The sequence below is a fragment of the Triticum aestivum genome, chromosome 6B, assembly GCF_018294505.1.
Source record: "Triticum aestivum cultivar Chinese Spring chromosome 6B, IWGSC CS RefSeq v2.1, whole genome shotgun sequence".
Taxonomy (NCBI): domain Eukaryota; kingdom Viridiplantae; phylum Streptophyta; class Magnoliopsida; order Poales; family Poaceae; genus Triticum; species Triticum aestivum.
The window spans coordinates 376,043,119-376,115,207 of NC_057810.1; the positions used below are offsets into that span (position 1 = coordinate 376,043,119).

Here is a 72,089-nt window from a genome sequence, read left to right on the forward strand (position 1 = left end):
AGGGCCACCATGGGCCCACGAGGCAAGGGGGCGCGCCCTCCACCCTCGTGGCCAGGTGGCAGCTCCCCCCGTGGTAATTTTTGCACAGTAAATCCTCAAATATTCCCGAAAAAATCATATTAAATTGGCATGGCATTCTGAGGACTTTTATTTTTGGGATATTTTTATATTGCACGGATAAGTCAGGAAATAGACAAAAAATACTATTTTACTTTATTTTTACTAAATAACAGAAAATATAAAGAGGGTACAGAAGGTTGTGCTTCTAGTTTCATCCATCTCGTGATCATCAAAATGAACCCACTAACAAGGTTGATCAAGTCTTGTTAACAAACTCATTCCGAATAACACGAAACAAGAGAAATTTCGAATAACACTAAGTTACCTCAACGGGGATATGAAAATCCCCAACAATAAGAATATCATACTTTTTCTTGACAGTAGGGAGAGGAAATTCAAAACCTCCAAATATAATCGATGGAATTTTTCCAATAGAGTTGATACTATAAACTTGAGGTTGTTTCCTCGGAAAGTGTACCGTGTGCTCATTACCATTAACATGAAAAGTGGCATTGCCTTTGTTGCAATCAATAACAGCCCCTGCAGTATTAAGGAAAGGTCTTCCAAGAATAATAGACATACTATCATCCTCGGGAATATCAAGAATAACAAAGTTCGTTAAAATAGCAACGTTCGCAACTACAACAGGCACATCCTCACAAATACCGACTGGTATAGCAGTTGATTTATCAGCCATTTGCAAAGATATTTCAGTAGGTGTCAAGTTATTCAAGTCAAGTCTACGATATAAAGAGAGAGGCATAACACTAACACCGGCTCCAAGATCACATAAAGCAGTTTTAACATAATTTCTCTTAATGGAGCATGGTATAGTAGGTACTCCTGGATCTCCAAGTTTCTTTGGTATTCCACCCTTAAAAGTATAATTAGCAAGCATGGTGGAAATTTCAGCTTCCGGTATCATTCTTTTATTAGTAATGATATCCTTCATATACTTAGCATAAGGATTTGTTTTGAGCACATCAGTTAATCGCATACACAAAAAGATGGGTCTAATCATTTCAGCAAAGCGCTCAAAATCCTCATCATCCTTTTTCTTAGATGGTTTAGGAGGAAAAGGCATGGGTTTCTGAACCCATGGTTCCCTTTCTTTACCATGTTTCCTAGCAACAAAGTCTCTTTTATCATAATGTTGATTCCTTGATTGTGGGTTATCAAGATCAACAACAGGTTCAACTTCTGCATCATTATCATTACTAGGTTGAGCATCATCATGAACATCATCATTAATATTTTCACTAGGTTCATGTTCATTACCAGATTGTGTTTCAGCATCAGACATAGAGATATCATTTGGATTCTCAGGTGGTTCAGCAATAGGTTCACTAGAAGTTTGCAAAGTCCTATCATTTTTCTTTTTCTTCCTTTTATAAGAACTAGGTGCATCAATATTATTTCTCTGAGAATCTTGCTCGATTCTCTTAGGGTGGCCTTCAGGATACAAAGGTTCCTGAGTCATTCTACCAGTTCTAGTAGCCACTCTAATAGCATAATCATTTTTCTTACTATTCATTTCATCAAGCACTTCTTTCTGAGCTTTAAGTACTTGTTCTACTTGAGTGGTAACCATAGAAGCATGTTTCCTAACAAGTTTAAGTTCACCTCTAATATTAGCCATAAAATCACCCAAGCGTTTAATCATAAAGGTATTCGGTTTTAATTGTCTACCAAAATAAGCATTAAAGTCATCTTGCTTTAACATAAAGTCATCAAACTCATCCAAGCACTGACTAGCAATTTTAGTAGGAGGGACTTCAGCTTTATCATATCTATAGAGAGAATTTACCTTTACTACCTATGTCGGGATATCGGGATCAGGAGGTTCTTCAGTGAATAAGGAATTGAGATCATATACTTCTTCAATAGGCGGTAAATTAAGACCGTGTATTTCTTCAATAGGAGGTAAATTCTTAACATCTTCAGCTTTAATACCTTTTTCTTTCATAGATTTCTTTGCCTCTTGCATATCTTCGGGACTGAGAAATAGAACACCTCTCTTTTTCGGAGTTGGTTTAGGAATAGGCTCGGTAATTGGCTCTGGAGCTGGCTCGGGAGGTGGCTCGGGAGGTGCCCAATTATTTTCATTTGTCAACATATTATTCAATAGAATTTCAGCTTCATCCATTGTTCTTTCCCTGAAAAGAGAACAAGCACAACTATCCAGGTAATCTCTGGAAGCATCAGTTAGTCCATTATAAAAGATATCAAGTATTTCAGGTTTCTTAAGAGGATGATTAGGCAAAGCATTAAGTAACTTGAGAAGCCTCCCCCAAGCTTGTGGGAGACTCTCTTCTTTAATTTGCACGAAGTTGTATATTTCCCTCAAAGCAGCTTGTTTCTTATGAGCAGGGAAATATTTAGCAGAGAAGTAATAAATCATATCCTGGGGACTACGCACACAACCAGGATCAAGAGAATTAAACCATATCTTAGCATCACCCTTTAATAAGAACGGAAATATTTTGAGTATATAAAGGTAGCGCGATCTCTCATCATTAGTAAACAGGGCGGCTATATCATTTAGCTTAGTAAGATGTGCCACAATAGTTTCAGATTCATAGCCATAGAAAGGATCAGATTCAACCAAAGTAATTGTATCTGGATCAATAGAAAATTCATAATAATCCTTATCGGGAACACAGATAGGTGAAGTAGCAAAAGCAGGGTCGGGTTTCATTCTATCTATAAGAGATTCTTTACTCCATTTAACTAGCAGCCTCTTAAGTTCGTATCTATCCTGGCAGGCAAAATAGCTACAGAAGATTCCGCATCAAAAAGATAACCCTCAGGAATAGCAGGCATATTCTCATCATCGTATTCAGATTCAATAATTTCTCTTTCTCTAGACCTAGAAATTTGTTCATCAAGAAATTTACCAAGGGGCACAGTAGTATCAAGCATAGAAGTAGTTTCATCATAAGTATCATGCATAGCAGAAGTGGCATCATCAATAGCGTGCGACATATCGGAACGAATAGCAGAAGCAGGTTTAGGTGTCACTAGCTTACTCATAACAGAAGGTGAATCAAGTGCAGAGCTAGATGGCAGTTCCTTACCTCCCCTCGTAGTTGAGGGATAAATTGTTGTCTTAGCATCTTTCAAGTTCTTCATAGCATCCAGCAGATATAAATCCCAAATGACTCAAAGAATAGAGCTATGCTCCCCGGCAACTGCGCCATAAAAAGGTCTTGATAACCCACAAGTATAGGGGATCGCAACAGTTTTCGAGGGTAGAGTATTCAACCCAAATTTATTGATTCGACACAAGGGGAGCCAAAGAATATTCTCAAGTATTAGCAGCTGAGTTGTCAATTCAACCACACCTGGAAACTTAGTATCCGCAGCAAAGTGTTTAGTAGCAAAGTAATATGATAGTGGTGGTAACAGTAACAAAAGTAAAGACAACAAAAGTAATGTTTTTGGTATTTTTGTAGTGATTGTAACAGTAGCAACGGAAAAGTAAATAAGCGAGAACCAGTATATGGAAAACTCGTAGGCACCGGATTAGTGATGGATAATTATGCCGGATGTGGTTCGTCATGTAACAGTCATAACATAGGGTGACACAGAACTAGCTCCAATTCATCAATGTAATGTAGGCATGTATTCCGAATATAGTCATACGTGCTTATGGAAAAGAACTTGCATGACATCTTTTGTCCTACCCTCCCATGGCAGCGGGGTCCTATTGGAAACTAAGGGATATTAAGGCCTTCTTTTAATAGAGAACCGGAACAAAGCATTAGCACATAGTGAATACATGAACTCCTCAAACTATGGTCATCACCGAGAGTGGTCCCGATTATTGTCACTTTGGGGTTGCCGGATCATAACACATAGTAGGTGACTATAGACTTGCAAGATAGGATCAAGAACTCACATATATTCATGAAACCATAATAGGTTCAGATCTGAAATCATGGCACTCGGGCCCTAGTGACAAGCATTAAGCATAGCAAAGTCATCGGAACATCAATCTCAGAACATAGTGGATACTAGGGATCAAACCCTAACAAAACTAACTCGATTACATGATAAATCTCATCCAACCCATCACCGTCCAGCAAGCCTACGATGGAATTACTCACGCAGGACGGTGAGCATCATGAAATTGGTGATGGAGGATGGTTGATCATGACGACAGCGACGAATCCCCCTCTCCGGAGCCCCGAATGGACTCCAGATCAGCCCTGCTGAGAGAGATTAGGGCTTGGCGGCGGCTCCGTATCGTAAAATGCGATGATTTCTTCTCTCCAATTTTTTCCTCCCTGAAAGCCAATATATGGAGTTGGAGTTGGCGTCGGAGGGTCTCCAGGGGGCCCACGAGGTAAGGGGCGCGCCCAGGAGGGGGGGCGCCCCCCACCCTCGTGGACAGGGTGTGGGCCCGCTGGTCTTTATCTTTGGCGAGGATTTTTTATTATTTTTTATAAGACATCCCGTGGAGTTTCAGGTCATTCCGAGAACTTTTATTTTCTGCACATAAAACAACATCATGGCAGTTCTGCTGAAATAGTGTCAGTCCGGGTTAGTTCCATTCAAATCATACAAGTTAGAGTCCAAAACAAGGGCAAAAGTGTTTGGAGAAGTAGATACGACGGAGACTTATCAGGGATCCTGGGCGCGATTGCCTGCAGTGTATCCCGGATTCCGCAGGATATGAAATTTCAGGGAAGCGCGCCAGACGGGGAGTGCCGAAGCGGGCGGAGCGGATAAACAGTGATTCCTTGATTACAGTGCTGCCTTTTTCGCCACATACGCTGCACACAACTGTTGCGGGATTTGACGGGATTGCCTGGTCCCACGCGTCAGTCACTCGGAAACAATCTCTTATAAGGTAGCCGGACCGAGGCGTTTGTACTATGCACATCTTCTCTTCCTTCTTCTTTCTCTCCTTCTCCTCCGCACTTTACTCTTCCGCTCCGACGCCGTTGCCCCATCGCCATGGTGAAGAACAAGACGGCGGTGCTAGAGCGTGCAAAGAAGACAAAGGAGGTGGCGAAGGGCAAGAAGCAGCAGTGTGGGTCATTGTCGCACGCGAGGCTGCCGCTGGGCTGGATCCAGGGCGATTGGATCCGGTCTTCAATTCGGCAGGCGGACCTGGACGAGCTGGCGGAGTCGGGGTTAATCGCCAAGGGAGCGGCAAGGCTGCTGGAGGGAGAGATGAGCCCTCAGCCTCAACCGGGTGAGTGCGTTCTACTCACCACCCACGTCGACCGCGGCTTTTCGCTTCCCCCGCACCCTTTCTTCCAGGGGTTTCTGAACTTTTTTGGTGCTCAACTCCACCATTTCTCCCCCAACACCATCACGTATTTAGCTGCTTTCATGTCGATGTGTGAGAACTTCTTGGGGTGTCGACCGCACTATGGTCTTTTCAAGCACATCTTCACCATTCGTTCCCAATCGGTAAAAAAGGCGAAGTCGAGTGACTCGAAAACCCATGTCATCCAGATGTGCGGGGGTTTAGGTATCTAAAAGAGGAAAGGGGGTGCTTTTCCTGCTATGACTCTTCCTGATTCTGTTAGAGGCTGGCAATCGACTTGGTTCTATTGCCAGGATGTCGCGGCTCCAGGTCAGTCGACCGGCCTCCCCCACTTCTCGTTTGACCGAGTCCAGACTCCTGCTCCGCTAAAAGTTACGACTAGCGAGACCATGGAGACGAGGATGTTGGTAGATAGGGTGGTTCACGTTATCAATGATGGTGTTACGGGTCTGGATCTGTTGGAGGTGTTCCTCAGTCGACGCGTCCAGCCTCTCCAGGCCCGCGATCACCCAATGTGGCTGTATTCCGGACTGGACGACACCGCTCGGGTCCATCCAGAAGAAGTACCGTCTGCAACACTAGCTTTGTGGCTGAGGAGCATCACAGGCAATCAGGACAATCCCAGAGGATCTAGGCGAGTCGTTCCCTTTAGCAGCAACAACCCGGCCGACAAGGTACGCTTTTCACTCCGACTGTTTCTCATTCATGCTCCGACTGCACTTGAGATTAACCGACTCTTGTTCGACCAATTTGTTCTGCAGGTGTTCACTGAGATGCATTCGATGCCCAATGGCGAGCAGGCTTTGGAGCAGGCCCAGGAGGGGGAGGACAGCACGGAAGATAGTGACAAGTGGGATTCTCAGGAAGACAACGAGGAGGAGGAGGAGAGCGAGGAGTCGGATGAGGAGGAGGAAGTCGACTCGCCGCCACGCTCCGAACGTCGATCCAAACAGCAGCATGACCCGGCCGGCGGGCGCGGGAAAGGTGTGGGTCTGAGTGCCAATACTCAGAAGCGCACTCGGACGTCGACTCCGGAGCCGACGGAGAAGGTGGCCAAGCAGCCTAAAGTTTCTCCCTCCAAGGCCCAGAGGACACTGCCGCGCATCAAGATGGACATCCCCGTTGCCTCAGGGTGGGTATCTTGTTTGTGTTTCCGTAAGTCGACTGAAGATTTTCTTGATCTGACCGACCAATCTTTGTGTCTTTCTAGCCTCACCTCTGCTGCCACTGACATGGACATCGACAAGGCACCAGGAGATGAAGAGGCCACCTCATGAGCTGGTAAGTTCGTTCGACCGAGTTCTGTTTAGTCGAGTGGATGGCCAATTGACTGAAAACTTGACATTTCTCTTCTTATGTAGCTCCACAAGATATCGTTGTGCTTCCTAATGATGAAGAAGAAGAAGTGCCTCTACAGGAGAGGAGGAAGAAGAGTGGAAGCTCAAGCAGGAACAAGCTTGAAGTCCAGGTCCCTCAGTCGACACCGGCGCCTGAAGCGATAGTCCGGACCAACATCACATTCGCTAACCCGTTGACGACTGATCGTCCGTCGGGGTCGACTATGCAGACACCTGCTGCACCGGTGCAGCTCCACTCCTCTGACCCGGCAGCTACTTCGACCCCTCTGGAGTCATCCCTCTTTGCTACATATCAAACTCCAAACGACTCGTCGGGTGCTGCTAGGGAAGCTCTTCGCCAGGCAAACCTTGTCATGGAGCAGGTGAAGGTGATGCATGAAGCCAGTCAGATAGCTTACAACGCTAGCACTGCTCTTCAGACCAATGTTCAGGTCAGCATAATTCCGACTGAAATTTTTGAATGTCGCTTTATATCTGATCACCCACTGGGTGTTCTTTCGTTTAGAACCCAGGAAATCTTTAGTTCTGCACTTTCCGAATTAGTGGGGGAACGTCGAGTGCACCCACTGGGTGTAGTCCCCGAGACCACGGTCGGCTGCTGGCAGTCGACCGAGGTCTAATGATGTGTTTCTCTTTCTTTCTTTTTTTTGAACTCATGCTGAGTACTAATCTGATCCAGTGGGGGCACGCTAAGTGCACCCACTAGGTGTAGTCCCCGAGACTACTGTTGAATATTTGATTCGGCAGTAGTCTTAGAGTAATTCTTTGCTTTCACTCGGCGCTTCAATCTGTCGACTGACATGTCTGTCTTTCTGGCTGCAGAGGTCTTGTGATCTTGGAGCTCGGCTCACCGAGTTAAAGAAGCAACATATCAGCATTGAACTTGAGCTCCAACTTGCGAAGAAGAATCTGAAGACTGCCCAACTAGAAGCGGCCATCATGGGAGGTGATCACTCGATCATCCTGTCTGTTTTGTAGCTTCATACTTCGTGCTAGTTTTTCCTTCAGTCTCTTTGAACCGAGTGATTTCACACGAGCAGATGTGCGTAGTGAAAATCGCCAACTTCAGTCTCATCTGAAGAGTGTTGTTTCTTTAGAGAGGATGAAGGAGGCTTTGGAGCAGAAGGATCTGGATTTGGCAGCCGCTCAGAAGGAAGCACGCAAGAAGACGAAGCTTGCGGACCAGAAGCTGGCTTTGGTTAGCAAACTAGAGGAGGAGAACGCGAAGCTGAAGGCTTCCATCTCAGACGCCAATCAGGAAGTCGAGAAACTTAAGAAGGACAAGGAAAATCTGACCACTGGATTTTGCGGCCTTAAGACCAAGACCAACAAGCTACAGTCCTATCTGGAGCAACTCGCCGCCAAACTTGTTCTGAAGCTTGAAGGTATGATCAGTCGACTCATCACTTTGTTGCCGATTGAACTTTGTTATCTCGTCGTCGATTCATCACTTTTTGCAAAGGGACAGAACTGTGTCAGTACTTTGAAGATGAAACTGGGCGGGTCGAGACAGGTCTCGACCCCATCAACTGTCCCATGAAAGATGAAGTTGCGATGAACTTGCTTCGACTGGAATCGCGCTTGGACGGTGCAGTCGACTATCTGGCTTGGCTGAAGGCGGCGATGGCCCGAGTGGACGCTGAGCTCTGGCCTCGGGAGGAAATGTCTCAAGACCTCGAGTCCTTGATAACTCGGCTAAACCAGATTTCAGGTCGAGTGCAAGAGTGGAAGAAATCTTCTGCCCGCTGTGGTGCTGATGTTGCTTTGTCTCTGGTCTGAGTGCAGTGCAAGGAGGCTATGGAAGACAAGTTGGCAGCTCTTAAAGTGGCAAACACTAAGAAGCACTCCTTCTAGGACTTCATGGACACTTTCCTCGAGGCAGCCACTCGCACCGCCGACAGCATCGACCTCGACAGCTTCTACGACCAGGCCAGTCCTTCTCCCGCCGAGAGACAAAAAAACATTATGCTATCACTTTTATTTGCCTCGGAATGCCGAGTGAATTTATAACCATTAAAACTCCTTCGGGCCTGATGCCCGAGCACTTTATTCTGCGGTTAAGAAACTTTGAATTTGTCATCTCATAAATTGCGTCTGTCTTCGAACGAAAATCATTTTTCCCTCGAATTGTTGTCTGTTTGCTTGATGCAGCTTCTGGAGAAGGATGGCCAGTCGACTGATCGGGCGGTCCTTAAGCAACCTTGATCAGCTCATCAGCGAGGCGTTCAGCAATGATCTTGGCGTTCTAGTCGATTGATCGGGTGATCTTCGAGTAGCATTGATCAGCTCATCAGCAAGGCACTCAGCAATGGTCTTGACATTCCAGTCGGCCGATCGGGTGATCCTTGAGTAGCATTGATCAGCTCATCAGCAAGGCACTCAGCAATGGTCTTGACGTTCCAGCCGGCCGATCAGGCGATCCTTGAGTAGCATTGATCAGATCATCAGCAAGGCATTCACCAATGGTCTTGACGTTCCTGTCAACTGATAGGATGATTCTTGAGAAGCATTGATCAGCTCATCAGCAAGGCACTCAGCAATGGTCTTGACGCTCCTGTCAACCACCCAGTAAGGTTTTTCAAACTTAGGCAAGCACTGGGTTGTAGCTAAGCCTCCGAGTGAGAGGATTGCTCACCACCCGATAGGATTTTTCAAACTTAGGCGAGTACGGGACTGCAGCTAAGCCCCCGAGTGGGAGGTTTTCTCTCCACTCGACAGGATTTTTCGAACTTAGGCGAGCGCTGGGCTGCAGCTAAGCCTCCAAGTGGGAGGTTTGCTCTCCACTCGGTAGGATTTTTCAAACTTAGGCGAGTACGGGACTGCAGCTAAGCCCCCGAGTGGGAGGTTTGCTCTCCACTCGGTAGGATTTTTATCACTTAGGTGAGCACTGGGCTGCAGCTAAGCCCCCAAGTGAGAGGCAGACTCATCACTCGGTAGGATTTTTATCACTTAAGTGAGCACTGGGCTACAGCTAAGCCCCCGAGTGAGAGGCAGACTCATCACTCGGTAGGATTTTTATCACTTAGGTAAGCACTGGGCTGCAGCTAAGCCCTCGAGTGAGAGGCGGATTCATCACTCGGTAGGATTTTTATCACTTAGGCGAGCACTGGACTACAGCTAAGCCCCCAAGTGAGAGGCAGACTCATCACTCGGTAGGATTTTTATCACTTAGGCGAGCACTGGGCTGCAGCTAAGCCCCCGAGCGAGAGGCAGACTCATCACTCGGTAGGATTTTTATCACTTAGGCGAGCACTGGGCTGCAGCTAAGCCCCCGAGTGAGAGGCAGACTCATCACTCGGTAGGATTTTTATCACTTAGGCGAGCACTGGGCTGCAGCTAAGCCCCCGAGTGAGAGGCAGACTCATCACTCGGTAGGATTTTTATCACTTCGTCTTAGGCGAAATAGATTCGCAGCTAAGGTAACTCGTACAAAAGAAATAAACAACAATCATTCGGAAGAAGTGAATTATGTCTTTTGATAGTCAAACTAAAAGGTATTTCTTATTACATCTCATCATTCTAAATATTTAAGAATAGAAAGGGCGGAGCAGATCCGCATTCCAGGCGTGTGGCTCATCTTTATTATGTTTGACGTTGAAGAGATGGTATGCTCCATTGTGGAGCACCTTGGTGATGACGAAAGGGCCTTCCCAAGCAGGAGCAAGCTTGTGAGGTCTTTGCTGGTCCACTCGAAGAACCAGGTCTCCTTCTTGAAATGCTCGACCCCTCACGTTTCTAGCGTGAAATCTATGCAAGTCTTGCTGATAAATGGTCGACCAGATCAAGGCCATCTCTCTTTCTTCTTCCAAGAGGTCGACTGCATCTTGCCGAGCTTGTTCTGCTTCTTCTTCTAAGAAGAGTTCGACTCGAGGTGCATTGTGGAGCAAATCACTGTGGAGCACGGCTTCAGCTCCATAGACTAAGAAGAATGGAGTCCTTCCAGTCGACCGGTTGGGGGTTGTCCTCAACCCCCACAGCACGGATGGGAGCTCGTCGACCCAGGCTCCTGCTGCATGTTTCAGGTCACGCATCAACCGAGGCTTCAATCCTTTGAGAATCAATCCAATCGCCCGCTCGGCCTGTCCATTCGACTGAGGATGAGCGACCGAAGCGTAGTCGACTCTCGTGCCTTGGGAGGCGCAAAAGGCTTTGAATTCTTCAGAATCGAAGTTCGAGCCGTTATCCATGATGATGTTGTGCGGAACACCATATCTAAATATAAGTTCCCTCATGAAACTCACAGCTGTGCTTGCTTCAAGGCTTTTGATGGGCTTGGCTTTGATACACTTGGTGAACTTGTCAATTGCTACCAGCACATCAGTAAATCCACTCCTGCCTGTCCTCAAAGGTCCAACCTTGTCCAGTCGCCAGACGGCGAAAGGTCAGACGAGCGGAATTGTTTTTAGAGCCAACGCAGGTTTATGAGACATGTTGGAGTAAAATTGGCAGCCTTCACACTTGTCCACTATTTCCTTAGCCATCTCATTGGCCCGCGGCCAGTAAAATCCAGCTCGGTATGCTTTGGCCACAATGGTCCGAGAGGACGCGTGGTGACCATAGGTCCCCGAGTGAATATCATTGAGGATCACTCGACCTTCCTCTGGTGTGATACACTTCTGGCAAACTCCAGTTGCACTTTCTCTGAACAACTGCCCCTTTATAACAGTAAAGGCCTTAGATTGCCGAACGACCTGTCGAGCCTCTTCTTCTTCCTCCGGAAGTTCTTTCCTAAGAATGTATGCGATGTACGGCACTGTCCAGTCGGGAGTGATGACCAGAACCTCCATGACTAAGTCGACCATGGCTGGGATGTCAACTTAAGTCGGATCTGTAGCACTCTTGGGCTGTGGCGACTCTATTGTGAAGGGATCCTCTTGAACCAAAGGTGAATGAATATGTTCCAGAAACACATTGCGGGGGATGGCCTCTCTCTTGGAACCTATCTTCGCCAACTCATCTGCAGCTTGATTTTTCAATCGGGGCAAATGGTGGAGTTCAATCCCCTCAAACTTCTTTTCCAGCTTCCTGACAGCGTTGCAGTAACCAGTCATGGCTGGACTTCTGACATCCCATTCCTTCACCGCGTTAACCACCAAATCTGAATCGCCATACACCATGAGGCGACGGATGCCGAGCGAGATGGCCATACGCAACCCATATAGAAGTGCTTCGTATTCTGCTTCATTATTGGAGGAATCAAAGTGAATCTGGAGAACGTAATTGAGCTTGTCTCCACGGGGGGACACCAATACTACTCCAGCACCTGACCCGTTTAGCATCTTGGAACCATTGAAGAACATAGTCCAATGTTCCGAGTGAACTTGAGTCGGTAGTTGCTGTTCAATCCACTCGGCAAGGAAATTCGTGATTGCTTGGGATTTGATAGCTTTCTTTGCCTCAAACTTGATGTCCAGTGGAAGGAGTTCAATCGCCCATTTTGCTACTCGACCAGTTGCATCTCTGTTATTCAGGATCTTAGACAACGGTGCGTCGCTGACGACTATAATAGAGTGATCAGAGAAGTAATGTGCAACCTTCTTCATGGTCATGTAAATTCCATAGACAAGCTTCTAATAATGAGGATAGTGCTGCTTGGACGGAGTCAAAACTTCAGAGAGATAATAAACTGGGCGTTGAACCTTGTACGCTTTTCCTTCTTCTTCTCGCTCGACCGTGAGTACTGTACTGACAACTTGTCCAGTGGCTGCAATGTAAAGCAGTAAAGGCTCTTTGCTGATTGGCGTAGCGAGCACCGGCTGGGTGGAAAGTAGGGCTTTGAGCTCTACAAACGCTGCATCAGCTTCTTCAGACCACTCGAACTTATCAGATTTCTTCATCAATAGGTAAAGAGGCAAGGCCTTTTCACCGAGACGAGAGATGAATCGACTCAAGGCGGCCAAACAACCGGTCAGCTTCTGAACGTCATGCACTCACACGGGGCGTTTCATTCGGAGGATGGTATCAACTTTTTTTGGATTGGCGTCGATCCCTCGTTCAGAAACGAGAAAACCGAGCAGCTTTCCTCCTGGAACTTTGAATGTGCACTTTGACAGATTAAGCTTGATATCGTACCTTCTTAGGTTGGCAAAGGTTTCTGTGAGATCAGTCAATAGGTCGGAACCTTTGCGAGACTTGATCATGATGTCATCCATGTATGCCTCCACATTCCGACTGATTTGGGTGAGCATGCACTTCTGGATCATTCTCATGAACGTGGCTCCGGCATTTTTAAGACCGAATGGCATGGTGACATAGCAAAAGCACCCGAATGGGGTGATGAAGGCTGTTTTTATTTCATCGGGACCATACAGTCGGATCTGATGATACCCGGAATAGGCATCCAAAAAAGACAAGCGCTCACACCCCACAGTGAGTCAACAACCTGATCGATACGGGGGAGAGGGAAGTGATCTTTCGGGCAGGCCCGATTGATATGCTTGAAACCAATGCACATGCGAAGTGAATCGTCCTTCTTGGGGACCATGACAACATTGGCAAGCCACTCGGAGTGGTAGATTTCACAGATGAACTCTGCTGCCAACAGTCGAGCCACTTCTTTGCCGATTGCTTTTCTCTTCTGAACGGCAGACCGCCGAAGATGCTCTTTGACGGGTTTTACCTTGGAGTCGACACGCAAATGGTGCTCAGCCAGTCCTCTGGGTACACCTGGCATGTCAGAGGGTTTCCATGCAAAGATGTCCCAGTTCTCATGGAGAAACTGGATGAGCGCTTCTTCCTATTTGTTGTCAAGCGTTGTTGATATATGAGTCGGTGCATCATTGGGATCGGTCGGGTCAATATGAATCGGCTTCGTTTCACCACTCGACTGAAACGTAGAGTCGGTCGCAGGCTTCTTTGCTTGGAGCAAATCACTTGGATCCACACTCTTCTGATACTCCTGGAATTCAACCGCCGCCATCTGTGCATCGGTGATTTTGGAACCTTTCTGGAAACATTCTTCTGCTTTCTGCCGGTTGCCAATGATCGTGATCACACCTTTGGGACCAGGCATCTTCAGCTTGAGGTATACATAACATGGTCGAGCCATGAAACGCGCGTACGCCGGTCTCCCCAGGATGGCGTGATAAGCACTCTGGAAATCCACGACTTCAAATGTCAACTTTTCTTTTCGGTAATGCTTGGAGTCACCGAAAACCACGTCGAGAGTGATCTGGCTGAGTGACTCGACCTTCTTTCCGGGAATAACACCGTGAAATCTCATGTTGCTCTCGCTAAGCTTGGACATCGGGATGCCCATCCCCTTCAAGGTTTCAGCATACCGGATATTCAGGCCGCTACCTCCATCCATCAGCACTTCAGTCAGTCGAGTGCCACCAACCACTAGGTCGACCACCAGCGCTTGCCTCCCGGGGGTGACTACGCGAGCAGGATGGTCTGACTGGTCGAATGTGACGGCTGTCTGAGACCATTTCATGTACGTGGTCGTTGTTGCCAGAGCAACCATATTCACTTCTCTGTTGATGACCTTCAACCGACTCTTGCTCTCAACATCAGCAAAAATCATGAGGGTGGAATTGACCTTGGGGTAACCGTCATCCTCCTCATCCTCCTCATCTCTGTCTGACTCCTTGTCCTTCTCATTGGGTTGTTTCTCCCGGAACTGTTGCATCAGGAGTCGACATTGTCGAGTGGTATGCTTTGGGTAAATCAGATTACCTTCCTCATCTTTCTTCGTGTGGATGTGACACGGCAAGTCCAGCACATCATTTCCTGCTTGATCTTTCACCTTCTTAGGAGGCCAGGGCCCCTTAGGTTTTCCCTTAAACTTTCCTTGAGCCACTGCTGCTATCTCCCCAGGTGTCACTGGCTCGTCTTTACGCTTTTGCTTCCGACTGGAACCACCTCCACTAGCCTCTTGGCCGACTGGTTTACTCTTCCCGCTTCGGAGTCGATCCTCTTCTTCTCCGTTAGCATACCGGGTGGCTATCTCCATCATCCGGGTCAGAGTCATATCTCCAGTCCGAGCGAACTTCAGAACCAACTCTCGATACTTGACGCCTTCCTTGAAAGCGCACACCGCCTGATGTTCCGATACATTCTCCATGGTGTGATGCAAAGTTGTCCACCTCTGAATGAATTCCCTCAAAGTTTCATTCGGCTTCTGCACACAATGCTGCAACTCGAGAAGCCCTGCTGGCCGCTTGCACGTGCCCTCAAAGGTTCATACGAACACTCGAGATAGCTCTTCCCAGCTGTGTATACTGTCTGGGGCTAACTGAGTCAACCACGCTTGGGCTGACCCTTCCAACATTAGAGGGAGATGCTTCGTTGCTATTTCATCATTTCCGCCCCCAATCTGCACAGCCACTCAGTAATCTTCAAGCAAAGTTTCAGGCTTGGACTCCCCGGTGAACTTACTGACTCCTGTTGCCAATCTGAAGTTGGGAGGAATCACTGCTTCTCTGATGGCTCTGCCAAAACACTCTGGGCCGGAAACATGTAATCTGCCGCCACTCGGACGATCTCTGCCCAGATCTTCTCTGTATGCTCTATTCCGGTCGACCAGGCCTTGAATGAGAATGGATCTCACATCGAAGCCTGGTTCTCTTGGGTCGACTAGAACTCTGCGCTCGTCCCTGTGACGGCGTGTGTCATCGTTCTGCCAAGGCACGTACGAAGCACTCCTCAGAGGAGGCGTTGGCACTCGACAACGATTGTCGCAGCCGGACTGACGATCGTACTGCCCATGACCTTCACACCGCGGAGGCGATCTTGGGCTATGGGCCGATTGAACTATATCTGCCACCACGTATCTGCTGTGTATCCTATTCCGTGACTGAGACACCGCAGAATTCTGCTCTCTTGCCGCTCGGAGCAAGGCCCTGATCTGCTCCAACCCTCAGCTAGCCTCTGACTGAGAAGGTTGAATCGACTCTGCAATTCGGGCCGCAGCAGTGAGGTTCTGAATCGGAGTACGGTATACCTTAGGTGGGGGTGGGAAAAGCTGTTGTCGACTGGAATCAGGAACTCGATCCCAGGCTCGCTCGTCGAGAGCGTGCTGCAGGTTCTCCAGTCGAGTGCGCTCAGCCAAGTTAGCCAAGCGCGCCTCCTCCAAGGCCTGAGCCTTGGGAGTTTCCCCAACGATGGGCGTGTGAAGTGTGTCCATGTTGCTACGACGAAGATCCTCTCTCTGCTGCGAAGAGAGAGGTTCGAGACGGTACTCCTCGTGGACACGTGACGGATCGCCACCAGCTATATCGCCATCCACACGGTGAAAGCCAGGCGGGCTACGCGGACCATCGACCATCAGGACTTCAGCCGCAGGATCGCTGCTATCGCACTCGGACGACGTCTCCGCGAAGCCAATCGACAGATCGAACAGGCCGTGGAGGGTTTCTTTGGGCTCGATTGCCGCAACTTGATGAGTGGCCGAACGCCGAGCCACCGCGTGCTTCACCCACCGCTGAAGCCGCGACCGACCAAATCGCTTGCGGTGGCGCACAGCAGAGAGGGAAGATGTTGCCGGAGTCGACTGATACTGGGTCGACGGCTGCCGAAGAAGGACGCCACGAACGCACGCGCGAAAGTGTGTCACCCCTCGTACGGGGAGCGCCTCGACATCAAGAGGAGCTTCCTGGAGCCACGCTGAGTCGTCGGCGATGAAAACAAGCGCGCCGAGATGGATCTCGCGGCCCACAACCATCTCGCCGCCGGAAACCATGATGATGATCGGAAAATAAACTTGCAACTTCACCAACAAGTCGCTAAGACACCTGCCCCACGGTGGGCGCCAACTATCGTGGTTCTAAGTCTAACAGTAGAAAGGGGATAGGTATGGAGAGGCAAGATCTTAGCTATGGCGAAGATGTACACACAAGGTTTTACGAGTTCAGGCCCTTCTCGGAGGAAGTAACAGCCCTACGTCTCGGTGCCCGGAGGCGGTCGATTGAATTATGTGTGTTGTGTTACACGGGGTGCGAACCCTTGTCCCAGAGGAGGGGGTGGCTTATATAGAGTGCAACAGGACCCCAACCCACCTCCATTACAAGGAGCTTAATGTACATAAAGTAAGGGTGTTACTGGTAACGGCAGTCTTAAATACTCTTAATGATCATGAAGAGTAAGGAGTGAATGCCCGGCCGTTGTGCGTTCTTCCAACTCCTGGTCTTCGATATAGTCGAGTCATTTCCCATACGGTCGAGTGAAAGTGGGGAATGATGGTCGAGTGATTATACTGTCGAGTGGATTCTTGGTCTTCTTATCTTCTCTTATCTTCTGGGGTAGTGACCTTGGGTAGGACGTATAGGTCAGGCCTATGACCCTGTTGGAGAACGTTGCAGAAAATTAAAAATTTTCCTACGGTTTCACCAAGATCCATCTATGAGTTCATCTAATAAACGAGTGATAGGAGTGCATCTACATACCCTTGTAGATCGCGAGCGAAAGCGTTCAAGAGAACGGGGATGATGGAGTCGTACTCGCCGTGATCCAAATCACCGATGACCAAGTGCTGAACGGACAGCACCTCCGCGTTCAACACACATACGGAGCGGATGACGTCTCCTCCTTCTTGATCCAGCAAGGGGGAAGGAGAGGTTGAGGAAGAAGGCTCCAGCAGCAGCACGACGGCGGGGTGGTGGTGGAGATGCAGTACTCCGGCAGGGCTTCGCCAAGCAACCGCGGGAGGAGGAAGAGGTGTAGCAGGGGGAGGGAGGCGCCAAGACTCAGGGTGCGGCTGCCCTCCCTCCCCCCTCCTTTATATAGGCCCCCAGGGGGGGCGCCGGCCCTAGAGATGGGATCTCTAGGGGGGGCGGCGGCCAAGGGGGCTGGAGTGCCCCCCAAGGCAAGTGGAGGCGCCCCCTCCCCTAGGGTTCCCAACCCTAGGCGCAGAGGGGGGCCCAAGGGGGGCACACCAGCCCACCAGGGGCTGGTCCCCTTCCCACTTCAGCCCACGGGGCCCTCCGGGATGGGTGGCCCCACCCGGTGGACCCCCGGGACCCTTCCGGTGGTCCCGGTACAATACCGGGTGACCCCGAAACTTTCCCGATCGCTGAAACAGCACTTCCTATATATAAATCTTCACCTCCAGACTATTCTGGAACTCCTCGTGACGTCCGGGATCTCATCTGGGACTCCGAACAACATTCGGTAATCACATACAAGTCTTCCTAATAACCCTAGCGTCACCGAACCTTAAGTGTGTAGACCCTACGGGTTTGGGAGACACGCAGGCATGACCGAGACGGCTCTAAGGTCAATAACCAACAGCGGGATCTAGATACCCATGTTGGCTCCCACATGTTCCACGATGATTTCATTGGATGAACCACGATGTCGAGGATTCGATCAACCCCGTATACAATTCCCTTTGTCAATCGGTACGTTACTTGCGCGAGACTCGATCGTCGGTATCCCAATACCTCGTTTAGTCTCGTTACCGGCAAGTCACTTTACTCGTACCGTAATGCATGATCCCGTGACCAAACATTTGGTCACTTTAAGCTCATTATGATGATGCATTACCGAGTGGGCCCAAAGATACCTCTCCGTCATACGAAGTGACAAATCCCAGTCTCGATCCGTCTCAACCCAACAGACACTTTCGGAGATACCTGTAGTGCACCTTTATAGTCACCCAGTTACGTTGTGACGTTTGGTACACCCAAAGCACTCTTATGGTATTCGGGAGTTACACTATCTCATGGTCTAAGGAAAAGATACTTGACATTGGAAAAGCTCTAGCAAACGAACTACACGATCTTGTGCTATGCTTAGGATTGGGTCTTGTCCATCACATCATTCTCCTAATGATGTGATCCTGTTATCAATGACATCTGATGTCCATAGTCAGGAAACCATGACTATCTATTGATCAACAAGCTAGTCAACTAGAGGCTTACTAGGGACATATTATGGTCTATGTATTCACATGTGTATTACGATTTCCAGATAATACAGTTATAGCATGAATAAAGACAATTATCATGAACAAGGAAATATAATAATAATCCTTTTATTATTGCCTCTAGGGCATATTTCCAACAGTCTCCCACTTGCACTAGAGTCAATAATCTAGTTACATTATGATGAATCGAACACCCATAGAGTTCTGGTGTTGATCATGTTTTGCTCGCGAAAGAGGTTTAGTCAATGGATCTACGACATTCAGATCCGTATGTACTTTGCAAATATCTATGTCTCCATCTTGAACATTTTCACGGATGGAGTTGAAACGGCGCTTGATGTGCCTGGTCTTCTTGTGAAATCTGGGCTCCTTGGCAAGGGCAATAGCTCCAGTGTTGTCACAGAAGAGTTTGATCGGCCCCGACGCATTGGGTATGACTCCTAGGTCGGTGATGAACTCCTTCACCCAAATTGCTTCATGCGCTGCCTCCGAGGCTGCCATGTACTCCGCTTCACATGTAGATCCCGCCACGATGCCCTGCTTGCAGCTGCACTAGCTTACTGCTCCACCATTCAACATATACACGTATCCGGTTTGTGACTTAGAGTCATCCAGATCTGTGTCGAAGCTAGCGTCGATGTAACCCTTTACGACGAGCTCTTCGTCACCTCCATAAACGAGAAACATGTCCTTTGTCCTTTTCAGGTACTTCAGGATATTCTTGACTGCTGTCCAGTGTTCCTTGCCGGGATTACTTTGGTACCTTCCTACCAAACTTACGGCAAGGTTTACATCAGGTCTAGTACACAGCATGGCATACATAATAGATCCTATGGATGAAGCATAGGGGATCACACTCATCTCTTCTTTATATTTTGCCGTGGTCGGGCATTGAGCTGAGCTCAATCTCAGACCTTGCAATACAGGCAAGAACCCTTTCTTGGACTGATCCATTTTGAACTTCTTCAAAATCTTATCAAGGTATGTGCTTTGCGAAAGACCTATGAGGCGTCTCGATCTATCCCTATAGATCTTGATGCCTAATATGTAAGCAGCTTCTCCAAGGTCCTTCATTGAAAAACACTTATTCAAGTAGGCCTTAATGCTGTCCAAAAGTTCTATATCATTTCCCATCAAGAGTATGGCATCTACATATAATATGAGAAATGTTACAGAGCTCCCACTCACTTTCTTGTAAACGCAGGCTTCTCCATAAGTCTGCATAAACCCAAACGCTTTGATCATCTCATCAAAGCGAATGTTCCAACTCCGAGATGCTTGCACCAGCCCATAAATGGATCGCTGGAGCTTGCATACTTTGTTAGCATTCTTAGGATCGACAAAACCTTCCGGCTGCATCATATACAGTTCTTCCTTAAGATGTCCGTTAAGGAATGCCGTTTTGATGTCCATCTTCCATATCTCATAATCATAGTATGCGGCAATTGCTAACATGATTCGGACGGACTTCAGCTTCGCTACGGGAGATAATGTCTCATCATAGTCAACCCCTTGAACTTGTCGATAACCCTTAGCGACAAGTCGAGCTTTATAGATGGTAACATTACCATCCGCGTTCGTCTTCTTCTTAAAGATCCATTTGTTTTCTATCGCTCGCCCATCATCGGGCAAGTCTGTCAAAGTCCATACTTTGTTTTCATACATGGATTCTATCTCGGATTGCATGGCTTCAAGCCATTTGTTGGAATCTGGGCCCGCCATCGCTTCTTCATAGTTCGAAGGTTCACCGTTGTCTAACAACATGATTTCCAAGACAGGTTTGCCATACCACTCTGGTGCGGAACGTGTCCTTGTGGACCTACGAATTTCAGTAGCAACTTGATTCGAAGTACCTTGATCATCATCATTATTTTCCTCTCCAGTTGGTGTAGGCATCACAGGAACATTTTCCTGAGCTGCACTACTTTCCTGTTCAAGAGGTAGTACTTCATCGAGTTCTACTTGCCTCCCACTTACTTCTTTCGAGAGAAACTCTTTTTCCAGAAAGGATCCGTTCTTGGCAACAAAGATCTTGCCCTCGGATATTAAGTAGAAGGTATAACCAATGGTTTCTTTAGGGTATCCTATGAAGACGCATTTTTCCGACTTGGGTTTGAGCTTTTCAGGTTGAAGTTTCTTGACATAAGCATCGCATCCCCAAACTTTTAGAAACGACAGCTTAGGTTTCTTCCCAAACCATAATTCATATGGTGTCGTCTCAACGGATTTAGACGGTGCCCTATATAAAGTGAATGTAGTTGTCTCTAGAGCGTATCCCCAAAATGATAGCGGTAAATCGGTAAGAGACATCATAGACCGCACCATATCCAATAGAGTGCGATTACGACGTTCGGACACACCGTTACGCTGAGGTGTTCCAGGCGGCGTGAGTTGTGAAACGATTCCACATTTCCTTAAGTGTGTACCAAATTCGTGACTTAAATATTCTCCTCCACGATCTGATCATAGGAACTTTATCTTTCGGTCACGTTGATTCTCTACCTCATTCTGAAATTCCTTGAACTTTTCAAAGGTCTCAGACTTGTGTTTCATTAAGTAGACATACCCATATCTACTCAAGTCATCAGTGAGAGTGAGAACATAATGATATCCTCCGCGAGCCTCAACGCTCATTGGACCGCACACATCGGTATGTATGATTTTCAATAAGTTGGTTGCTCGCTCCATTGTTCCGGAGAACGGAGTCTTGGTCATTTTGCCCAAGAGGCATGGTTCGCATGTGTCAAATGATTCATAATCGAGAGACTCCAAAAGTCCATCAGCATGGAGCTTCTTCATGCGCTTGACACCAATGTGACCAAGGCGGCAGTGCCACAAGTATGTGGGACTATCGTTATCAACTTTACATCTTTTGGTATTCACAATATGAATATGTGTAACATTACGCTCGAGATTCATTAAGAATAAACCATTGACCATCGGGGCATGCCCATAAAAAATATCTGTCATATAAATAGAACAACCATTATTCTTGGATTTAAATGAGTAGCCATCTCGTATCAAATGAGATCCAGATACAATGTTCATGCTCAAACTTGGCACTAAATAACAATTATTGAGGTTTAAAACTAATCCCGTGGGTAAATGTAGAGGTAGCGTGCCGACGGCGATCACATCGACCTTGGAACCATTCCCGACGCGCATCGTCACCTCGTCCTTCACCAGTCTCCGCTTAATCGCAGCTCCTGCTATGAGTTACAAATGTGAGCAATGGCACCGGTATCAAATACCCAGGAGTTACTACAAGTACTGGTAAGGTACACATCAATTACATGTATATCACATATACCTTTAATGTTGCCGGCCTTCTTGTCCGCTAAGTATTTGGGGCAATTACGCTTCCAGTGACCCTTCTCTTTGCAATAAAAGCACTCAGTCTCAGGCTTGGGTCCATTGCTTGACTTCTTCCTAGCAACTGGCTTACCAGGCGCGGCAACATCTTTGCCGTCCTTCTTGAAGTTCTTCTTTCCCTTGCCCTTCTTGAACTTGGTGGTTTTATTGACCATCAACACTTGATGTTCTTTCTTGATTTCTACCTCTGCCGACTTCAGCATTGAAAATACTTCAGGAATAGTTTTCACCATCCCCTGCATATTGTAGTTCATCACAAATCTCTTGTAGTTTGGTGGGAGCGACTGAAGGATTCTATCAATGACCGCCTTGTCCGGGAGGTTAATGTCCAGCTGGGACAGGCGGTTGTGCAACCCAGACATTTTGAGTATGTGCTCACTGACAGAACTATTTTCCTCCATCTTACAACTGTAGAACTTGTCGGAGACTTCATATCTCTCGACCCGGGCATGAGCTTGGAAAACCATTTTTAGCTCCTCGAACATCTCATATGCTCCGTCTTGCTCAAAACGCTTTTGGAGCCCCGGTTCTAAGCTGTAAAGCATGCCGCACTGAACGAGGGAGTAATCATCAGTGCGTGACTGCCAAGCGTTCATAACGTCTTGGTTCTCTAGGATGGGTGCTTCACCTAGCGGTCCATCTAGGACATATGCTTTCTTGGCAGCTATGAGGATGATCCTCAGGTTCCGGACCCAGTCCGTATAGTTGCTGCCATCATCTTTCAGCTTGGTTTTCTCTAGGAACGCGTTGAAGTTCATGTTGACATGAGCGTTGGCCATTTGATCTACAAGACATATTTGCAAAGGTTTTAGACTAAGTTCATGATAATTAAGTTCATCTAATCAAATTATTTTAATGAACTCCCACTCAGATTAGACATCCCTCTAGTCATCTAAGTGTTACACGATCCGAGTCGACTAGGCCGTGTCCGATCATCACGTGAGACGGACTAGTCATCATCGGTGAACATCTCCATGTTGATCGTATCTTCCATATGACTCATGTTCGACCTTTCGGTCTCTGTGTTCTGAGGCCATGTCTGTACATGCTAGGCTTGTCAAGTTAACCCTAAGTGTTTTTGCATGTGTAAAACTGTCTTACACCCGTTGTATGTGAACGTAAGAATCTATCACACCCGATCATCACGTGGTGCTTCGAAACGACGAACTTTAGCAACGGCGCACAGTTAGGGGAGAACACTTCTTGAAATTATTATAAGGGATCATCTTAGTTACTACCGTCGTTCTAAGTAAACAAGATGCATAAACATAATAAACATCACATGCAATTATATAGTAGTGACATGATATGGCCAATATCATATAGCTCCTTTGATCTCCATCTTCGGGGCTCCATGATCATCTTCGTCACCGGCATGATACCATGATCTCCATCATCATGATCTCCATCATCGTGTCTTCACGAAGTTGTCATGCCAACGACTACTTCTACTTCTATGGCTAACGCGTTTAGCAATAAAGTAAAGTAATTTACATGGCGTTCTTCAATGACACGCAGGTCATACAAAAATAAAGACAACTCCTATGGCTCCTGCCAGTTGTCATACTCATCGACACGCAAGTCATGATTCCTATTACAAGAACATGATCTCATACATCACAATATATCATTCATCATTCATCACAACTTTTGGCCATATCACATCACAAGACACTTGCTGCAAAAACAAGTTAGACGTCCTCTAATTGTTGTTGCAAGTTTTACGTGGCTTCTATAGGTGATCTAGCAAGATAGTTTTCTTAGGTACGTTAAAGCCACAACGTGATTTGTCAACTTCTATTTACCCTTCATAAGGACCCTTTTCATCGAATCTGCTCCAACTAAAGTGGGAGAGACAGACACCCGCTAGCCACCTTATGCAACTAGTGCATGTCAGTCGGTGGAACCTGTCTCACGTAAGCGTACGTGTAAGGTCGGTCCGGGCCGCTTCATCCCACAATACCGCTGAAGCAATATAAGACTAGTAGCAGCAAGAAAGTTGACAACATCTACGCCCACAACAAAATTGTGTTCTACTCGTGCAATAGAGAACTACGCATAGACCTAGCTCATGATGCCACTGTTGGGGAACGTTGCAGAAAATTAAAAATTTTCCTACGGTTTCACCAAGATCCATCTATGAGTTCATCTAAGCAACGAGTGATAGGAGTGCATCTACATACCCTTGTAGATCGCGAGCGGAAGCGTTCAAGAGAACAGGGATGATGGAGTCGTACTCGCCGTGATCCAAATCACCGATGACCAAGTGCTGAACGGACAGCACCTCCGCGTTCAACACACGTACGGAGCGGATGACGTCTCCTCCTTCTTGATCCAGCAAGGGGGAAGGAGAGGTTGAGGAAGAAGGCTCCAGCAGTAGCACGACGGTGTGGTGGTGGTGGAGATGCAGTACTCCGGCAGGGCTTCGCCAAGCGACCGCGGGAGGAGGAAGAGGTGTAGCAGGGGGAGGGAGGCGCCAAGACTCAGGGTGCGGCTGCCCTCCCTCCCTCCCCTCCTTTATATAGGCCCCCAGGGGGGGCCGGCCTTAGAGATGGGATCTCTAGGGGGGCGGCGGCCAAGGGGGGTGGAGTGCCCCCCAAGGCAAGTGGAGGTGCCCCCTCCCCTAGGGTTCCCAACCCTAGGCGCAGAGGAGGGTCCAGGGCGGGCGCACCAGCCCACCAGGGGCTGGTCCCCTCCCCACTTCAGCCCACGGAGCCCTCCGGGATGGGTGGCCCCACCCGGTGGACCCCCGGAACCCTTCCGGTGGTCCCGGTACAATACCGGGTGACCCCGAAACTTTCCCGATGGCCGAAACAACACTTCCTATATATAAATCTTCGCCTCCAAACTATTCCGGAACTCCTCGTGACGTCCGGGATCTCATCCGGGACTCTGAACAACATTCGGTAATCACATACAACTCTTCCTAATAACCCTAGTGTCACTGAACCTTAAGTGTGTAGACCCTACGGGTTCGGGAGACACGCAGACATGACCGAGACGGCTCTCCGGTCAATAACCGACAGCGGGATCTAGATACCCATGTTGGCTCCCACATGTTCCAAGATGATTTCATCGGATTAACCACGATGTCGAGGATTTGATCAACCCCCTATACAATTCCCTTTGTCAATTGGTACGTTACTTGCCCGAGACTCGATCGTCGGTATCCCAATACCCCGTTTAGTCTCGTTACCGGCAAGTCACTTTACTCGTACCATAATGCATGATCCCGTGACCAAACACTTGGTCACTTTGAGCTCATTATGATGATGCATTACCGACTGGGCCCAGAGATACCTCTCCGTCATACGGAGTGACAAATCCCAGTCTCGATCCGTGTCAACCCAACAGACACTTTCGGAGATACCTGTAGTGCACCTTTATAGTCACCCAGTTACGTTGTGACGTTTGGTACACCCAAAGCACTCTTACGGTATCGGGGAGTTACACGATCTCATGGTCTAAGGAAAAGATACTTGACATTGGAAAAGCTCTAGCAAACGAACTACACGATCTTGTGCTATGCTTAGGATTGGGTCTTGTCCATCACATCATTCTCCTAATGATGTGATCCTGTTATCAACGACATCTGATGTCCATAGTCAGGAAACCATGACTATCTATTGATCAACAAGCTAGTCAACTAGAGGCTTACTAGGGACATATTATGGTCTATGTATTCACACGTGTATTACGATTTCCGGAAAATACAGTTATAGCACGAATAAAGACAATTATCATGAACAAGGAAATATAATAATAATCCTTTTATTATTGCCTCTAGGGCATATTTCCAACAGACCCTACCCCAGGTATGTACCCTCATCACTTAGTGGAGCAAACTTTTTCTCAAAAATTGATCTTAAAAGTGGCTATTATCAAATCCGCGTACAAGAGGGTGATGAATGGAAAACTGCTTTCAAAACAAAATTTGGCTTATATGAGTGGTCAGTCATGCCTATGGGTTTATCGGAGGCTCCCGGTACTTTCGTGTGTCTCATGCATTATGTGCTTCGCCCTTATATTGGAGTCTTTGTTGTGGTTTACTTCGATGATATTCTTGTGTTTAGCAAAACCATGAAAGAGCAGTTTTGCAAACCCTTCGCAAGGAACGTCTTTATGCCAACATGAAAAAGTGCACATTTGGTGTTGACAAAGTGGTTTTCTTGGGTTTTGTTGTATCTTCCAAGGGTGTCCATGTTGATGAATCTAAAATTGAAGCAATCAAAATTTGGCCCCAACCCACCAATTTGCAACAAGTGCGTAGTTTTCTTGGTCTAGTAGGTTTTTATCGTCGCTTTGTGATATACTTTAGCACTATTGCCGCTCCTTTCCATGCTTTGAGTAAGAAGAATGCTCCTTTTGTTTGGGGATCTTTGCAATCCACCGCTTTTGATGAGCTCAAGTCTTTGCTTACTCATGCTCCGATTCTTGCTTTGCCCAACTTTGACAAAAGTTTTGAGGTTCATTGTGATGCAAGTGGTACCGGAATTGGCGGAGTTTTGATGCAAGAAAAACGAGCCATTGCATATTTTAGTGAAAAACTCTCCGGTGCTCAACTTAACTATCCCATCTATGACAAAGAATTGTATGCTTTAGTGCGTGTGCTACATGTTTGGGAACATTATCTTAGACCTCATGAGTTTGTCATCCATACCGATCACGAAACGCTTAAGTACTCAAAAGGTCAAACTAAGTTGAACAAGCGCCATGCCAAATGGAGTGAATTTATTGAATCTTTCCCCAATGTGATCAAGTACATTAAGGGTAAGTAAAATGTAGTTGCGGATGCACTTTCACGCATATGCACACTTGTCACTAAACTTGAGTTGAATGTTATTGGTTTTGAGCACATAAAAGACTTGTATGCTAATGATCCGTCTTTTGCGACTCCTTATGCTAAATGTTTAATGCATACATCTTGGGAACAATATTACATCAAGGATGGTTATCTTATGAGAGCTAACAAACTATCATTCCCGAGTCTTCTCTTTGTTTGCTCCTTTTGCAAGAGGCTCATGGAGGCGGACTCATGGGACATTTTGGATGCGACAAGACATTCGCCACGCTCTCCAAGAACTACTTTTGGCCCAAGATGTTCCACGACGTATCACGCTTCACCACCCGATGCTCTACATGTCGCAAAGCTAAGTCTAAAGCTCAATCCCTTGGTCTTTACATGCCTTTTCCTATTCCTTATCAACCTTGGGAAGAAATTAGCATGGATTTTGTACTTGATTTGCCTAGAACTCAAAATGGCAAGGATTCTGTGTTTGTTGTCGTGGACCAATTTTCTAAGATGGCACATTTCATCCCTTGCAACAAGATAGACGATGCTTCACACATTGCAAATCTCTTTTATAGGGAAATCTTGCGTCTCCATGGAGTACCAAAGACAATCGTCTCCGACCGCGACGTCAAGTTATTGAGCTACTTTTGGAAGACCCTATGCGCCAAGCTCGGAATCAAGCTCTTGTTCTCATCCGCATACCATCCTCAAACCGACGGCCAAACGGAGGTGACGAATCGTACACTCTCCACTCTACTTCGCGTGTTGATCAAGAAGAACATCAAAGAGTGGGAGGAGTGTCTACTGATCAATTAAAAGTACAGCGGGATATTTCGCCCGAACTGCGAGTGTCGTGTTCTCCACAGGGACTAGACGATCAGCAATGATGCTTGACTAAAGCTAGGCTAGACAATTTAAGTGACGATTACTGGGAACATAAACCTAAAGTATCTAAGATCATTTCGGAAAATCGGTGACAAAGTAAACGAAAAGAAGCAAAGGGAGATACAGATTATACTCTCTGTCTTTTTGGTATTATTTTTTATTTGCATGAGAAACTAAAACAGTAACACAAAGGGAACAACAAGACATGAACACATAAAGCAGAATGGAAATGGTTCACATTACAAACATATTTGTCACAGAGACAAAGCTATCACAGAGACTGAAAATTAAACACACACAAAGTTAACTAGTACTGGAAGTTAACTAGTACAGGGGACTAGTACACAAGGTGAACACACATACTCCCTCCGTTCCAAAATAGATGACTCAACTTTGTACTAACGTTAGTACAAAGTTGAGTCATCTATTTTGGAACGGAGGGAGTATATGCTAGCAAACCGGTAATTCACACATCAAATCAAACATACCAAATATTATCCAAACAACTAGACATTAACTAGTCAGAGCGCATAATAAAATGCACTATGTTTCACAAGTACGAAACTGAACAATTGTCAGATTGCAAGCTCTTATCAAATCTGAATATTACATGAACTAAACATCTCAATTCTGAATATTCCAAAGTACTGAACAATAAACTTCTCAAGATTACAGAAATTTGAGATCGGAGAGAGAGAGAGAAGCAGCAGCAGCAGCAAGTTGGAGGAGAGCAGCAGCAATTTTCTGGTTTAGAGAAAATTAGGAGGAGGAGCGGAGCAAGAGAAGGAGGAGGCAGCAGCAGGAAGTTGGAGAAGGGAGAAGCAGCGGTAGGAAGAGAAGAAGCAGAGGTAGCAGCAGTTTAGTGGAGGAAGCAGAGCAGCAGCAGATCGGCGCAAGAAGAAGAGCAGCAGCAGGGGGGACGTGAGAGGAAGGAGTAGCAGCAAGGAGAGGGAGAAGAAGAAGCAGAGGCGTGGGGAGGTTAGAGAGAAAGCAGCAGCAGAATTTGGGGGGAGAAGAAAGGTGGAGGAGCAGCAGCAGTTCGGGCGTGGGGAGGAGAAGAGCATCGGGGGCGCGAGATGGTGGATGATGCAGCGGCGGTTGGTGGAGATGGCACGGTCGAGCTAGTGGATGGATGGGAGGTGGAGGCGCACCATGACACCGGCCTGGCCGTGGCGGCGGCCGGAGTTGGAGAAGGAGGGGTGAGAGAGAGAGAGAGAGATGTGCCAGGCCCGAAGGGAATTGAGTATGCGCTAGGGATTTTGATCCCCTCCCCTGTTCTGCCACTTTACGATTTGGCCCTGCTATTTCTCTTCTTTCTTCCCAAGTAGGTCCTGCCATCTATAGCTTGGCCCCTTGATTACTTCAATTCTTCTCGCTCAAGTCCCTTTCTTCACTTCTTTCCTGCTGTTCTCTCTTCTCAATAGCCAATTTGTCCGAATCTTGAAGTTTATAGTGCCTTTGCGCACTTTTCTGCAAAATAATCAAATGACAAGTAAATGATCTTTTATATGATTTTCATTCAAATATATCATAGTTCATAACAAGAATGGATCGTTGGATCACAATAAATGGTGTGTTTGTGTGCCAAAATGTGAATAGGAAATGTACTTATCAAGTTCCCCCACACTTAAATCTTTACTTGTCCTCAAGTAAAGGCATTTGACAAGAGCAAGGTAGTGAACAGCGAACTGACTAGAGAATGTCCTAGTGAAGTAGATCTCCAAACAATGCATGCTTTGAACTTTGCTAGTGAAAATCAATGGTTAAGAGTGCTACAAAGCAGTAGGATACTAATAAGCATGACCATTTTAAACTTTTACAATGATAAAATAGGATCAACAAGTTTAAATGATGACTGTGCCAAATGGTTCCTAAAGAGAGCATGATCCCGAGAACAAAAAGAACATAAACTTGTGATCAGATCACTTATTTACAGAAATAAAGCAATGATAATATTTTATCGATCTCACTAAAGGAACATACCACCGATCCCGAGAACATGGTATACACCCGGCTCGACCAATTATTAGTTTTTTTTTGTTTGTCTCCCCAAAGGAACATACCACCGATCCCGAGAACATGGTATACACCTGGTTCGACAATTACATTTTTTTATTTTTAGTTACTGCCCAAGTTAACCCGATTTCACATGCCACCGATCCAGGGAACATGACATGCTACTGTAGGTATTCAGACTTATTTATTCATTATTACTTTTTTTAAATGAACAACGCATAAGCACAAAAATAGGAATCATCACTTCTCCATGTCTGGTTCACATGCTACCGTTCCAGGGAACATAGCATGCTAATCCATAGTTGTTAGGTGATTGCTCTCAATGGGAACACATTAGGCACAAACTCAACATCTGACACTTAATGATCTAGGTGTATCGAGGTAAAAGCAGAAAATGATTAAGTTTTCTAGTGTACTAGGGATTTGAGCACTCAAAACTAATAGCTTTCACTACTTTCAGCGAAGCAAACAGGTTGTAGATCACTAGTTTACAAGGCATTCAACAATCAGTTCGCATATTCTCATCAAGCACCATATGTCAAATAAAATTCAGTGGGGCAACATTTAAGACATGGCTTAAGAAACCCAAATAACATTTGATTTCAGCATTTATCAATGGATGATATACTCGGAATGGGTCATGAAACAGCTCACCGAGCACTATGAAGTAGCACTTGCTTGATCACTCTCTAAGTTGCTGCTCCTCTCCTTTTGCTTCTCCATCCTCATGCCTGCTCCAGCTTCGCTCTTCCTCATGTGTGCTCTTTGCTTCTCCTCATCACCATGCCGTGAATCCACCAGGATCCCATGGGATGTCATCTCGAACTTGGTCGGCCCGTAATGAATGGTGCACAAGCGTAAACCTGAAAGAACACTCAACAAACAAGCCAATATAAATGATAGGGACAATGCCCTCTAAGTCATCAATAGAGTATCCTATCAGATAAGCATATCTATTGAGCATATGATAAATAGATATCACCAATAAATCGCATGGTGCATAGGCAGTATCCATGATATGGCATATCTTGTCGAGAAAGCTGAGATCATACCTGAGATAGTTAGGAAGAAGCTTCAGGACTACCTCCATTGAAGATACCAAGTGAGGTGTGGTAGTAGAAATTTCCACCGGACTCGTGTCAACAAGTGAAATAGAGCTTGACTCCTTGACATCTGAATCCACCTCACCATAATCAACCATGAAGCTCTCCATCTCAGGCTCAAGTGTTGAAGAATCAATGCGGCTGACATCATCAAAGGCGAACTTCTCCATATCTGGCTCTAGCAGCACATGATCAATATCAACTAAAGGTGACTCCTCAATATCAAAAGCAACGAACTGCAGCTCTGGCTCATCCATGGAAGAATCATCACAATGCAAAACTGAATCTCCAACACTAATATCCAGATGATCTGTAGCATGTGTGTCAACTAGAATGGTGTCATCATCGTCAAATATAATCCATGCAAGCTCAACCTTGTCACACTGAGATAGAGGCTCAGGCTTTTGTGTAAGAATTGGTGGTTGAGGTGTAGTGATTTGTTGCAAGCAAACCAATGAATCAGACGTGGGCTTCTTATTGTACCACTGAAGTTGGTGGAAAGCTATGCTCTCAATCAGCAGAAAAGCTTCATCAAGTGTCTTGTTTGTAATAGCTCCACCCGCTGCCATATCGACGTAAGCTCGAGTGTCCGAAGTCAATCCTCTATAGAATATCTGCAGCTCTAACCATCTCTCGAGCCCATGATTAGGACATCTCCTGAATAAGGCTTTGTATCTCTCCCAAGCATCATACAAGCTCTCGCCTTCACGCTGAACGAAATTGAAGATCTCATCTCGAATTGCGGACTGCTTGTGTAGTGGGAAATATTTATCCAAGAAAGCTCGGGATATCTCATTCCAACTGTATGACCTTGATGGCAAGGATCGATACCAAGCACGAGCATCATCACGGAGGGAGAATGTGAACAACCTGCACATGATTGCATCTTGAGGAACTCTATGGTACTTGACTGTATCTGAATACTCCATGACTCGGTGTAAGTGCTCATAGGGATCATCAGTAGGCAGTCCTCCAAACTGTTGTTGTTGAACCAAAGCAATAAGACCAGGCTTCAGCTCAAAATTCTCTACCTCAATAGTTGGCCAAACTGGTCCTGTGATATAACATTGACTACTTGGCATCCAAAGATCATGAAGCAATGCCATATCTTAACCAAGTGTAACTATAGAACAACCTGCAAAGATTTATGATTCCCTACACACACTCATAAACAGTAAACATTAGTTAGAAGGTTAGTATCCTAATAAGCCGAAGCAACAATGGGGGAAAATAGAAGAAAAAAACACTGAAGATGAAATACACGACGAATTGAACAAGGAACTAAAGTAAACCTAGTCTATAGCCTAACACAATCGCTCGACGTAAGTCCCTGGCAACGGCGCCAAATTGATCAATTAAAAGTACAGCGGGATATTTCGCCCGAACTGCGAGTGTCGTGTTCTCCACAGGGACTAGACGATCAGCAATGATGCTTGACTAAAGCTAGGCTAGACAATTTAAGTGACGATTACTGGGAAAATAAACCTAAAGTATCTAAGATCATTTCGGAAAATCGGCGACAAAGTAAACGAAAAGAAGCAAAGGGAGATTCAGATTATACTCTCTGTCTTTTTGATATTATTTTTTATTTGCATGAGAAACTAAAACAGTAACACAAAGGGAACAACAGGACATGGACACATAAAGCAGAATGGAAATGGTTCACATTACAAACATATTTGTCACAGAGACAAAGCTATCACAGAGACTGAAAATTAAACACACACAAAGTTAACTAGTACTGGAAGTTAACTAGTACAGGGGACTAGTACACAAGGTGAACACACATATATGCTAGCAGACCGGTAATTCACACATCAATCAAACATACCAAATATTATCCAAACAACTAGACATTAACTAGTCAGAGCGCATAATAAAATGCACTATGTTTCACAAGTACGAAACTGAACAATTGTCAGATTGCAAGCTCTTATCAAATCTGAATATTACATGAACTAAACATCTCAATTCTGAATATTCCAAAGTACTGAACAATAAACTTCTCAAGATTACAGAAATTTGAGATCGGAGAGAGAGAGAGAGAAGCAGCAGCAACAGCAAGTTGGAGGAGAGCAGCAGCAGTTTTCTGGTTTAGAGAAAATTAGGAGGAGGAGCGGAGCAAGAGAAGAAGGAGGCAGTAGCAGGAAGTTGGAGAAGGGAGAAGCAGCAATAGGAAGAGAAGAAGCAGAGGTAGCAGCAGTTTAGTGGAGGAAGCAGAGCAGCAGCAGATCGGCGCAAGAAGAAGAGCAGCAGTAGGGGGACGTGAGAGGAAGGAGTAGCAGCAAGGAGAGGGAGAAGAAGAAGCAGAGGCGTGGGGAGGTTAGAGAGAAAGCAGCAGCAGAATTTGGGGGGAGAAGAAAGGTGGAGGAGCAGTAGCAGTTCGGACGTGGGGAGGAGAAGAGCATCGGGGGCGCGAGATGGTGGATGATGCAGCGGCAACTGGTGGAGATGGCACGGTGGAGCTAGTGGATGGATGGGAGGTGGAGGCGCACCACGACGCCGTCCTGGCCGTGGCGGCGGCCGGAGTTGGAGAAGGAGGGGTGAGAGAGAGAGAGATGTGCCAGGCCCGAAGGGTATTGAGTCTGCGTTAGGGATTTTGATGGTCGAAATCACTATTCTCACCCTTTCAGCAAACTTTGTCACAAAGTGAACTCGACATGAAAGTATTTCACGATCTGACCCTTTTAGCAACGCCATAGCCCGCGGCGTTTTTTCCCAAAATAAAAACGCCGAGCTAGCTAGCGTTCCTGTCAAAAAAGAAGCGCCGAGGTAGCTTACGTTGCGGACCATGTGAGAAACACCAGAGGGCTTTGGCGTTTCTGCCCTGGACAGCAACGCCAGGAGCTTTGGCGTTTCCATGATGTGTCGCCTGCTTGTAGCTTCAGAGCAGCACGGCATGCATGCCACTAGTGGTGCTTGCCTGCCTGAATTTGCGGGTCGGTCAGACCACTGACCACTGCATGCACGATCGACGTGAGTATGAGGGGCAACATGACAAGGCCATGCTACTGGTATGTTTAGCAACCAATGATGGCTTGCTTTTGAACTGTTTCCGATTAATTAACCACCTGGTAGCAGCATGCGTGCATGCACCATGCATGTGGTGTGCTTAGCACTACGCGTAGGGAGACAGGGCCATGCATTTGCACGGCGCGCACACATGCATCTGGCTGCGTGATTATTCCTCCTGGATTGACTGGACGTCTCACTATATATCCACACCAACGGTGAAGCTACGTACTATATCAAGTGTAGCAACGCCATGGCCATCGGCGTTTTCAGCCTGGCCAGAAACGCCAAAGCTTTTGGCGTTTCCGGAAACGCAATCTGGCTCGGCGTTTTGAACATGCCACGTCAGTGAATGGGGCCACGACAGTAACGCGAGCTGGCTCGGCGTTTTTATGTGGGGATGAAACGCCACGGGCTATGGCGTTGCTAAAAGGGTCAGATCGTGAAATAATTTTGTTCCGAGTTCATTTTGTGCTATGGTTTTCTGACAAGGTCAAAACAGTGATTTCAGCCGATTTTGATCCCCTCCCCTGTTCTGCCACTTTATGATTTGGCCCTGCTATTTCTCTTCTTTCTTCCCAAGTAGGTCCTGCCATCTATAGCTTGGCCCCTTGATTACTTCAATTCTTCTCGCTCAAGTCCCTTTCTTCACTTCTTTCCTGCCCTTCTCTCTTCTCAATAGCCAATTTGTTCAAATCTTGAAGTTTATAATGCCTTTGCGCACTATTCTGCAAAATAATCAAATGACAAGTAAATGATCATTTATATGATTTTCATTCAAATATATCATAGTTCATAACAAGAATGGATCGTTGGATCACAATAAATGGTGTGTGTCGGATTTCGGGTTCCGGCAGACCCTTGAGGTTCGAACACTGGGGTGCGCACGGAGATTTAACCCTCTGACGGCCTGCTCCTCGCCGAATCGCTAGGATCTAAACTACCAAACAGAACAACACAAGAGACACAAGATTTTTACTGGTTCAGGCCACCATTGTGGTGTAATACCCTACTCTAGTGTGTGGTGTGGTGGATTGCCTCTTGGGCTGATGATGAACAATACAAGGAAGAACAGCCTCGCGAGGGTCTGTTCTTGGCTGGTGCGACGAACTGCTAGGAGGAGTTCAATCGCTCTATCCACTGGTTTCTTGGTGAGGATCCAGATTGCTAGATCAGGTCCAGATGCCTCTACCCTGGGGGTGGCTAGTCCTATTTATAGGCAAAGGCCCTGGGCCTCTTCCCAAATATTGAGCGAGAAGGGCACCAACAATTGGCCATTTTGAAGGGGAACAGTGGGTACACTTATCCTGACTAAAGTTGGTCCTTGCCTATTAAAGGCTCTGGTGGTGACGCCTGCTTGGGCTCCACAATGACTTCTTTCCTGCCGTTGGGCTGGTCTTGGTCTCGTTGCACCGAAATGGATGCCTTTGCTTGATGCTCTCGCATGCGCTTGCTCCCTTTGCACCAAAGAGGAAAGGAGGACACTGTGCGGGCTGGCGCCTGACTGGCGCCCTTGGTCATCATGGCTTGCGTCATGGGCACCTCGCGAGGTACCCCGCCTTGAACTCTCCGCCTCCTCGTGAGCCAGCCTGACGAGGCCGTGCCTGAGGAAGCTCCTTGTCGTCCGCCCCGCGAGGCTTGGCCCCTCGCGAGGGTCTTGAGCTTGTGTTGATGAAGATGGGCCGCGCTGGGGCCCCTTTGAGCCATGCCGCAGGCCGCAGACAGGCAAGTCTGGGGACCCCCGTTCCCAGAACACCGACAGTAGCCCCCGGGCCCACGGCGCACCCGGACTTGGCCGAGCAGAGAGGCGAAAGGGCAAGTGCGAAGCGTCGCGGGCCCTAACAGCCTGCGGCCTTGGGCGTCGCGTGGCGGTTGATTGGACGTGGGCGGCACTGGTCCCCCATGCCTCCTTATTTTATGCCTTGCTAGGCGGACTCGTAGCCGCACACAGCCGCTCCCCTTTCTGCTGCTCGAGCGCTCTCTGTCCTTTCTCCTCTCGAACTCCAGTTTCCACATCCAATCCAATCTCGAACCATCCCCCCCTTTTCTGCCATCATGGCTCCGCCGAAGAAGGGAAGGGGGAAGAAGCCCATGCCGCCGCCTCGCTCATCATCGTCGGCGGCCCCCACCATCGGTCGGCAGATCATAATCAATCAAGAGGGCTTTAGCAAGGTCAGCTCGGCCCTGGCCACCATCTTCAACGAATGCGGGAGGACAACGACCTGGCCCGCGTCCCACTTTTCCATTGACAGGATTGCCACCGAGGTCTGATACTTCGTCAATGCCCTATGGGCGGGACTGGTTCCCCCCTTTTCTGATTTCTTCAACGCCGTGCTCTCCCATTATCAGATCCATATGATGCATCTGGGTCCTGAGTCCATCACTCTTCTCGCGGTCTTTGCCTTCGTTTGCGAGGCAATGATGGGCATCCTTCCCTCAGTTGCCTTGCTGCGCCATTTTTTCTCCCTGCGCCTGGTCGACCCCACCCAATGTTCGGGGTGCGTGAGCTTTGTTGCTACGCCTGAGACGGCGGCTTCAGGAATTGACTTCAGTCTTCCTCCGCCCGCGCCTGGGTTTCACGAGCGGTGGATGTATGTGGACGTAGGGGTGCCCAGCCCCCTGCTGACGGAGCCATCTTCACCTGTTGTCCCCAACTCAGGCTGGGGTCAGGAGATGCTCGCGAGCCCCCGGCTCGCCTTCGTCTGGCGTCGCTTCAAGTTCTTGAGGGAGCTCGGCGTGACGGCGCCCAAGGTGGTGAAGGAGTTCCTGCTACACCGTGTTGCCCCTCTCCAACGCCATTCTCACCGGATGTGGGCCTTCAGCGGCCGTGGGGATCGTATGCGGCTCCAGGAAGAGGACTTGACGCCTGAAGCACTGAGGAAGGTGCTCTTGGTCTTGACTGGGGATCCTTCCCCCGGCGGCATTCGGCAAGGGGGGCCTTGCTGTACCTCTGCTCGAATAGAGGTGACTTCGTGAGCCAGATGCCCATTTTCGACGAATGGGGGCCGCGCCCTGCTGGCCTCCAGGGGCCTCGCGAGAACCCAGTGGTGGTGGTTGCCCTTGCAGCCGGCCAGGGCGACTTTTCCTCAAGTGGCGGAGCAGGGAGGCATGAGCCTCTAGAGGCCGAGGGTGCCCCCGTCGAGGTGACAACACTGGGCGGCTCTCATGAGGGAGCGGCCCCTGAGTCCCGTGCTGCCGTAGCTGAAGGTGGCGAGCGGCCGCCTGCAGTGCCTGTGGCTGAGGCCCCCGAGGCCCCAGCTGCTCTTCTTGGTGAGGCGACCGGAGGCGCGCATCAGGCGGACGCCCCCGACGCGGGTCGCCTTGGTGCTTCCTCTTCATCGCAGGCTGACCCCTACGCTCAACTCTTGGGTCGCTTCCGCGTGGACTTTGAGGCCCTCCGGAAGAGGAGGGAGGCCCTGGGCGATGATTACCCTTGCCGCCTACTGAAGCGTAGGAAGTACTTCGCCATCGATGAGTAAGCCTTCTCCCTTCCCAGCTCCTGATTCTTCCATTGCCTTTCCTGATCCTTGCTCCGCAGGGCCCTTCCTTCCGAGCTCCTGGAGGTGGATGAGGAGCCATCCCCCTCGCCTCCGCCCTCTCCGCCGTCTTCGATCGTTCCGAGCAGCAGGGCCCTTGTGGTGAGGCCGTTGGTGAGATGAACCATCCTGAGGCGCAGCGCGGCCCTGCGCTCCCCGCGGCTTTCCTTCGCGAGCCTTCTCGTGGCATAGCCACTTCTCGTCTGGTCGTGGATCGCGATTGGCTGGGGTACTCCCGGCGCTCTTCACTTGGAGATGGACTAGCTCTAGGTCGGGCCTCTGGCAGGGCGTGCCCGGTCGTCTCAAGGGCGCCAGCCCCCAGCCCCCTGCCCGGGAGGGGAGCGCTGATCTGTGCCCCACGGCGCTCGCTTGGGGTGGATGATGGTGTGGAAGACGTACTCGAGCGTGCCCGGGAGCATCGCGCTCTCCGCCAAGGGTTCCTCCGGAGGGCGGCTGACGCGGTGAGCCTGCTTGGTGAGGAGCTCGCTGATGAGGACGCGCGCCTGGAGGCCGAGGGCCTGCGCCTGGTTGGGGAGAGGCGTGAGCTGGAGGCTGCTGTCGCCCTCGCGCACCATCGGCGCGATCTCGACGATGAGGAGGCCAAGGCGTTGCTGGCGGCCTCTCGGGAGGCCCGTTCCCGGGCCGTCGAAGAAGCCCAGGAAGCTGACCGGCGGCAAGAGGCCATGGAAGAGCGGGCACGGGAACTCCTGGCCCGGTGCCGCTCACTGGAGGAGCAGGTGGAGCTGCGTGAGGCGGCCCTTGCGTCGATGAAGGTGGCCTCCGGCGACCCAGCGGAGCTCCAGAAGCATGTGGAGGCGCTGACGCTGGAAGCCGCTGAATGCGCACGCGAGTACGAGCGCCTGGAGACGAGGGAGCGCTTGGTGACACAGGCGGAGGACGATGTCGCTGCGCGGGAAGCCCGTGTCTCGGAGGAGGTCGGACGTCGGGTGGCGACGGCGCGCCTGAACCTCGAGCGCGAATTCAAGGAGAGGCTGGAGTTGGTCCGGACCGAGGCCGAAGGTAGGACCACCGTCCTCAGGACCAAACTGGAGGAAGCAACGCGGCGGGTCGATGCCTTGCGGGTCGCACTTGAGGCGGCGCAGGGGGAGTCAACTACTTCCCATGCCGAGGTGCTTCTTCTTCGCCAACAGGTGGTTGAGGCTAAGGCTGTCGCATGTCAGAATGCGGACGAGATACGTCAGCGGCGGCTCTTGGAACACGAGCACGCCCCCATGCTCACCACGCTTCAGGAGAGGGCCAACACGGCCTTAGGTAACATCTGCGAGGCGGCCGTCGGCGAGCCGCATGCCATGAACTACGCCGGCAACCTTCAGTTCTTCACCGACATCATGATGCAGCTAGAGGCGTGGTTGGTCCGTGCCAACAGCTTGGTGGAGGAGAGGAGCCAAGCCCTGCTCGGGCGCGCCTTTTCCCGTGTCTTCAGCCATCTCCGGAACATGGAACCTCACTTCAACTTTGATGCCACCATCGCATCAGTCCCCCAGGCCGTCCGAGACGACCTGGCATACTGGGTGGAAGACAACGTGGACGCCCTTGTCAGGGCCTTCGCTTCAGATGATGATGGCGTGATCGTGGCCGCCGACGAGGGCGATCTGGTGAACGGCCCTGACGCCGCAGACGACAACGCGGAGGGTGATGGCGAGGCCAGCGACGCCAGCGACAGTTCGGGCGGCGTTCCTGAGGATGCATTGGGGGATTTATCCGACTGACAGCGCATTGCTCCTGTTTCCTTATCCTGCATGAATAGAACTTAGGCTTTTGTCCCGATGGTTGTAAGAGCATTTTTGGGAGGGGATGCCCCTCATGTAAAACTTATGTTCAGCGTACTAGTGAATGCTACTTCACTCACATGCCCGTGCCAAGTGGTTGGCCATGTGACGAGCCGGCTGGCTCATTTACCTTTGTCCCGAGCGGGCCTCGAGATAACTTGTCGGAGCCTGTGGCGCCTCGCACGCCTCCTGATTGAATCCGTGGATCTGCAGTGAAAAACCTCCTGAGAGGGTACATTGGCGGCAGTCTGGGCTGCACGCAAGCCAGGCCAGACCCGGCAGCTGAGGTGAGGTCGTAACCGAAACGCGAGAGATTGCTCGAACGAGACTAAGCACCCCTTCCCCAAACACACACAAATCTCAAATTCGAGTCCAACTTAAATCCAGCGGGGGAAAGCAACAACCAAGAGAAAAGCAATGAAAGCAGAAAAAGTCCGCGTCCAGCACCTAGTCTAGTCTTGGACGTCTTCTCACCAGCGCGGAGCTAAGTGCTGCCACTGCGCGTGGGAGGGAGCCCCAGGGCCTGAGGCCGGCACCCCTGAGACTCCGGGGCGTGTACAGCCCCACTCATTATTACGTGAGAGTGTCACGGGGCGGCGAGCTTCACAGGCACTGGGCCTTCTTCACAGGTACCGCCCTTGCTTCATATCGCCTGACGAGGGCCCCGCCTTGCGCCACACTCTAGTGCCATCAACGACAACCGGAAACCAGGACGCCGCCGATGGGGTAGAGCGATTGCCAGCGGTTCCCCCAACGACCACGGGTCCTCCGCCAGGGGCAGGCCCTGAGGCACCTCCCCAGCGGAGGGCTACCTCCTGGGAACGCCTTGCTCCGAACACCGCGGTGGTGATGTCGGATCTCGGTCCCTCTCCTGCAGCCCCTGACGCCCTCCTCCTGAGGGGTAAGAGGCCACGGGAGCGGGGCAGCTGCTCGCTGTGGCGACCTGCACCTCCTGCGACCCATGATTAGTGTATGCCAGCTCCTGAGGGATTAGTGGTACCCGATAATCGTTGCTTCCAGCGTGGCCGGTGGGGCCGTCCTTGGGTTCCTGGAAGAGCTCAGCTTCTGGCGCCTCATCCCCCCAGCTCGGGATGAGGAGTGATCCATGTTCGCCTTCACGCGGGTGCCCTTGATCCATCATGTCGGGCACGTACTCTTCTGGGGCCGTCATCCCGAAGGCCGCGCCATAGGGCTCCACGCGCCATGCAGCTCTGCCTGATGCGCCTACCTGGGGGAGGTAGCGCAGCGGCCCACTGGGGCTGTGGGTCGCGACGAGTCCTTCTTCGCTGGTGGGGAGCAGAGTCAGTGCTGCCGCTGGTTCGGTGCCGACAGCTTCACTGGTGTTGGAGTAGCCTTGGAGCCCGTGGGTGCACGTGGGGCCCCCGCGCGGGCCGCCCTGATCCTGGGGTAGGAGCTGAGTGCAGAAGGGGTGAGCCCCCGAGGCGGCGAAGCCCAGGAGCTCCGCCACCCGCTCTAGCAACACGTCGCGGCCGCCTTCCATCAGCCTGCACTGCAGCAGCTCTCGGGCCACCGTGAGCGCGGCCATTGAGTTCACCTGCTCCCGGCGGGTGTACGGCGTCGTGGCCGCGGCGTGGTTGGAGGCCCTTGCTGCCGACCGCGTCTGCCGCGGTGTTAGAGCTGTCGAGGCCTGTCCGCGTCGCCCACGGCCCACAGCGCCCTATGGACCGCGAGCTGCTTGGGGCATGGGGTCGCCCGGGGCGAGCGGCTCTGCGCGGGCGGGCCAAGCCACCCAGGGATCAGGGTTGCCCGCCTGGTCACCGGACATGGTGATGACGATGCAACGGGACGCGAAGTGGCGGAAGGTGGATACTGGCGCACCCCTACCTGGCGCACCAAATGTCGGATTTCTGGTTCTGGCAGACCCTTGAGGTTCGAACACTGGGGTGCGCACGGAGATTTAACCCTCTGACGGCCTGCTCCTCGCCGAATCGCTAGGATCTAAACTACCAAACAGAACAACACAAGAGACACAAGATTTATACTGGTTCAGGCCACCATTGTGGTGTAATACCCTACTCCAGTGTGTGGTGTGGTGGATTGCCTCTTGGGCTGATGATGAACAATACAAGGAAGAACAGCCTCGCGAGGGTCTGTTCTTGGCTGGTGCGACGAACTGCTAGGAGGAGTTCAATCGCTCTATCCACTGGTTTCTTGGTGAGGATCCAGATTGCTAGATCAGGTCCAAATGCCTCTACCCTGGGGGTGGCTAGTCCTATTTATAGGCAAAGGCCCTGGGCCTCTTCCCAAATATTGAGCGGGAAGGGCGCCAACAATTGGCCATTTTGAAGGGGAACAGCGGGTACACTTATCCTGACTAAAGTTGGTCCTCACCTGTCAAAGGCTCTGGTGGTGACGCCTGCTTGGGCTCCACAATGACTGCTTCCCTGCCGTTGGGCTGGTCTTGGTCTCGTTGCACCGAAATGGATGCCTTTGCTTGATGCTCTCGCCTGCGCTTGCTCCCTTTCCACCAAAGAGGAAAGGAGGACACTGTGCGGGCTGGCGCTCGACTGGCGCCCTTGGTCGTCATGGCTTGTGTCATGGGCACCTCGCGAGGTACCCCGCCTTGAACTCTCTGCCTCCTCGTGAGCCAGCCTGACGAGGCCGTGCCTGAGGAAGCTCCTTGTCGTCCGCCCTGCGAGGCTTGGCCCCTCGCGAGGGTCTTGAGCTTGTGTTGATGAAGATGGGCCGCATTGGGCCCCCTTTGAGCCACGCCGCAGGCCGCACGCAGGCAAGTCTGGGGACTCCCGTTCCCAGAACGCCGACAGTGTGTTTGTGTGCCAAAATGTGAATAGGAAATGTACTTATCATCTACCCATCGCCGAGTACGCCTACAACCGTGCAAGACATTCCATGACCGGCAAATCCCCCTTCGAGGTCATCTATGGCTTCAACCCGTTGTCCCCATTGGACATTCTACCTCTCCCTCTACAAGAGTGCACCAACCTCGACGCAAGTGCCCATGCAAGCTACATCAAGAAGATGCATGAAGATACAAGGCACACCATCGAGCGCCAAGTACAACGACTCGCAACCAAGCTCAACATCAACAAGCATCCCATGATATTCAACATTGGAGACCTCGTATGGCTACACCTTCGCAAGGACCGCTTCCCCAACGAACGCAAGTCCAAGCTTCTCCCTCAAGCCAACGGACCCTTCAAGGTGCTAGCACGCTACAACAACAATGCTTACAAGATTGATCTCCCACACGACAAGTACAACATGAGCGACATCTACAACGTCTTCGATCTCTCCCCGTACCATGGTGATAAAGATTTCGATCCGAGGTCGGATCTTTCCCAAGGGGGGGAGATGATGCGGAGCATCCTTCGGTCATCCCCATGGACATCGTCTCACCAAGCACCAAGAGGACCCATGACTAGAGCATGAGCTAGAGCTCTCGAGACCGAGTTGACTTCTCTCCTTAGTGATATCTCATATGATCCTCTCGAGACATGGCTACTACCTCAATCCGAAATGTTGTGCATGATTAGGTACCAAGAGGACCCTCCCGAGGATGCACATGAAGATGGTCAAGATCCCAAGTCCATGGAAGAAGAGAACCAATGGAAAAAGGCAAGAACAGCCTCCAGGCACCGGACATACGGCCAGGACCCCGGACATCCGGCCCATGGAGATCTACACGGCCAGACCCCTGCAGAAGAAACTACAGCAACCGGACATCCGACGTCCAGCCCGGACATCCGGCCCCCACCGGAAATCCAGCCAAAATCCCAGACATCCGGCACCGGTGTCCAGGGAGCACAGAAGCTTGCCCCATCAGCCCAGACATCCGGCGATCGCCCCGGACATCCGGCGCCCCCCGAAGCCGCGGACATCCGGCCCCTCCGAGCGGACATTCGGCATCGCCCATCCAGAAAGCAGAACAACCATCTGCGCCATCCTGGACAACCAGCTCCTCAGCCCGTACATCCGGCGCCTCGCGAGCCACCGGACATTCGGCCCGAAGCCCGGACGTCCAGCCTTCCCAGCGCCTACGCGCGCGTGTTGGACTGAGTCCATGTACCCCTTCGCCCCTAGCCTATATATAGGACTCCTCCTCCTCACTTTGAGACTTAGCATTGTAATAGCTCATTTAGAGATAGAGCTCTGCTCATCCGTACCGGATCTACTCCATGTGAGGGATCATGCCTCTTCGAAGAAGATCCATTCGGATTCAAGGCCTCCATCCGGAGAAGACAATCAAGACCTCCTCACGGAGAAGAACAGTTCCCTTTGTATCCTTCCTTTGTTGATTTTGGATCTTGTGCAACCTTATGCTTTCGGTGATCTAGCCCTTGTGTGATCGATTACTTGTCGGTTTAGTGATTCTCTCGTTTCTCCCCGTGTTTTCCCTTGTGTTTTCCGTGCGTTCTTCGTGTTCCCCCGTAGGATCCACTCCAAACGTGAAAGATCGGCCCCCTAGGGTTCCGCCCTACATCACTTCTTCCTCATACAGTATGTACCACTTGTACAAACTACTAGTACTACTACTACTCGTTCTCCTATAAACATTGCACTTGGCATCTACAAAATATTAACCTTGCGCTTGGCTCTTCTCCCCTTGGGGAAGTTGAGCAATAATGGTACTACAGTATATCGTTCTGGCTATCTGAGATCGAATGAATTGTTGCATGTCCACCATGTAGGCGAGGGTCGAGCGAGGGTCGAGGGGCGAGGCAGAGTGCATACTAGTACGTCCGTTTCAATATGGACTATATAGGGAGAAAAATGAGTGAATCTACACTCTAAAATTTGTCTATATACATCAGTGTTTGGAGTATGTACTGGTGGTTCATATTGAAATCTACTACTCCCTCCGGCCCACAATACTAGTGTCAAAAATGTTCTTATATTATGGGACAGAGGGAGTAAAACTAGATACATCCGAATCTAGACAAATTTAAGACAAGAATTTTGGGACGGAGCGAGTATATTTAAAACAATATGATAATCTCTCTAACCAAGGTAAGGACGAGGAGTAACGGAGGGAGTAGTAAAATTTTCTCCTTGTCCTGCGAGCCGCCGCACGCGTGGGCGAAGGAGCGGGCGTAGGCGTACTAGCAAGCTTCTCCTCGTCCTACAACTCTGCGACCCACCGCGCTCATGGGCGGGGGAGACGGTGTACTAAGCAAGCTTCTCCTCATTCTTTGACTTGACGGGACACATCAAAAGTAATACATACAGAGCATCTCCAGTGTATATAGCCTTGCCTCTAAGGTAGTCCCCACATGGTTTGCCTCTTTTTTAACATAACGCGTCAAGTCACAATTTGTTTGTTCACCCGTGGTACATGATCCTCGATCAAGTGGACAACCAGTTCACATGTCAAATTACCACGTGGGCTACCTTTTTGTACAGAAATGAGCTCCACCGTGTACCCGCGCGGATGTGGTTGGCAAAGAGATGGGAGTAGGTGCGCATGCAGTGCGTGCACCTCTTCTCTTCGTGCATGTCCCCCACCTACGTGGGTGTGTGTGAGAGAGACACAAACCTAGACAGATGGCGTTCGTGAGTGTTTTTTGTTGGGGGTGATTTCGTGAATGTATTTGTGGGAATATGTGTCGATGATATCTCAAACAAAAATTTGACACATGCAATGTGTGTGAAATAGAAGCCTATCTATATCATATATAGAGGGGGTGATCCATGAGAAGAGAGAGAGGGGCCATAGATATCGATAGAGTCGAAGAGGGGATCAAGTGGGTGGGTGCGAGATTGATGAAGAGAGTCATTGAAATTGTGTGTGTGCAAGTCAAAGATATAGGGCGACTCACCTACTGGAACGTCAGAGGGCACAAGGCAAGTTTGTGTGTGGCAGGAAGACATGACTAGAGCGCTCGATGTATCAGTGTGTGTGGGGGAGAGGCAGAGACCTAACTAGAGAGGTAGATTGACTCGTATATGTGTTGAGAAGGAGAGATCCAGGTATGTCATGAGGGAGATCGGTCGACATCCATACATAAGTGAAGGATGGGAAATAGGTTGGGACAGAGAGAGAGGGGGGAGAGAGAGGGGGGAGGGAGAGGGGTAGAGTGCTGGATGGGTGGTGGAGTTGCTTCTCGAAGATGGTGGGAGAGGCCTAATAGACAAACTGAGGGTAGAACTGCAATATTATCAACAGGAGTGAGGATGTGTATCTGTGTGTGCGTGTATGTGGTAGATGTGTTGGGAGGCATGCATGGATGATGAAGGGGGGCCATGTGTTTGGTAAGCAGACCTAACTAGATCGGTAGATCAATTGTTGTGTGTCGTAGGAAGGGAGAGACATAAAGAATGAGGTAGATCGATCGACGCTTGGGGAAAACGAGTTATAACGACCTAGCTAGCTATATGTATAGCGGAAGATCGGTCGGTGTACATCCATTTGTTAGAGGCAAATAAGGCCCAGCGAGCCGGATAGACAGAGATAATGGAGCTAGGAGGTGGTGCGAGAGGCCTGCTAGCTAGATAGGGGGAGGAGTGTGCGATTGTGAGATCGATGAAAAGAGGGGCGAGAGTTTACACGTGTGTTGGACCATATGAGAGACATGAGGCATGGACACAGAAAGGAGGAGATGGAAGGTGCGTGTGTATAAGGTAGGCAGACATCACTAGAGAGGTTTATTGATCGGTGTGTGTCAGAAAGGAGTTGTGGAGACCATGGGAGAACGACCTAAAGAAAAAAATGAATGTGCGCGATAGATAGAATGCTGAGGGAGGTGGACGGCGAGAAGGGCGTGTGCATGCACGAGAGAAAGTTAGTGCAAGCTACAAAGGTTAGAGGATTGTGTGGGTGTAAGAGACTAACAAAGATCATAATTCAATATGAAAGTGGATTCATATATTTCAATAGGAGATCGTAGTGTTATAAACATACACATGCATGAATATAGCGGTGATACGCATGATGTAGTTTTGGACATGTTATACCATAATGTGATAATGTGTGGCGTTGGCAACTCACGGATAAATATCGAACAATCTAAACCATACTATACATCGAACAATCTCACCTTTTATTCGAATCTGTGATAATGTGTGGCTTTTGCTGCTCACAACTAAATATCGAACAATCTAAGCCATACTATATATCGAACAATCTCACATTTTATCTAAATTTGTGATAATGTGTGCCGTTTGCACCTCACATCTAAATACTTGTAGGCGTAGGGGGAGGGGCTCCATACATTATGTGATAAACACATTATACATATGAGACATGGTTGAGATTATGAAGATATAGCTAGAGCTTGAAATGTACTATGGTTTGAAATCAACATAAAGTGGATTCAAAAAATTGAGTTCGAGTTCATATAGTACACATAGTTCATACCTAACTCGACAGTAATCACGTGGCGTGCTGTGAAGAAAATATACAAACGATTCTTTAACTTGACAATAATGATGATTGTAGATCTTATTAAAATAGAGAAACGAATTCAAATGGTTTAACCTGACAACAATCATGATTGTAGATCTTATTCAACTAGAGAAACTAATTCAAATTTAGTTCATATTGAAGCGGTAGTATATACATTCGGAATGCACTAAAACGTTCATTTGAGTAGCAGGTTGCATGCATTGTACACGTAGCAAAATATTTTAATTGAACATAACATGAATTCAATGTTTTGAATGGAATTTGTAGTGCAAATTGATTTGGTACAGTACACGGGACTAGACTCTCTTGTGTGGTGTGAATTGATTTCTTTTTGTCTTTTCATCGAGGGAAGTACGAATTGATTTGGTACAATACACGTTAGGCTTGTCTAGAAATTTCAACCCGCGCCTTGTTACCCCGAAATATTTAAGATATATCTTTGTCTCGTTGTTCTCTGAAAACTCCCTCCATCTCAACCCGCGCCTTGCTATCCCAAAATTACAACACACGCGAAAACTACCACCTCCTGCGAAATCCCGCCACGCGAAATGCCCGTGATACCCCTGAACCGAAAGAACCTCCTAGCTCAAATCGGTGGGGGTACTTTCATAACTTACCCCACATTTCGGACAAGCATATCCCTATGCCATGGTTCCCCCCTCCCATCCCATCCGCCGACCCATTCATACACCGAGGCCGCGAAAACCGGTGAAGCCCCACACCCTCCTTCGTCCGCCACCCAGCATGAGCCTCTTCCGCGATGATGTCGCCCACAGCAACACCTCGAAGTCCCTCATGCACCACACCGGATGAGGATCCGTCATCGATCTCGTCGTCCCACTGGTTCAGCCACCCCATCCTCCACCTCCAAGGAATTGCCCCGACGTTCCCCTCGTCTTTCGCGCCACCTCCATTCCCACACCACCATCTTCACCTGCACCACCGGAGGAGCAGCATCATCACCTATTTCTAGGATGAAGCTGAGGCCTAATCGGTGCCACCAAAGAGGTTCTACACTAATTGCCGCATTTTCTTCTTGATTCGATCTCACGATGCTGCCGGTGCTCGGTCCCGAGCCGACATGGCGCGACTCCATCCACGGCAGCAGCGGCGGCCACTTCAGCCACCCCGTCCTCCACCTCCAAGGAGCTGCCCCGAAGTTTCCCTCGTCTTTCGCACCACCTTCATTCCCACACCACTGTCTTCACCTGCACCACCGGAAGAGCATCATCATCACCAATTCCGCAGACGAAGCTGAGGCCTAATCGGCGCCACCAAAGAGGTTCTACACTAATCGCCGCATTTTCTTCTTGATTCGATCTCACTTTGATGTCGGCGCTCGGTCCCGAGCCGACATGGTGCGGCTCCATCCACGGCGGCATCGCCGGCCACTTCCTCCACGACATCGCTCCCTCGGCAGTGATGTCCACATCAGTAGGAGCTGCTGCTGCTTTGGCTCTCGCTCGCGGTGCTGCTCTGCTCTTGCTCTTGGTCCCCTGCCTGGTCTGCTCTTGCTCGCACTGCTGCTCTCGCTATTTCTCTTGCTTGCGCTGCTGCTCTCGCTCTTGCTTGCGCTGCTGCTCTACTCTTGCGCTTGCTACTGCTGCACAAGCAGCAGATCTTGCTCTCCCTCGAGCCCCTGTAGCTGCTACCCGAAATGCTACTACACGAACAGCTGCCCTGGCTCTCGCACGCGCTGCTGTTCCAGGCACTGCTGCTCTTCCAGGCACTGCTGCTGCTGCTACTGCTTTTCTGCTACTAATGCATTCAGTTTCGACAGTAAATGTCAGTTTCGACAGCAAAATTCAGTTTCGACAGTTAAATTCAGTTTCGACGACAAAATTCAGTTGTGACAGTTAAATTCAGTTTTGACAGTAAAGTTCATAGATGAGCGGCTGATGTATTTTACATCTAGCACTTTATGGTTATGTATTTTACGCCATCTATTGGAGATGCTATTAGAATTCCACTCAGGTTAACATTGTCTCTCCTGTCCTGCTTCAGCCTCGTCGTCGCACAACTCACCTGAGCTGCTCTAATGACGAAACCCTCCATCACAGTAGAGCAATACCCCGGGCTCCATCTCCAGATGCCTAAGATCTTCTTCCCCTCCTCCGATAGCCAAATCAGTCGAAGCATCCTCACCGACCAACCCAATCACGCTGAGATCGACATGGCTTCGCCAAAGAGGTTGTACACTTGTTGCATCGCTTTTTTACTCTACATGTTATATATATTGTCCACTGAGCACACGTAGTAACATGAAATACGATTAGTTTCTCTTACTATATGACAAGTAGTGAGGTACCAGGCAACTTTGCTATCTGTGGTGGACTCTCTTGAATGCCATCATTATTTATCTCTGCGCATTTGAGGTGTGCATTTGTAGATGGGCCTGGGAGTAGAGCTAGTAGGGCAGTGGCCTAGGTCCAAAGTAGTAGAAGTTGCACAAAAACATTTTTTGAGTGTAGGCTTTTCCCTGCTCAAGCCTGCCTACTAGAATCGCCGCTGCTTGAAAGGAAAAGTGAAGGAAAAACATAGGAATTGGAAAGTTTCATATGGTACTACTATTCATGCATTTGGTTCAAAGGAATGGAGCAAAGGAAAATTGTAGGATTTGTTCCTTTAGTGTCTCCTTGAAAGAAAAACCGTAGGAATTTTAATATCCACTTGTCCTCCTTTTCAAATTCATATTCATGAAGCACAAGACTAAGAGATGGTAGCATAATATCATTGTAACCGTACATTTTCTTGTGGTTTGACTTAATCTCACCATGCTTCTTTGCATCATGTGATCTTCCAATTCTTGTGAATCAAACACTCAGATTGGCAGAAATCATGTGTTTTAAAATTCTCTGTTTGCACGTCCATTCCTATCCTATTCCTGTGTATTTCCAATCTCTGCATTGTTAGAACCCTCAAATTTAAACAAGCCCTTACCCAATAACTTCTGTTAAAGATATGTGTCATAGAAAACCTTGTGTGGTTTGTCCCGCTCCTGCTGCTCTGTGTTCCACCCCAGCTCAGCTGCTCCAACGATGGAAGAGTTCACCACAGCAGGGATCCGCCCTCCAGACTGACTTTTGCCACCTCAGATCTTCTTCCTCGCCACCGGCAGCCACGACAACGGCATTACCATCATCAACCGAGAAGATGACCTCGAGGACTACACAGGTCCGCGAGAGAGGTTGCACTCTTTCGTGTCTGCTTACTTTATACATCGCTTAATATTACATGCTACTTTATCGTCTTGTTCACCGACTAGACTCTGAGTCAGCTCCAAACTAATGCTCAAACTTGAGTTTTTAAATGGTTGTGGGGTACACATCGGGCCGCAATCAATAGTATCTATCTAATATCTGGTTAATCTCTAGTGTCTACTATGATTTTCATGTTGGGTGGAAAACAAACATTAAAGAAGTCATTATCTGTATTTTTTAACTGAAGCCATTATCTGCCTGCTATCATTGGTTTTTGGTCTATCCACAGGTTGCTACCATCACTCTGGATCTCTGCATGCACTCCTTACATAATCTCACTATGTTTTATTCCTATGCATGTCAGTTATTGTACACAACGGAACTGAACATGTAGAGTAAAAGAGACGAGCCTTGCGTGGCAATAAAATTTCATGTAGACGTCGCTCCATGGTGGGTGCAAAGGCAGCCCCCCCATCCATTTTGGATTGTAATCAAGAGGAAGACAACTGTTCTGAGGGGGATTCAGAAGGAGAAGACCACTCCTATTTACCCCTTGAGGTCTTCTCCCTAACTTGGCATGCCGATGTTGGCAATATCATGCATATGGTGCCTTGCATTGCTTACTTTGTACATCAAATATGTCATCTGCTTAGTTTAGACATGCTTTTATGTGAATGCCATCTGTTTAGTTTCTTTATCGTATATGTGAATTATGCAACGCCATTTGTTTAGCCAGGCATCATATATGTGAATTTTGCAATACCATCTTGGTTAGCTAGTAATCTTATATGTGAATTATATCATGCCATCCTTTTTTCACTATGTATTACATTTGTCAACAATGTTAATACATTCAACTACTCTTCGTGTGCATCAGCCATTTGACACGGTGATGGAAAATTCTGGAGTGAAAACAAGGTCTTCAGAGCAGACCATGCTATCTGATGAAGCGCATATCTCACTGGTTACGGATAGCTCCTCAGAGGAGGATTTAGAGATAGATGACCAGTCCTATTCGCCCCCCCCCCTCGAGGTGTATGCTCTAACTTGGCAGGGTTATGTTGCTCATATCGTGTGTGTGGTTGCTTGCATTGCTATGTCATTTGCTTAGTTTAGACATGCTTTGTGTGAATGCCACTTGTTTAGTGTCTAATTACCATATATGTGAATTATGACCATCTTGTTGCAAGACATTATATATGTGAATTATGCAATGATATCTTGTTGCAAGGCATTATATATGTGAATTATGCAATGCCATGCTGTTTAGCCAATCATCATATATGTGAATTATGTCATGCTATCCTTTTTTTGTATTACGTGTTCCATTTGTCGACAACGTTTGTATATTCAACTACTCCTCCTGTGCATCAGCCATTTGAAGCAGTGATGGAAGTATCTAGAGTGAAAACAAGGTATTCAGTGCAGACAATGCTAATGAAGCAGACATCTTGCTGGTTAAAGATAGCTCCTCAGAGGAGGATTCATAGACAGATGACCAGTCCTATTTCCCCCCTGAGGTCTATGCTCAAACTTGGCAGGGTTATATTACCCATGTCATGCATGTTGTCTTGCATTGCTTAGTTTTTACATCATATATGAAATTGCCATCTGCTTACTTGTTAGTATATAAATCATAAATTTGAATTATATCATGCCATCATGTTTGCATAGACAACATCTATCTAAATTTTGGCATGCGAGCCCATTTGATAAAGACATCATATAGGCAGCATGTATGTAAATTATGGCATGCCAACCTATTTAATAAATACATTATATAGTTATATCATGTCATCATGTTTACATAGTCATCATATTTTGAACTATGTCTTTCCATCCTTTTTAGTTAAGCATCATATATGTGAAATTGTGTCATGCTATCCTGTTTGGTTAGACAACATAACTGTGAATTATTTCATGCCCTCTTTTCTTCCCCACTATCCATTGCACTTTTCAATCGTAAAATGTATGTACATTCAATTACTTTTCTTGTTTATCAACCCTTTGAATTGGAGAGGGTGATGGCAGTATCTAAGGGAGTAACAACACGGTCTTCAGAAAAGATAGTGCTACTAGTCGATGCAGATAGAACCACAGTTGTACTTGCCCAAGAACCAGCCCCACCACACATAACCCGGACTCTCACAGATTGTGCCCCTACCCAGTTGGACAGAGAACCAGCTACAGCCCTTCTAACCCCAACACCAGCAGATAGTAATTAGTTCCAGTTAACACAGTATTGTCTTCACCACAGAGCACCCAAACACGAGCAGTTAGTAAGGGAACTGCAGTGCCCAAAGCACGAGGACCACCACTTCGAATCCCAACTCTACACTTTAAGTAGAAGAAGAATTGTTCTCAGGTCAGGTTATGTAGCTATGGTTCATAATCCTTTGCTCTTGCATCACTGTATTTACTCATACCAACTATTTTCAAATTTGAAGGATGGAACTGAAACTCTAATGGCGCAACAGGTATGTTTTAAACCAGTTTCTTTAACTGGTTTGCTGTTGTAACTTGCTCTATGTTGATTTCAGTTTCAATTGAGTAAACAGTTATGTTCTCATGTCATGCACATTACAAGTGTTGTTATTGCTCTGTAGTTTCTCACACTTATATTCTGTCTATTCTGCTTTGTCTTAAATAGATATTGTTTGAACTGTGTCTCTATCTTGATTTGGAAACAAAAACTAGAATGATATAGACCATACAGTGACCATGGTACATAGATATATGTTTGTTTCATGCTGTTATCCTGTCCACTTTACTACTAAACTGATTTACCAAAATGAGTTTCACATACAACATGGTAAACCTCTGATGTGTCTGCTTGTTTCAGTTTTAGAATGCAGACAAAATATTGGAGAAGAGTACCCCGCTATGCAATGGTAAAGGAAGTAATGCAGATAAGGTTCAAGATAGTGAGGCATCCCTATTGGTCTCCAAGAAAGTTGATAAAAACTATCTTAGCGATAGTGAGACAACCAAAAAGTCCTGTCTTGATGTAGTGTTCAAGTTACTGGCCACTATCACTTTGGCTTCTTCAGTCTCAGCTACAAGCTGAAAAGCATCAATCAGCTGTGCTGCGGCAAGAAGCCGAAGGACTGAGGAACTCCCTGCAGAATTCAGATGCATACTTTCTGGTGCAACAACAAGCGCAGGAGGATGTAAGCGCCAAACAAGAGAAAGTTAATAAGCTTGCTAAGCATCTTGCCAGCATTATGGGTACCCAGGATATTGTTTCTTGAGCTCTTCTGAAGTGGTTTTAGTCCTGGAATTGTTTTGCTGTGGAGTGTATTTGCACTGGTCGCCAACTTTGACAACCAGTGTATGTGATATGCTGCTTTGTTCCCTATATTTGCACCGGTGGTGAACTTTGATGCCAAGTGGATGTAATATGTGTAATAGTTGTGATAGCCTAGCGTATGTTGCTTACTTATTTATTTCCTTGTTGTCTTATTTATTTGTTTGTTTGTAATCAGTGCAGTTCTTTTTCCACGGTTTGCTAGTGGCCGCAATAACCTATTTTTTAAAACTAGGCCACAATAACCATGGGCTACATATTTACTGTTGTGACCATGGGCCTCCTATGGGCCGTAGAAACAATGGGCCCTCTACGGGCCATAGAAACAATGGACCTTATACGGGCCATAGCATTAATGGGCCTTATACGGGTCGTAACATCAATGGGCCTTCTATGAGCCGTATGATCGATTGGCCAAACATGGGCAAATAACATACCGCATTATGGGTCGTAAATGGGCTAGAGTTGGAATCGTCCGTTCATGGGCCGACCATAACGGGCCGTCATTAATCAGCAGTATTTGATGATGCTATGAAAATGGCCCAACGATTAACGGGCCACAAATGGGCCGACTGTAACCACGGGCTGAATTTGGCCCACAAGCAGAAAAAGCCAGTAACGGGCTGTAAGTAACCGAATGCTGGAAATGAGCCCAAGAATAAATGGGCCCTATGAAGGACGAAAGATAACACGGGCTGGAAACAGCCCAACAGAATAATGGGACGTTAATGGGCCAACAGTTACAAAGGGCCTCATATGGGCCGAAAGATATTATTGGCCATACATGGGCCGGAAGTTACAACGGGATGGAATCATATTGGATGGCCCAAATGACGCTACCGGGCCTAATTCGGATAGGCTGTAACGGGTCATGACTTCGCGGGCTGTAAATGGGCTATATGCGAACATGCCATTAACAAGCTTTCCGTGGGCCGGGCCGCTACCTTTTGACAAAGTCAAACGGGCTGGCCTTTTCACTGGAATGGGCCTCTATTAGGCTGTGCCATGGACGTATCATAGGCGCCTTATGTCCAATGAGTGGATGACATTTGTCCCAACGGTGAGCCGACACGTGGTTCCTCTGGTCAATGAGAAATTTACACATGGAAAATCGCCATTGGTCATGGCCGTTAGTGGGTTATTGGATCCAAAACCGGACCTGATAGCTTAATGGCGACCCATTAAGGTGGATGCAACGTGTCGGTCTCCCTTGACGAAAGCACTTCCATGATGCGCGATTTATCTTCATGGAAGTGGACACTTCTGTGATGATAATTTTGGTAATGTCATGGAACACTTCTATGACAGCACAGGTATGACTATCTTGATTCTGTCATAAAGTCATCATGAATGTACGTGCATGACAGAAAACATGACCTACTGTGACAAACAAGTATCGTCAAGGAAGTGTATTTTTTTGTAGTGAATGGATTAAGCTTGGGGGAGTTGATACGTCTCCATCGTATCTACTTTTCCAAACTCTTTTGCCCTTGTTTTGGACTCTAATTTGCATGATTTGAATAGAACTAACCAGGACTGATGTTGTTTTCAGCAGAATTGCCATGGTGTTATTTTTGTGCAGAAATAAAAGTTCTCGGAATGACCTGAAACTTCACGAAGAATATTTTTGGAATAAATAAAAAAATCTTGGCGAAAGAATCAACAGAGGGGGACCCACCACTTGTCCACAAGGGTGGGGGCGCGCCCTACCCCCTGGTCGCGGCCCCCTGGCTTGTGGGTCCCATGAAGCTCCACCGACCTCAACTCCAACTCCACATAGTTACGTTCGGGGAGAAAAAAACAGAGAGAAGGATTCATCGCGTTTGATGATACGGAGCCGCCGCCACCTCATGTTCTTCATCGGGAGGGCAGATCTAGAGTCCATGTTGGGATCTGGAGAGGGGAAATCATCGCCATCGTCATCATCAACCATCCTCCATCACCAATTTGATGATGCTCACCACCGTGCGTGAGTAATCCCATCATAGGGTTGCTGGACGGTGATGGGTGGATGAGATTTACCATGTAATCGAGTTAGTTTTGTTAGGGTTTGTTCCCTAGTATCCACTATGTTCTAAGATTCATGTTGCTATGACTTTGCTATGCTTAATGATTGTCACTAGGGCCCGAGTGCCATGATCTCAGATCTGAACCTATTATGTTTTCATGAATATATTTGTGTTCTTGATCCTATCTTGCAAGTTATAGTCACCTACTACGTGTTATGACCCGGCAACCCCGGAGTGACAATAGTCAGGACACTTCCTGGTGATGACCATAGTTTGAGGAGTTCATGTATTCACTAAGTGTTAATGCTTTGGTCCGGTTCTCTACTAAAAGGAGGCCTTAGTATCCCTTAGTTTCCAATAGGACCCCGCTGCCACGGGAGGGTAGGACAAAAGATGCCATGCAAGTTCATTTCCATAAGCACGTATGACTATATTTGAAATAAATTCCTACATTATATTGATGAATTGGAGTTAGTTCTGTGTCACACTAGGTTATAACTGTTGCATGATGAATACCATCCGACATAATTATCCATCATTGATCCATTGCCTACGAGTTTTTCACATATTTATCTTTGCTAAGTTACTTTTCCATTGCCACTGTTACGATTGCTACAAAACTGCTACTATTACTTTTGCCACCGCTACTGTTACTTCCATACTACTTTGCTACTACATACTTTGCTGCGGATATTAAATCTTTCAGGTCTAGTTGAATTGACAACTCAGCTGCTAATACTTGAGAATATTCTTTGGCCCCCATTGTGTCGACTCAATAAATTTGGGTTGAATACTCTACCCTCGAAAACTGTTGCGATCCCCTATACTTGTGGGTTATCAGGGGGTAGGGGCATGCCCCCCACCTTGTGGGCCCCTCGGTGACCCCGGACCTATATATTCCTCCTATATATTTGCAAATAATCCCAAACCCTCAGAAGCATCCATGAAAACACTTCTCCACCGCCGCAACCTTTTGTTCCCGTGAGATCCCATCTAGGGGCCTTTTTCGGCATCCTACCGGAGGGGGATTTGATCATGGAGGCATCTACATCAACTCTATTACCCTTCCGATGAAGTATGAGTAGTCCACCACAGACCTACGGGTCCATAGTTAGTAGCTAGATGGCTTATCCTCTCTCTTGGATTCTCAATACCATGTTCTCCTCGATGTTCTTGGAGATCTATCCACTGTAATACTTTTTTGGGGTGTGTTTGTTGAGATCCGATGAATTGTGGATTTATGATCAGCTTATCTATGAATATTATTTGAATCACCTCTGAATTCTTATATGCATGAATTGGTATCTTTGTATTTCTCTTTGAATTATTGGTTTGGTTTGGCCAACTAGATTGGTTTTTCTTGCAATGAGAGAGGTGCTTAGCTTTGGGTTCAACCTTGCGGTGTCCTCACCTAGTGACATAGTAGGGGTAGCGAGGCACGTATTGTATTGTTGCCATCGAGGATAAAAAGATGGGGCTTACATCATATTTCTTGAGTTTATTCCTCTACATCATGTCATCTTACTTCATGCGTTACTTTGTTCTTTATGAACTTAATACTCTAGATGCCGGCAGGAGTCGGTCGATGTGTGGAGTAATAGTAGTAGATGCAGGCAGGAGTCGGTCTACTTGATATGGACGTGATGCCTATATTGCATAATCATTGCCTTGGATATCGTCATAACTTTGCGCTTTTCTATCAGTGGCTCGATATAATGTGTTCACTCACCATATTATTTTCCTTCATGAGAGAAGCCTCAAGTGAAACCTATGGCCCCTGGGTCTATTTTCCATCATATTAGTTCCCGATCTACTATTTCCCATCATATTAGTTTCCAATCTACTATTTTGTAATCTTTTATTTCCAGATCTATAAACCAAAAAATATATTTTATCTTTTGTTTATCTATCTCTATCAGATCTCACTTTTGCAAGTAACTGTGAAGGGATTGACAACCCCTTTATCGCGTTGGGTGCAAGTTGTTTGGTTGTTTGTGCAGGTATTGGTGATTTGTGTGTTCTTCTCCTACTGGATTGATACCTTGGTTCTCAAGCTGAGGGAAATACTTATCTCTACTTTGCTGCATCACCCTTTCATCTTCAAGGGAAAAATCAACGCAAGCTCAAGAAGTAGCAGATATCATGGGATATCACAATATCTCTTATTTAATTAATGCATCTATATACTTGGTAAAGGGTGGAAGGCTCGTCCTTTTGCCTAGTGTTTTCTTCCACTCTTGCCGCCCTAGTTTTCGTCATACCGGTGTTATGTTCCTCGATTTTGTGTTCCTAACACGGTTGGGGTTTATGGGCCCCCCTTGACAGTTCACTTTGAATAAACTCTTCTAGCAAGGCCCAACTTTGGTTTTACCATTTGCCTAATAACAACTTAAACTTGCATAGGGACTTCCCGAGACCCGCGGACTTAATTAACAACCCTGGGCAAGTGCTCCTCATGAGTGTTGGTCCAAACCTGTCAACCGCCGGTGACACCCGGGGCAACACTGGATTTGGCCTACCAAAAGTTTGGACAATCCGATCGTGGCCTGAGACGAGATATGCGTGGCTACTATCAGGGTGTTGGCACGTCGAGAGGTCTTGCTGGACTTGTTTTACCATTGTCGAAATATCTTGTCAACCGGGATTCCGAGCTTGATCAGGTTGTTCCGAGAGGAGGATTTTCCTCCACTGATCGTGAGAGTTTGTGATGGACTAAGTTGGGACACCCCTGCATGGTTTAAACTTTCAAAAGCCGTGCCCACGGCTATGTGGCAAATGGGAATTTTTAATATACGGTTGTAGAGAAATTGACACCAGATCTGAATTAAAATACACCAGCTGTGTGCATAACCATCACTGTCTCTTTTCGAGCAAGTTCGGGAAGAGAACACAGTGGGGTGATGTTTGATTCGTAAGTAGTTCAGGGTCACTTATTGATCATTACTAGTTTGCGACCATCCTGTGTAGTTGCTCTTCTTACTCTTGTACTCATAAGTTAGCCACCATACTATGCTTAGTCGCTTGCTGCCACCTCACCACTTACCCATTCCATACCCATTAAACTTTGCTAGTCTTGATACCCATGGTAATGGGATTGCTGAGTCCTTGGGGCTCACAGATAACTACAACAACAGTTGCAGGTATAGGTAATGCGATGATTTGATGCGAGAGCGATGTTTGCCTGCTTTGGAGTTCTTCTTCTGCTTCTTCTTCTTCTTCTTCTTCGATCATGGGATAGGTTCCTGGTCGGCAGCCTGGTCTAGCAGGGTGGATGTCGTTTGAGTTTCCGTTTGTGATTCATCTGTAGTCGGATGTTGCTCTTCTGTATGATGTTACATGTATTTGTGAGGCAAGTGTATGCCTTTGTATGTATCCCCATCTATTATGTAATAGTATGATGTAATGATATCCACCTTGCAAAGCGTCTTCAATATGCACTTTGGTGGGATCTCCGAGTTCCTCGAGGATAGGGTCGCATATTGGGCGTGAAAAGTTGGTATCAGAGCCTCGACCGACCTTAGGAGCCCCCTTGATTGATCGTAGAATGGCCGTTGTCGAGTCTAGGGGAAAAAGTTTTTTTGGAGTCTAGTTATATCGGAGAGTAGGAATTCTTTTTACTCCTTATCCCCTTCGTTGCTCTGGTGAGGAAACTTGACATAGGTGTTTTGGATTCACTCCTCTTCCCCTTCAAATTTTCTTTAGTATCACGTAGTTAGTTTTTCGTTCGTTGCGATGTCAGCTCTTTTCATCCAGTGCATTTCTCATCAAGTTGATTCGATCCTCTTTGTATTTGGGATGATCAATCCTTAGTTCTTTCTCAACAACGTTGTTTTCCCGTCTGAAGTTGTCTTTCTTTTTACCACCTGCCCACCCTTTTTCTTCTGGGAGTCCGAAGTTTCGGATCGGGCATCCAATTCATTCATGTGAAGTCTCTTTATTCTTTCCTTAATTGTTCCAACTGGTGAATTCTCATCTAGTTTGTCATTCTTCATCTCTTTTTCTTTTCTGGTGGATTCAATTCAAGTATTCGTTGTTGATCATATTCTTTCCCATTGCTCAAATATTTCCCCTTGCTCGTTCACCTCTTGCCATTTAATCATTCCGGAGTGCTAAAGACATCTCACGAGGTTCGTCTGTGTTCCCATTAAGTCAAGGTTGTCACCTCATTCAAGTCTTTCAGACATGTGTGATCTCATCATTATCTTCTGTCTAAATTCATCATTTATCTTCGTTCGTTTCTAATTCTTCCCGACGAATCGTTTCCTTTTTTTTGTTCATTCCTCCAATTCTTATGATGGTTCATTCAAAAATTCCTCTTCATGTGTTATATCATATTAATTCATTCATTCTTTCTAATCCTACCTGTAGTTCATGAAGACCTTCCTAAGTTCGCGATATATCCCTCTTTAATCAATTTCAACGCGAATACGTAGTATGCAAATCCATTGCTTCTCATCAATTTAATTGGTGGAGGATAAGCATAACATCATTCTTATTCTTCTTTCATCAAGTTGATTATTACCTTCCTTCGGAGTTGCTGATGATGAATAAATTCTAATTCCAAGTGTTTTCATCTATTCTTTTATGGAGTTCAAAGTTTCTTCGTCCATCTCGTTGGAACCTCCATCTAAATCGTTGCAAGGCTTTAATCTTATTCTTTTCATCCTTCATTTCTATCTCATCATCCTTTTGTTACCAGAGTTCTTCATGGTGGTTAATCATGATTTAATTCATTCTTCAAATGTTCATCAAAAAATTATTGTGGAGAAGCTCAAGTATTCTTCTTCTTGCGTCCCGATGTGCAATTAATTCTCCGTATTCTTTTGAAGAGGAGTGTTGCATTTCTTCATTCTTCTCAGCTATTCAAGCATTTGGTTCTGGCGTAACTTCACCTCAAGTTTTGAGTTGTTTTCCATAAGTCTGCAACAAGTTTATTCTTTTGTTGTTGACTTTCTCAAACAACTCCGTCCAACCCTTCTTCGCAAGGATGCTTTCAAATTCATTCGTGGTAGAAGATGTAGTTCTTTCTCCTTTCTTTTCATTTCACCCTTTTATGGTTCCGGAGGCTTTTTGTTGTTGCTCTCGTCAAATATCATCTCATCTTGTCAAGTTCATGTTCTATTCGATTCCATGCTCAACCGGAGTGTTGTTTATAATTTTCTCCTTCTTATTCCTCGTCTATCTCGTTATACCGGTGCGGTTTCATATTCTTTTAGTTCGTTAAGCTTGTGTTTCATATCATTCAAACTACATGGTTCTAATAATCTTCCTTGTTCCTCTTTTGTAGTGGAGTGTTTTCTACGTCCTTCATCTCAGTTGTATTCTTTCGTTGGAAATGTTTAACCTCTCAAGGTTCCTTGGTTTGACTCATTTGTCCAAGAAGCAATGTTGTTATTCCTATTCCTCTCTGCCTCGTTCTTAAGATCTCCGGACGAGATCTCTTGGTAGTGGGGGAGTGTTGTGACGCCCCGAGACCGGTACTCTAGTTGCCTTCCATTTATTTGTGTTGTTGTTGTGTGTTTCATTTTTTGTTGCCTTGGTCCTGATCTATTTCTATGTGGTTTCCATCATGTTGGCTTCATCTTGTTTTACTTTAGTGTTTTACTTGTTGTATTGCCTCTTGTCAATTTACATGCTCATCATATACCTTGGGTAATCATCATGTTGTTGTCATGTGCATTGCACTCATCCTTATGTTAGGTGTTGCTTTCATGTTGTGTGTGCATCACTCCTTGCTATCTCTCTCTCAAGTCATCCCCATGCATCATCACCTCTCCCTTCTTCTCATCCTTTTATTTGGCAAGTGACATATTCCCCTCCTCCGCTAATGTTCAATCTTTTCCTATAAATCATACACCATGTCTTTTACCTCTCTGCCAAGTTTCATCCCATTTGGAGTTGTTTTGGTAGGGTTAAAAAAATGCCTCAAGTTTGAATTAAATTCAAACTTGAATTATTTTTCTGTCCTTAAAAATGTCCAAAGCAATTTATTCAAATTCTGCACAAATTCTGGACTCCAAGGATATTCTCATATCTCTCACAACACTCTCCAATTCCTCTATGTTTTTGCTCCTTTATTTCTGTTCAAAGAAATAGAAAAGGGCAAACCAGTGGCAGCCCAGCAGCAAGGACACGCGTCCCACCCGCTCCCGCCACGCGTCGCCCGGCATGCAGATTCTCACCGCCCAGCTTCGACTATAAAAGCTGACCTCCCCGCCGGTGAACGCCACACTCGCCACAACTTGCCTTCTCTCTCGCCTCGACTCGCCACAGAAACAACTCTCCACCCTCTTCCCTGCGGACGAGCAATGGCTGAGCGATACCACGGCGATGTCGCTGCGGCGAATGGTTTCGGCCGCCGCCATCTCCATGAGCCCGAGGCGCGCCTCCTCTATGAGGCGGACTGTCCGGCGCACACAGACATGCGGGCGACGGGTACGTGGAAGTTGAGCACCGACGGTGTCCCGATACCCTCGATGCCCACTGGGGCTGAACGGTGGGCCAAGATCGCCCGCATCCGCTCGTCACTGCCCAGGGAGCAGCGGAACGAGCCAAGGTATCCCGCCGACAGCCCCTCCCCACGCTCCCTCCGCCTAGTCCGGCCGAAGTCCGAGCCGGAGTTGCCCCCCAAGCTCACAGCGATGGCCGCCAATGACGATACCACCCTCAAGTGGGCGAAGGAGGACTACGTCCGCGAGCAGGTGGCTCGCCAGTGTGGGGCCTACAAGAAGATCAAGGCCCGGCGCCCGCGGTCGCGAGGAGGGCGACATCGTCGTCCTCGAGGAGGACGCGCCCGGGCCGTCCAACCCCCCGCACATCAGCGACCCTGGTCAAGGGTGCAGCAGGGACAGCGACGGCAACGACACGCAGGGCGGCGGCGACGACTGGGACGATGACAGCGGCGGCGGTGGCGACTACACCCGGTTCTACAAGCTTCTCGGCATGTAGAAGGCAGGCGGCAGCCCCGGCGTAGTAGGGCTAGGGGTAGTAGTTCGTTTGTTTTCTGTTTCTTTGTACAAATTTGAATGAAAAATCGCCTAGTTTGTGCCGAATTCGAATCGAATCACCGAGTTTATTCCGAGTTCAGGCCGACGCTTGGAACGCAATCACCCCCAGCCTATAGGACGCGCCGGCTCGACCCCAGACGGCACTTTTTCGGCATCCTGTGGGGTCGAACGGCTGGAGATGCTCTAAGCACTGATCACAATGTCACTTTTTCGGCATCCTGTGGGGCCGAACGGCTCGAGATGCTCTAAGCACTGATCACAGTTCAACACATTGGTCATGATTCCAAAAGGGGCAAAAATTCATGTTTTGACCCTTTTTGCAAACAAAATCGGGATCTGACCCAGGTTCGAACTTTTTTTGAGATTTGACCCTTTCGCTACCGCCGTAGATCATGACGGTAGGCTTGTACAGGCTACCGCCACGGGGAGCGGCGGTAGGTTAACGGCGGCCGCCGTCAGCCCCGTTGTGTGAGGCCACGCGGCGTAACGGTCGTACCACCACCGGATGTGGCGGTAGTCCAGCTAAGGCTACCGCCAGAAGGCTCGGCGGTAGTGTCGTAGGCTGTGCCTTCGGTACTGTGACGAAGATGGCGTTTCCGCTGGCGGTAGGGTACCCCAACCTACCGCCACGTGCCTTGGCGGTAGGGTCCTACATACATGCCTTCGGTACTGTGACGAAGAAACCGTGACCCATTGGCGGTAGGTACCACAACCTACCGCCAAAGGTCCTGGTGGTAGGTTGCCTACACCCACTCGACGGCATACACACATATCAAGGGCACAATGCACCGCCAGGCAAGCCGATCCTCCTTGCACATCGAGTTGAGCTCGAACCCCCATTCTCGGTCATGGTACGGAAACCAGTTCACCTACAAAACGATCGTTAAGAAGAATGAGAGTTGCGGAACGATTGATAAGCTACTTGGTATACCTAGAAATCTGATAGGTTGTCCAGCTCGTTGCTGAAGAGCTTATACAGGGTAGTGGCCTTGCCCGTGTAGACCTTCACCTTGTCCCAGGCGTAAGCGACGGTTGGGTAGCGAGCACTATCACCTTCTTCACCATAATCCGTCCATGCACGCGAGAGAACTCTCTCTGGACGACCGACCGGTAACCGCTCCCACATCCAAATTAAAAGGGCCCAAACAAATCCACACACGCTAGAGGTATCTTCGGTCCTCTGCGTCACGTCATCCAGCTGCAAACATGAAGTGATCATGATCATATAGCACAACCTCACACAGCATACATAGATCGAAAAACGAGTATTGAGATATTTATCTTACCGAGCAGTATAGGTAAGCTAGTGTCACGCCCAATATGTGACCCTATCCAAACGGAACTCGAAGGCCCCACCAAGGATAGACCGCATATTGAAACGCTTTTGTAAGGTGGATATCATTACATCAACATTACATAATAGATGTGGATACATACATGAGGCATACAATGCCACATGAATACAACATCACAATACATAAGAGCATCATCCGACTACGGATGAATCACAAACAAAAAACTCAAACGACATCCACCCTGCTAGCCCAGGCTGCCGACCTGGAACCTATCCCCTGATCGAAGAAGAACCAGAAGAAGACTCAACGCAAGCAAGCATCGCTCTCGCGTCATGATCATCGTATAACCTGTACCTGCAACTGTTGTTGTAGTAATCTGTGAGCCACGAGGACTCAGCAATCCCATTACCATGGGTATCAAGACTAGCAAAGCTTAAAGGGAAAGGAAGGGGTAAAGTGGTGAGGCTGCAGCAGCGACTAAGCATATATGGTGGCTAACATACGCAAATAAGAGCGAGAAGAGAGCAAGCAGAATGGTCGTGAAGCTATCAATGATCAAGAAGTGATCCCGAACTCCTACTTACGTCAAACATAACCCAGAAACCATGTTCACTTCCCGGACTCCGCCGAGAAGAGACCATCACAGCTACACACACGGTTGATGCGTTTTAAATCGGATCTGGTGTCAAGTTATCTACAACCGGACATTAACAAATTCCCATCTGCCTATAACCGCAGGCACGACTTTCGAAAGATTATACCCTGCAGGGGTGTCCCAACTTAGCCCATGACAAGCTCTCGCGATCAATGAAGGAATAGACCTTCTCCCAGGAAGACCCGATCAGACTCGGAATCCCGGTTTACAAGACATTTCGACAATGGTAAAACAAGACCAGCAAAGCCGCCCGATGCGCCGACAATCCCGATAGGAGCTGCACATATCTCGTTCTCAGGGCAACACCGGATGAGACTAGCTACGAGTAAAACCAGCCCTCAAGTTGCCCCGAGATGGCCCCGCGGGCAGCTCAGTTCGGACCAACACTTAGACAAGCACTGGCCTGGGGGGGCTAAAATAAAGATGACCCTCGGGATGCGCAACTCCCAAGGGAAAAGGGGGTAGGTGAGGTAAATGGTAAAACCAAGGTTGGGCCTTGCTGGAGGAGTTTTATTCAAAGCGAACTGTCAAGGGGGTCCCATAAATCACCCGACCGCGTAAGGAACGCAAAATCCGGGAACATAACACCGGTATGACGGAAACTAGGGCGGCAAGAGTGGAACAAAACACCAGGCATAAGGCCGAGTCTTCCACCCTTTACCAAGTATATAGATGCATTAATAATATAAGAGATATTGTGATATCCCAACCAAAATCCTGTCCACCATGGAGAAATCTTCAACTTCACCTGCAACTAGCAACGCTATAAGAGGGGCTGAGCAAGCGGTAACATAGCCAAACAACGGTTTGCATAGGAAAGGTGTCAAAGGTTAGAGGTTCATGGCAATTTGGATGGCTTGATAAACAGGTGATAGGTAGCGCAGCATAGCGATAGAACGAAGCAACTAGCATAGCAATGATAGTAGTGAGATCCAGGGTAGCGGTCATCTTGCCTGAAATCCCGCTAGGAAGAAGAACGAGTCCATGAAGAAGACAGACGAACGTAGTCGAACGAATCCTCACAACTCCGGAACGAAACCGAAGGCAACCCGGAAAGAAGCAAACAACAAGGTAAACACACAAGCATAATCATGGCATGATGCACAAGAAAATATGATGCATGTCCGGTTTAAAGAGGCATCGCATGGCAAAGTGCAACAAACAATACTACAAGTTAAGTGGAGCTCAATATGCAACGAGTTGCATGTTGACAAAACACCACATTGACATATTTAGTTGATCTCGTTTAAGCTACCAAACACTATTAAATGTTGTTAAACATGTCAAGAGGTGAAGCATAAGAAAACTACCTAGGCAAGTTTAAATGAGGCCGGAAGTAACAAACAACAATTCCGGAAAATCCCCATATGCAAATTATGAATTTGGTACTGTTCTGCCCTAAACACAATTTTAAAGTTGTTAGACATGCAAAACAATGCCACCATGTTAAACTAGGCATTTTTCCACCCCATTTACATATAAAGAACATTTAATTCCGAGCTACGGATATTTAGTTATGAAATAAATCATTTTAACATGGCATTTATGCAAATTAATTCAAACAACACATTTAAACAATTTTAACATGGGTGAAAGTTGCATATTATTAAACTAGATGAAATTCTAAGCATATTGCATATAAGACATGTTTTATTTGGATGCATGGTTAAATAGTTATTAGCAGTTTAAAACAGGGGCATTTTCTGTAATTATTAATGCACTGGTTTAAATCGCAAAATCCGTCCAGGGAAAAAAACAATGAGATGGGCCGAATCTAGCTGGCCCAAGAGTGCACAGGGGAAGGGCTGGGGGGACTGCTCACCATGGGCCAAGCCCAGGTCGGTGGAGATGGCCGAAGCAGGCCGAGGAGGAGGAGTCGGGCTGGGCCGGCTTGGAAAGCCCACGTGCGCGAGGGGGGAGGCAGCCCACGAGCGGGCGCTCGTCCCCGCTCCCGAGCGGGACGAGGACAAGGCGGCGGCGGGGCTTGAACTCCGGCGACGGCTCGAGGCGATGGCGAGGCAGGGGAGGTCGAGGTAGGCCGGGATCCATCAGATCCGGTGGAGGACGAGGTCGAGGACCCATTCCCGGCGACGGGGGCGCTCGGGGACGACTCCGGTGAGGTGCTTCAAGGCGGCGAGGTTCCTGGAGAGGGAGAGAGAGAGATCTGAGAGAGAGAGAGAGAAGCGAGAGGGAGAAGGGCGACGGGGAGGCGCGACCTGGCGGCGGAGTTGGCATCGGCAGTGACGCGCTCCGGCGGCCGGACGAGGGGCGCAGAGGAGCTGGGCGGCGCGGCTCCGACGAGGTTGCGGGCAAGCGCTGCTCGGGGCAGGGGCTGGGCGGCTCGGGCTGCATCGGCGGCGGATCGGGCCCGGGCGGCCCACGGCGGGCTGGATCTGGGCCTCGGAGGGCCCGGCGAAGTGGGGGAGAGCGGGGCGGGCCGTGGCGCCCTCTGGTTGGACTAGGCAGCGGCGTTGCCCACTGGGGTGGCGCCACGTGGCGACGGCGAGGTGGCGGCGCGGGAGGAGGCCAAGTGGCGGCGGTGGAGCGGATCTGGCGGCGACAAGTGGCGGGTGGAGGCTGGACAGAGGTAGGGGAAGGGCTGGGAGATGCCCAAAATGGCATGAGGGGTGTTTATATAGGGTAAGGCTAGGGTTAGGGGGGTTTTGGAGGGGTTTCGGACCCTCGGATCTCGATCTGGCGGTTTCGGACGCGAGGAGAGGTAGACTGGGCCTAGGTGGGCTGTGTAGAGGGGGTTGGGCTGAGAGAAGAGGGGAGAAATGCAGCCCGGCAACTGTTTCAGAGACCGAAACGTCCGACGAATATACCGACTATATTGCGGTTATATTTAACGGTTGGGCAGTCAAACGGACTCCGAATGCGACGAAACTTGGCAGGCGGCCTGTCTACACCATAATAAGACCGCACGACAAGTTGCAACCCATTCCGAGAACATTTTTATGCCACTTATAAAATAATATTTCGGAGGTGCCGCGAGCGCGTGCGAGTGTGGTCGGGCTCAGAACGGACAACAGAGAGAATCGGGGAAACCCGGACGGATGCAAGTTTTATGAAAACGATGCCGATGCAATGCGCATGATGCTATGAGACGAGATGCATAACAAGACAAAATGCAAAACAACAGACAAAAACCCAACCACGGAGGAAATAATAAATCACATAACCGGAAATGGCAAGAGTCGGAGTTACGAATATGGAAAGTTGCATCCGGGGCGCTACAGCTAGGACGGCGGACCCCCAGCTGTACCCCGCATCCCAGTCCTCCAGGAATCCAAGATACATCCATAGGGCGCAATCCCCTGAGCAGTCTGGAAAGACGACCTCCGTCAGAAGGTACCACAAATAGGCCCTCGCGTACTGCTCCACGATCCGTTGATCGGCATCTTGCGGGCAAACGGACCGGTTCTCCAGGAGCCACTTGAGCCGCACACCGGATGTTCTGTTCCCCTTCATGGGAGGGCAGTCGCCGATCAGGGCGATCACCCTCTCCTGCCAGTTGGCCCTCTCCACTCGCCCAGTCAAAGCATGGCCCTCGATGGGCAGGGCCGTGATCATGCCGAAGTCCTCGAGAGTCACTGTCATCTCACCACAAGTGAGATGAAAACTGTGCGTCTCGGGGCGCCACCGGTCGATCAATGCCGTAAGAGCCGAGTGCACGAGCGTCGGCGGCTGCTTTTTGAACTGAAGAACGAACCCAACATCCGTGCTCTCCTAAAATACGGAGTGTAGCGCTCGTCGTACTGCATCTGCACAGCCTTCGTGTGGCCCCTCATCCGCAATAGGGGGAGCATCTGTCAGAATGTAAATGGAATTGTTAGTAACTAATTTTGTCATAATAAACAATACATCAAATTGACGATAGACATTACCACTCCGTTCTCCATAAAACGGGCGCGGTGACCGTTGTCGAAAGCATGATCAAGCATCGTGTACTTCACGCCGATTTCTGGCGCAAGGGGTGGCCGCCTATAACAATTAAACAAGAAGAAATGATGTCATTTTTCAACCAACTTGTATCATTTTGAACAAACATGAACATATCAAGTCCAAATATAAATGAATCATATTCAACCAACATTCATCATTTATCATATATTCAACCAATATAAATGATCAATGTAAATAAATTATTCACCAACATTCATCATTTATCGTATATTGAAACAATTAGAAAATTGCATATACATCATTCATCAAAATCCATCATATCACCATTTGTTCAAAAAAATGCATATACATATTTCAATCACATGTAAGCAACTACTTACAATCCCTCCAACATCAATCACATCACCACTTGTTCAAAAATAATGTTAATCTCCAACTACCTTCGTGATGAACTAGGGTTCATATCAAAACTACACATAATCTCCAAAACTAGTTATTAGAGTTTATATTCAACTATATACATCATATATAATCAATCTAAGCAATCCTAGGATAAAAACAAAGTAAAAAGATAGGTTTGTTTGCACCAAATAATACATCAAATCGAAAGTGTTTCGAGTAGAACTAATTGGAGGGATTGAGAGAGCTTACTTTTCCCGTTTTGGAGCCATCTCGATCCGCAAAAATGGTGCCCAAATGAAGGAGATTGGAGGGGGGAGTGGAGGGGATGAAAGAAAGCTTGTGCTCTCTGTTCTTGCGCCGCCCCGCGGCTAGGGGAAGAAGATGGGGGCGGGTTCGTGGGTGGGCCCCACGAGCCGGCCGCGCGGGCTTATAAGGTTTCAGCTCCTACCGCCAGAGCCTAAACGGTCAGATTACAGAGCCTACCGCCGTGGGCTCTGGCAGTAGGGTGGACGGCAGGAGACGGTTCCGTTTACTTGGGGCTGACGTGGATAAGTGGGCTACCGCAGATCCCTTTGGCGGTAGCATGCACAGGCCTACCGCCGTGTGGCCCGGCGATAGGCAAAAGGGTCAGATCCCGAATTTTTTCCGAACCGGGGTCAGATCCCGATTTTGTTTGCAAAAAGGGTCAAAACACGAAATTTTGCCTCCAAAAGGAGCAAACCTTAACACCACCATATAACTAATCATGCTACATTCGCTGGGCCTGGGAGGGACATCCTTAATATCACAGAATCACATCAAAAGCACAAACAGGCAGCTACAAGTTACTACAAACATCCCACCCACAGGTGTTCACCATAACTCTGCTACTCCTGGTTGCTAATACCACTACAAGCTCAGTAGCCATTTGCTCCGAGATAGACCAGCATAACTGGGAGCAATTTTAACCAGGGCAATGCCAATCAACAGATACAAATTCTTACCTAAAAAAACAGATACAAATTCTTGAACTGCTATCCCCGGAGTGACCTTACTGGCTCTCTTCCTCTTCGTCTTCCATCTCTTCCTCGTCTTCCTTGTTGCTGGAATCGCTGCCACTACCAATGCCTCCGGCATCCGCAGCAACAACATTGTTCTCGTTGTACAGGTAAGATGGGCGTTGTGAGGCATGGTGATGCCTGTCGTCCTTGACACGGTACCGGACATGGTGATTGCTGCTGGCCATGACATCGGTTGCCATAGAGGCTCTCCTTGGACCGTTGCCATCAGCAGTAGCTGGCGAGTCGCCATCTTCTGCTGTAGAGGCTGAATTACCGACCATGGCAGCGGCAGCAAGTGGAACAGCGAGTGGAGCACCATTGTTGGCCTTCGAGATCTCCATCTGCATCTTGAGGAAGAACTGCACACGCTGGTCCTCCAGCTCGCGTGCGGCATCCAGGCGGTTCCGCTCCATCCGGAGCTCATGCTCCCCTTTTGAGGACTCCACGCGCTCGTATGTCTCCCCAAGCCGTCGAATCGCCTGTGCCAGGTCGCGCAGGCCCTGTGCACGGTCGCTGCTGTCCGCTCCATTCGCCGACTCCTCGAGGCGTTGCCTCTTGCCGTTCACGGCCTCAGCCAGTGGTTCAGGTGGGAACCCGTCGGACGACTCCGACGATGCTGACGCCTGTGGCGGCGATGGCAGCCTCCGCTTCATACCTGACGAGGGAAAGGCCGTGCGGGTGCGCTGAGGGAAGTTGACACGCGGGGCCATAGGTGCGGTGCTCCGGTTGTTGGGATTGGAGCCAGAATTTCCTGCTGGCCCGCCAGAATTGCCCAGGAGCTTCTGGACTGGGGCGAGGAGGAAGTCAAGGCGGTCGAAGAATGGCCATGAGGAGTCCGACTTGGCCTTCTCGACTTTGTACTTCTTCTTGAGGGTGTCGATACGGTTCTTGCACTGGACGTCGGACTTGGGCGGCTTGGAGTAGCCATCGCGGGAGGAGACGACCTCGGCAACCTCCTGCCACTGCGGGTGGCGTAGGCTGCCGCGGCCGAGCGCGACAAAGCGCTCACCCCAGGCGTCGATCAGCGTGGAGGTGGCGCCGTCGCTCCAGGCGTCCTCCCTGCCCCCGCCCCCGCCGCCGCCGCCGCCGTTGGAGGGACCATGCTTATGGATAGGGATGGCGAGGGCGAGGTGGCCGGGGGGCACGGCGGCGACGGTGACGGGGTCGGCGATCGGAAGCGAGGAAGGGGAGCGCGACGGTGACGGCGAGGGCGACGGGGAGGCGGCACCGTCGTCATCCATGAGCGGAGATCTGGAGGTCGTCGGTCGGCGGCGGGCGAGGGTTTGGGGATATTTCCAGGATGCGGAATTGTTCGGGATGCATTTGCATTTTGTGGCGTGCGGTAGCCGTCGTGTCCGGCGGCCGGGCGGCGATGAGAGGTGTTTATCTTTGTTTTTTACAGTGTGCTAGTGTGGCAAATTTGACAATTTTGACCCATGGACGAAATCAATTCACAGAATGAACTGGTTGTGAAACTATTTCACACACATGACTCTTTTGTGTAGCGCCCGCGACGCCGGCGCCACACCCTACGGTGCAGCTCCTAGCTAGCAGGCGTTGCAAGCCAGTCCACCGTGGCAGCCCTGGCCCCGCACCCAGCTGTGCAACGCCTCGGTGCTAGGCGCAACACAGTGTGCAGCGCCTAGCCGTCGGGCGCCACACATTTAATATGCAGCGCCTACCGCTTGGACGCTGCACTGTGACTTATCCGGCTGCCCCCCCCCCCCTCCCCCACTCCCCCACACCACACACTCTCCCACCCCCAACCCGAGCTTTGCCCCCTCTCCCACTCTCTCCCCTCTTAAATCCTCTCCCAAATCTTGCAAATCTGAAGAATTTGTCTGTGGATTTCGAAGTCAAACCCTCCCTCAAGGTAATCTTCTCCGATCCCCTTTTTCGATCCAAGTAATGTTATCAAATTGCTCATTTGTTGCTAGTTTGGGGAAACCCTAGTTTTGTTTGGATCTAGAGATTGTATGGAGATGTGAGATGTTTGTTTGTCATTTTCCTATGATTAGGCTTTGTTAGTATGTTAGAGTTATTCTTATGGGTGTTTTTATGTTGGTGCTAGGGTTAGGTTTAGGGTTAGGGTTATGGTTTTGGTTATGGTTATGGTTAGGGTTAGGGTTGTTGTTTCATATATATATTAGGGTTTGTATCCTTGGATTAGTACTCATGGAAGCAATGTTACCTTGTGTTCTTTGAATGCTTATAGGGATGGAAAGAACATGTGTGTTTGTTCATCATGGGGACAAAGACGCCTTCTTGAAAGGCAATATTGAACCGGACCCGGATGAGCTTGACATGGTGTTTGATAGTAGTCCTAGCTATGCGGAGCTCTTGTAACAAGTTAGGAAAGATTTGAATTGGATGGACTCTAGTGATATTGTTGAGTTGGAAGGAAGGCATAATGTTGGTTTTGGAATGCACATCCGTTGCGAAGCAACGTTGGGTTGCATATAAGGAGACGGTGGCCAAATCACTAGACAAGGCTCTTGAGTTATTTGCAACGAAGAAGGTTGATTCAAGGTTGCATTTGGACTTGAACCGGAGCCCTTCCCCTTTGGTTGCTAGTATCCCCCCACCCTTGAAGCGAGATGAAATTGTTGAACCTCTTTTGACCCAAGAAGTGAGGCCAATATTGAGCCCGTTTACAAGCAACCAACATGAAGCTTTGCAAGAGGAGAATGATGAGTATGCGGACGATGACAATGAAGTTGATCTCCATGACAACAATGTGGGTGATCTCGACAAATATCATTTGCAAGAGACAATGGACCATTCCATCCCTTTTTCTCGTGCATATGCATCGG

General features: G+C 48.3%; 2 protein-coding genes, 1 long non-coding RNA gene and 1 other non-coding gene across 5 annotated transcripts; 1 reads left to right on the top strand and 3 right to left on the bottom strand.

The window, feature by feature from the left end:
• Positions 1–28,062: 28,062 nt before the first annotated feature.
• On the bottom strand, positions 28,063–33,334 carry LOC123137199 (uncharacterized). 2 transcript variants are annotated; one of them, XR_006467850.1, is made up of 2 exons: positions 30,285–33,334; positions 28,063–29,084 (listed from the first exon to the last, which is right to left on the bottom strand). XR_006467850.1 is itself a non-coding variant. In XM_044556824.1 (2 exons), exons 1-2 carry the CDS (start codon positions 31,837–31,839, stop codon positions 30,409–30,411), a joined length of 1,242 nt encoding a protein of 413 aa, XP_044412759.1. In that variant the 5' UTR covers positions 31,840–33,333; the 3' UTR covers positions 28,063–30,408. The 2 variants fall into 2 exon arrangements, 1 of the variants encoding a protein (XP_044412759.1); XM_044556824.1 differs by having other exon boundaries at positions 28,063–30,493; positions 30,683–33,333.
• Positions 31,370–31,480, top strand: LOC123140289 (small nucleolar RNA R71). The gene has a single exon (XR_006469917.1). It is a non-coding gene; the product is annotated as a small nucleolar RNA R71 (small nucleolar RNA).
• Positions 33,335–67,112: 33,778 nt separating the features above from the next.
• LOC123134152 (uncharacterized) lies at positions 67,113–67,928 on the bottom strand. Its single transcript, XR_006465540.1, has 2 exons — positions 67,816–67,928; positions 67,113–67,737 (listed from the first exon to the last, which is right to left on the bottom strand). It is a non-coding gene; the product is annotated as an uncharacterized lncRNA (long non-coding RNA).
• A 1,086-nt stretch (positions 67,929–69,014) lies between these two features.
• On the bottom strand, positions 69,015–70,642 carry LOC123137200 (trihelix transcription factor ASIL1). Its single transcript, XM_044556825.1, has one exon. It carries the CDS (start codon positions 70,515–70,517, stop codon positions 69,267–69,269), a length of 1,251 nt encoding a protein of 416 aa, XP_044412760.1. The 5' UTR covers positions 70,518–70,642; the 3' UTR covers positions 69,015–69,266.
• Between the last annotated feature and the right edge of the window lie 1,447 nt (positions 70,643–72,089).

Bases quoted from the DNA above. Each gene is read 5' to 3' on its own strand.
- LOC123137199 (XM_044556824.1), bottom strand. From the start codon at position 31,839: ATGGCATTGCTTCATGATCTTTGGATGCCAAGTAGTCAATGTTATATC. The intron at 30,494-30,682 runs GTATGATCTCAG...GTGTTCTTTCAG, and splicing joins CTTCTTCCTAACTATCTCAG to GTTTACGCTTGTGCACCATT.
- LOC123137200 (XM_044556825.1), bottom strand. From the start codon at position 70,517: ATGGATGACGACGGTGCCGCCTCCCCGTCGCCCTCGCCGTCACCGTCG.